The sequence below is a fragment of the Ambystoma mexicanum genome, chromosome 4q (assembly GCF_040938575.1).
Source record: "Ambystoma mexicanum isolate Mex_15411 chromosome 4q, UKY_AmexF1_1, whole genome shotgun sequence".
Classification (NCBI taxonomy): Eukaryota; Metazoa; Chordata; class Amphibia; order Caudata; family Ambystomatidae; genus Ambystoma; species Ambystoma mexicanum.
In genome coordinates, this window is record NC_090928.1 from 425,351,163 (window position 1) to 425,423,251 (window position 72,089).

A 72,089-nucleotide genomic window follows, 5' to 3' on the forward strand; every position below is an offset into this window, starting at 1 on the left:
CAACCCCCCGCTCATGCCCCTTCCCTCTCCCCAGCCCCCGCTCATGCCCTGTGTGTCTCTTCCCTCCCCCCACCCCCCGCTCATGCCCCGTGTGTCTCTTCCCTCCCCCCCACCCCCCACTCATGCCCCGTGTGTCTCTTCCCTCACCCCCACCCCCCGCTCATGCCACCTTGTGTCTCTCCCCTTACCCCCACCCACCCGCTCATGCCCCGTGTGTCTCTCCCCTTCCCCCCACCCCCCACTCATGCCCCGTGTGTCTTTCCCCTACCCCCCCACCCCCCGCTCATGCCCTGTGTGTCTCTACCCTCCCCCGCTCATGCCCCGTGTCTGTCTTCTGTTGCCCCCCACCCACCGCTCATGCCCCGTGTCTGTCTCCTGTTGCCCCCCGCTCATGCCCCGTGTCTGTCTCTGTTGTTCCCCCCACAACCCGCTCATGCCCCGTGTCTGTCTCCTGTTCCCCCCACCCCCCCGCTCATTCCCGTGTCTGTCTCCTGTTCCCCCACCCCCGCTCATGCCCCGTGTCTCTCCTGTTGCCCCCGCTCATGCCCTGTGTCTGTCTCCTGTTGCCCCCCACCCCCTGCTCATGCCCCGTGTCTGTCTCCTGTTCTCCCCACCCCCCGCTCATGCCCCGTGTCTGTCTCCCCCCACCCCTGCTCATGCCCGGTGTCTGTCTCCTGTTCTCCCCGCTCATGCCCCGTGTCTGTCTACTGTTCTCCCCACCCCCCGCTCATGCCCCATATCTGTCTCCTGTTCCCCCCACCCCCCGCTCATGCCCTGTGTCTCTCCTGTGGCCCCCCACACCCCAGCTCATGCCCCGTGTCTGTCTCCTGTTGCCCCCACCCGCTCATGCCCCGTGTCTGTCTCCTGTTGCCCCCACCCGCTCATGCCCCATGTCTGTCTCCTGTTCCCCCCACCTGCTCATGCCCCGTGTCTCTCTCTTTTTGCCCCCCACCCCCCGCTCATGCCCCGCATCTGTCTCCTGTTCTCCCCACCCCCCCTCATGCCCCGTGTCTGTCTCCTGTTCTTCCCACCCCCTGCTCATGCCCCGTGTCTGTCTCCTGTTGCCCCCCACCCCCCCGCTCATGCCCTGTGTCTGTCTCCTGTTCCCCACACCCCCCGCTCATGCCCCGTGTCTCTCTCCTGTTGCTCCCCACCCCCCGCTCATGCCCCGTGTCTGTCTCCTGTACCCCCCACCCCTCGCTCATGCCCCGTGTCTGTCTCCTGTTGCCCACGCTCATGCCTCGTGTCTGTCTCCTGCATGCCCCCACCCCCGCTCATGCCCTGTGTCTCTCTCCTGTTGCCCCCCACCCCGCTCATGCCCCATGTCTGTCTCTGTTGTTTCCCCCAACCCCCGCTCATGCCCTGTGTCTGTCTCCTGTCACCCCACCCCCCGCTCATGCCCCGTGTCTCTCTCCTGTTGCCCCCCACCTCTGCTTATACCCCGTGTCTGGCTCCTGTACTCCCCCACCCCCCGCTCATGCCCCGTGTCTCTCTCCTGTTGCCCCCACCCCTGCTCATGCCCCATGTCTGTCTCCTGTACCCCTACCCCCACTCATGCCCCGTGTCTCGCCTGTTGCCCCCCAACCCCCGCTCATGCCCCGTGTCTGTCTTCTGTTCCCCCCACCCCCCGCTCATGCCCGTGTCTGTCTCCTGTTCCCCCCACCCCCCGCTCATGCCCCGTGCCTGTCTCCTGTTGCCCCCAACCCATGCCCCGTGTCTGTCTCCTGTAACCCCCACCCCCCGCTCATGCCCCGTGTCTCTCTCCTGTTCCCCCCACCCCCCGCTCATTCCCCGTGTCTGTCTCCTGTTGCCCCCCACCCCCTGCTCATGCCCCGTGTCTGTCTCCTGTACCTCCCCCACCCCCGCTCATGCCCCATGTCTCTCTCCTGTTGCCCCCACCCCTGCTCATGCCCCATGTCTGTCTCCTGTACCCCCCACCCCCGCTCATGCCCCGTGTCTCTACTGTTGCCCCCCACCCCCCCGCTCATGCCCCGTGTCTGTCTTCTGTTCCCCCCACACCCCGCTCATGCCCCGTGTCTGTCTCCTGTTCCCCAACCCCCCGCTCATGCCCGTGTCTGTCTCCTGTTGCCCCCACCCCTGCTCATGCCCCATGTCTGTCTCCTGTACCCCCCACCACCGCTCATGCCCCGTGTCTCGCCTGTTGCCCCCCACCCCCCGCTCATGCCCCGTGTCTGTCTTCTGTTCCCCCCACCCCCCGCTCATGCCCCGTGTCTGTCTCCTGTTCCCCCCACCACCCCGCTCATGCCCCATGTCTGTCTCCTGTTGCCCCCAACCCATGCCCCGTGTCTGTCTCCTGTACCCTCACACCCCCCGCTCATGCCCCGTGTCTCTCTCCTGTTCCCCCCACCCCCCGCTCATTCCCCGTGTCTGACTCCTGTTGCCCCCCACCCCCTGCTCATGCCCCGTGTCTGTCTCCTGTACCGCCCCACCCCCGCTCATGCCCCATGTCTCACTCCTGTTGCCCCCACCCCCGCTCATGCCCCATGTCTCTCTCCTGTACCCCCCACCCCTGCTCATGCCCCGTGTCTCTCCTGTTGCCCCCCCGCTCATGCCCCGTGTCTGTCTTCTGTTCCCCCCACCCCCCGCTCATGCCCCATGTCTGTCTCCTGTTCCCCTAAACCCCGCTCATGCCCCGTGTCTGTTTCCTGTTGCCCCCAACCCATGCCCCGTGTCTGTCTCCTGTACCCCCCCACCCCCCGCTCATGCCCGTGTCTCTCTCCTGTTGCCCCCCACCCCCCGCTCATTCCCTGTGTCTGTCTCCTGTTGCCCCCCACCCCCCCGCTCATGCCCCGTGTCTGTCTCCTGTTCTCCCCACCCCCCGCTCATGCCCCTTATCTGTCTCCTGTTCCCCCACCCCCCGCTCATGCCCTGTGTCTGTCTTCTGTTCTCCCCACCCCCCCGCTCATGCCCCGTGCCTGTCTTCTGTTCTCCCCACCCCCCGCTCATGCCCCGTGTCTGTCTCCTGTTGGCCCCACCCCCCGCTCATGCCCCGTGTCTGTCTCCTGTTACCCCCCAACCCCTGCTCATGCCCCGTGTCTCTCTGTTGTTCCCCCCACCCCCTGCTCGTGCCCCGTGTCTGTCTCCTGTTCCCCCCACCCCCCGCTCATGCCCTGTGTCTCTCTCCTGTTGCCCCCCACGCCCTTGCTTATGCCCTGTGTCTGTCTCCTGTACCCTCCATCCCCTGCTCATGCCCCGTGTCGCTCTCCTGTTGCCCCCCACCATCGCTCATGCCCTGTGTCTTCCTCTTGTCCCCCCTCCTATGATGCCCCTTGTTGACCTCTTGTTCCCCCACCCCCTGCTCATGCCCCGTGTCTTCCTCCTGTCCCCCCCACTCCTCGCTGATGCCCTGTGTCTTCCTCCTGTTCCCTCCCACCCCCTGCTCATGCCCCGTATCTTCCTCTTGTCCCTCCCTCCTATGATGCCCCTTGTTGACCTCTTGTTCCACCCACCCCCCCTCATGCCCCGTGTCTCCCTTCTCCCCCCGCTCATGCCCCGTGTCTTCCTCCCCCCCACTCCCCGCTCATGCCCCGTGTCTCCCTTCTTTCCCCCCCACCCCCCGCTCATGCCCCGTGTCTGCACTGTTGGAACAGGGCAGACATGGGGCATGAGCGGGGGTGGGGGCCCACCTTGCCCTACCCCTGCTCATGCCCCGTGTCTCTCCTGTTCACCCCCACCCCCGCTCATGCTCCGTGTTTGTCTCCCTCCTTTTCCCCCGCTCATGGCCCGTGTCTCCCCTGTTCACCCCCACCCCCCACTCATGCCCCGTGTCTCCCTTCTTCCCCCTCTACCCCCCACTCATGCCCCATGTCTCCCTTCTTTCCCGCTCATGCCCCGTGTCTCCCTTCTTCCCCCCGCATATTGCCCCATGTCTCCCTTCTTTCCCGCTCATGCCCCGTGTCTCCCTTCTTTCCACCCCCTGCTCATGCCCCGTGTCTCTCTCCTGGTCTTCCGGACCCCCAGCCGATGCCCTGTAGTGTTCTCTTTATACACCCTGCCTTCCCTTTCCCTGGTGTCCATCTTGGTAAAAGATTTTCCTTCCTACACCGGGACGCCTGCCTGCGGTGTCCCGGTTTGGGAAGAAAAATCTTTTTTTTACCACCCCGGGTTTCCACTTTGAGAACCTAGGATGCTAGTGGTCTTCCTCCATTGAAAAGGACGTTATGGTTACGTTGCACTAATAAAAAACTATGAAATTCAGTAAAAAAAAATGTGTTAAAGTGACTTTATGGTTAAGTTGCACTAATAAAAACCTATGAAATTCAGTAAAAAAACTTTGTTAAAGGGACATTATGGTTAAGTTGCGCAACTTAAATCCTATGAAATTCAGTAAAAAAAACTTTGTTAAAAGGACGTTATGGTTAAGTTTCGCTACTAAAAACCTATGAAATTCAGTAAAAAAAACTTTGTTAAAGGGACGTTATGGTTAAGTTAAGTTGCACTACTAAAAACCTATGAAATTCAGTGAAAAAACTTTGTTAAAGGGACGTTATGGTTCCAAGTAACACCGAAAAACCCTTGAAATTCGCCAGTTATGGTAAGCTAAGCAACCATAACTCGTGCCACCACTGTGCACTGCTAAGACTAACACCCACGACATCAAAGATGACATCACAAATGTCATTGATGACATCACTGATGACATCACATGTGTATGTACTTTTCATAAAATATGTGTACAAGGGATTCTTATTATAATGTTGCGAAAAAAGTGTCAAGGATCATTGCAATAAATATCATACCCTAATTAGTGCATTGAACGATGCATTGATATAAATAGCATTCTATTATGGGGTTCTAGCTAGTATACTAAGCTACTAATGCAGAAACATAGCATTGTGTGCAGCGTACAGGATGAAGGTATAATATTCGTAATGTTAATATGTTGAATAATGAAATGATAATTGTTTTCTTAATAGATTTTTATGTACTGTGAAATATGTAATAAGTAGCTAATAAAACCCATATATTACATAATTGCATTACTATAGACAAAACACAAAGAGACAAGAACACATACCAATATACATATACATAGGGTAAATAGCAGCTTTGAAACAGAGCAATCATTTATTTGCATGAAAATAATGCTGTCTTTAAATCTTGTGTCTTCCCCTATGTATACGTTTCATATGATGTGACTGGACTCTAAGGGAATTACTATAAGAACCTACTTGTAGGATACGTCTACAAATAAAATGCAATTTTTAGTTTCTGACTGGTACTGTAGAAAACCATGTGGCCTAGATATGTCAGCAAAAGAAAAAAGAGTGAGCCAGACATGTGATGTCATCAGTGATGTCATCAATGACATTTGTGATGTCTGCTTTGATGTTGTGGGTGTTAGTCTTAGCAGTGTACGGTGGTGGCGCGAGTTATGGTTGCTTAGCTTACCATAACTGGCGAATTTCAAGGGTTTTTCGGTTTTACTTGGAACCATAACGTCCCTTTAACAATGTTTTTTCAATGAATTTCATAGGTTTTTAGTAGCGCAACTTAACTTAACCATAACGTCCCTTTAACAAAGTTTTTTTACTGAATTTCATAGGTTTTTAGTAGCGAAATATATATATATTTATCACACAAACTGAGAGGTTGTCAGTTGCATATATTATGGTTGATGTGGAAACATTGCACAAGTTGGCATGGACATTTTGTTGGTCCACATTTTTGAACGCAAAGAGAATTAGGCCGAATGTCCATACAGACAACCTAAACCACCCCCAAATGCAAACACCACAATGTTTATGTGTAGAGACACCCTAGGAATGTCAACATTCACCTCAGTTACTAAATGTATCAACACGACTGCAGCCGCAATTGGTTGCAATTGCACAGGCAAGATAAAAAATAAGCTACTTAAACTACAACTGGTGGATAAGTTAAGGTGACAGTGGACATTTAGAATTCCACAGTTTATCTGAACTGTGTGATGAATTGGGGGAATTACTCCATTCTGCCCAAGGCGGAACCCCTCCCATTTGAGGCTAGGTAGGTGAGCCTGCTTGGCATCACCCTCCCCAGGATTCAAGGTAAGTGGGACCTCACCGGGAGTGACTCCCCCTTAGGGGACAAGGACTCCTGTTCCTGTGAGGAACTCCAAAGCCAATTCACTTGATGGCTCACAAGGGACTATCTAACATATCAAATACTTTCAAGTACAGAGACTTGACTGAAGAGAAAGTTCAAATGTACTATCATCAGGGAGAAACAGAAGTTGTCTCTTTAAATGGAAATCACCAATCCACTCCGAGGAGTACTCATCAAACGAGGGAGAGAAGACAGATGTACTCATACTGAAGCAGGGGAGATACCCGGGTAGGGTAAAACTAGCAGGATGCAGAGCTGCAGAGGAACGCAGAGCCCATTATTTTCAGAGTTTCCTGGACCAGCAAAGCAAAGGCTGGAAACCTGTTGAGCATGAGAGATGGAAAGCAGAGACAACTGGAGTTGGAGATTCAGTGGTGGCATGACCACGAGATTGTTGTGGTGGGTAGGCTGCCCATGCAACAACACTGACATGGCAAACCACACTCCTTTCTGTCAAGATACCGAGAAGCCAGGAGAAAAAGTGAGAGGCATATGGCAAGGATGCCGAGAATGAGCTGAATGTGAGACGGAGAATAGGAGAAGATGCTAGGTCCGTAGGAATCCTGTAGACATTCCCAAACAGTAGGGAAGGTAACAGGGAAACCGTGAGGAACGAGAGGCCAAAAGGGACTCCTTATATGCTCCAAGGAACTCAACCCAATAGAAGTGAGAAAAGCTTTGAACCATAGTAAAGAAACATGAAATGCCTGGATGAAAGAAAGAGAATAATACTGTACCTGGAAGGGAGATCAATAGAATTGGAATACCAGGAGAAACTCGTCTCAGAAGTGAGAAAGGCTTAGAAGCAAAGTTGATAAACTTGAACTGCCTTAATGTAAGAAAGAGAATAATAGACATCCCTGAAAGGGAGATCAATAGAATTGAAGTACCACTAGAAACCCTTCTCAGTAGAAGTGAGAAAAACGTTAAACCAAATGTAAGGGAGGTGAACTGTCATAATAATTGAAAGAGAATAATAAACATCCCGGAGAGGGAGAGAAATAAGATGAGGGAGATTACCCCTACCCAAGGAAGAGGGGAAAGTTAACCTCAGGTCAAGAATCAGAGAGTGTAAAATAACTGAGAAATAATATGATAAACTGAAGGCCAAAGAGGCCTCTCTGATAGATAAACCGCAAGAGAAACAAGGACATGAAAAGGTGAACTATAAATGTTAAGGAACCAAGAATCATACCCAAAACTTTACTTTGTCTGCTCTTGCAAAGACCATTAAGATTGATCCAACAATTCAACTAAAGTCAAGAAAAGCTATTTCTAAAGAGGAAACTGAAGTCCATAATCTCATGAATGAACTACACAACCTGATAAGAAAACTCATGAAAAACTAATTACATATTAACAAAAAGCTTAAAGACTAAAAGAAGAGAAGTGCATGAAGAACACATCAGTAGAAGGGGGTCATTCTCCTGACCTTAGTTTGATTAAGTTAGTGGTAGGGGCAGTTAGAATTAGCTTTTAGACATTGATAGATGCTTGACGAGTACCTTAGCTGTTCATATGTGTGGAGAATACACCATAGCGATAGGAATAGTTAGGCCTTCATATTATTAATAAATACACATTGCAAAGGTCCCCCGAGAGTGGTCGTCCTTCTTATGATCTGCCACAACTGGCAATTAAAGGTGTTCAGATCTTAAAAATCTAGACAATATATTGGTATATAAAATAATAAAGAACAGTCCACTGGAATATCCGACATAAAAGGCAGTCATATAAGCAATGCATGTGCTACATTGGAACATTTGCGTGTAAAGATCCAAGAAGCGTTGCAAAGGAAATGCAGAGAGACTGCTTGGAGAAAAGAAGAACCGTAAAAAACTAGCAAAACCTACCCATGAACATTTATAGAGCAGACCAATGTAATAGAAATGTCCTTTGCCACTAGATTCGTGTTCATGTGCTAGCCCAGCATGCAGTTCGTGCATAGCACTTTCATTAGGCATCTTCAATCCACTCCAAACAGCTATAAATACGGGATGGAAGATCCAACTGATCAGCAAATGAGCTGGCTCTATGATGTGCAAGCTCAGTTCAGCTCCCACACTTGCAATATTGTTAGGATGACAGAACAAGGTACTGAAAAATTAAAATGACCTACCCAGGCCCACCTGTGGGATTTCTTTAGAAACTACTGAACAAAAATCAACATAAAACTAATTACAATAATGTGAAGTTTGACTGCAGAGTGCAAAACATGTGATACTTTTATTTACTGTTCTGTATTCCTTCAGTTATGGAGCTGGTGTGTGTTAGATGTGGAGAGTTGTTGTGCCACAACAAATGGGGTATGCCTGTATGATATGATATGGCATTTATAACTCGCCTATACACAAGTGTTATACATATGGTTCTGTACACATGCCTGAGGCTATGCAGATATGTATGGGATTTATGAAGCATACCTAGCTGGGAAGCAACAGAGCACTGCACCTACATGTGCAACAAACTATTGGAGTAAGAGTTGCTGAATACTGTGACTAGGTCCCACAAAACGGAAGTGAAAGAATACATGCGCAGTGTCTGAAAATGTGTATTCAATCGAATCAGTAAAGAGAATTGAAAGTCAAAAACGTTCAGCACAGTTTGCAAGGTGCCTCCAGCCACACCCGCCTGCCCCTAACGCAGACTGGCCCCTTCTCTTCCTTGAGTTATGTCAGCTGCCGTAGGAACTGGCAGAAAAGAGAGGACCTTTATCAAGACCTAGGGTAAGGGAGTGAATAGCCCCATGCTGTGCTAGTACCAGGGTTCGATACTCCTTTATGACTACTAGTTCCTTCATCCTTCTGAGATTATACATTGAGGGCCATACATGTGCGTCATAATAACTGTTATATGGGGACCTGCTATGGGTCATCAGCACCTTAAAGGGTTGCCGGGGGACACCCAGTCTTTAGTGGGGGCATGACCATGTAGACCCTTGCCACCTTGCTGTCTCGATGGTCCCACGGCATCATGGCCTGCAGGCCCATGCTCACGCGGTGCGGACCTGCAGGCCTAAATGAGAGACAGACCAGTCATTCCTCTTTGGGAGTCTGCAGCCGTTCTGATGCACGTGTCTGCATGGGCTCCTTTTATTAGCTTGGGCCATGACACAGCCATGGCCCATGTTTCAAGGGCAATACACATGGGAGGGACAAATTCGCTTAAAGGGACTACACACTTGGGAGGGTCACACATCAAACTCCTCCTTTTTCATAACAAACAAATGTTCCTGAAACATAAATTATTCCCTCCCCCTGTTACAGAATTACATTACTTGGGATACTTCAGAATCGTAGGATCGACACCACATAGGATATGCCACTGCTACACACATGGGAATCACATAGTTATAGACATATTACACATATAACACACTCTAAACATAACCAGCGGGTGACAGTCGCGGTTGGCGAACCGCTGGTGAAATGTTGGCAGTTCGACCACATGTTAGAATACCCTTTATTAACCTGGGGCCAGTGGAGCCTCCACCACTGAATGACGCCATTGCTAGCTGCTGACACCATTTAGAGCATGCCTACAAACTACGGGAGCATACCTTCACATCCATTTCACTGGGACCATGTTAAGCACATCACTGACATGCAGGCTCACAGCATATAAACACATGTTTACTGTGTCTTCTCCGAGCACTTGCAGGATTGCAGGAGACCAGTTCTTTTTGCTCCAGTCATTTCCACAGTCCAGGTCTGCTGATGTTACAGTTCAAAGGCCGGAAAGCCACACCGAGGGGCAGCAGGGGCCACATCGGCTTAGTCCCTTGATGTTGGGCAGTCAGTGAGACGCGGGTAGCAGGGCATCTAGGCTGCGCCACATGATGTCGACAGGGCAGTGGTGGCAGCATTTTACTCCCTCCCCACTTCCTTGGCTATACTACCCCAGGCATGAGTGTCTCTTCAGTGCTATGGGACAGGAGGATGCACAAGCACTCGTACTGAGTTGCAACCCTCTCTTGCTCCTTGCACTTCTTCTGGGTGGTGGGGTTGACGGCTGCAAGACCTTGGTTGGACGGACGCAGATGACAGGGTGTCTGTGCCCCTTCTTGTACTCCCAAAGTCACTGCTGCTGACGGAGTCGCAGCAGTCCTGGCCAGTCCCATCCTCCCTTCTTCCAGGCAGGACGATAGGTCAGGTAATTTACCTGCTCAGGGTGGCAGGAGTCGCATCCAGGGCCACATTGGCCTGGTCCATGTATGGTGGGCCTGGCGGGGCACACAACAGTGGCAGGGCGATGAAGCCATCTGCACTGTTCACTCCCCCAGGCAGGCGTGTGGGCAGGAATGCTGCCATCAGCAGGGGGTGCCCATCAGTGGTAAGGTGACACTGGGGACAGGGTGTCAAGGCGTTAGGGCCACTTCTTTGTTCAGCTCCCCCCAGGCAAGAGTAGTTGGCATTGCACTGCCAGCAGTAGAACGTGCACACCAGTGCCATGGCGACACTAGGGGCAGGGTGATAAGGTCCCCTCTTTGGCTCCTCCAGGCAGGAGACACGGACACTTGCAGGGCAGGCAGAGCGACCCTACCGGCACAGTGTTGGGTCCGCTTTCTTTTCTTCTTTCCTGGGCATTTACATACAGCTGGCATCATGGCCCAGGCTCTGCAGGGTGCCCTTGTGCCATCCTGGAACATTTCTTTTCTTTCACCGCCAGCAGTCCGGGATCTGTGGGGGCACTCTAAGTTTCCCATTGCTCCGACACAGAGCGCCTTCCATTTTCACCGCCACATTGACCCGGGGACCTGTAGGGGCATCCCTTCCTGCTCCAACACAGAGCATACAGCTGTGCTGCCCCGGGATATTTCACCCTTCGCTCGGCTGATAGGAGCTTCTCACTGTTGTGGCCCGGGAATGCTGCATATGCTATGCCTTCCTGTTTAAACTATGCTCTGACACTGGAGCACTTCATGTTAGTCACTGGCCCTCATTACGACCCTGGCGGTAAGGGGTTTGCGCCAGCGTTAGCTGCGCCGACCCCTTACCGCCAACTACGAGTTCCCAGAGCGCCATGGTCACTTTTCCGCCCGCTTTTTGCGGGCGTAAAAATCCATGGCGCTATGGGACCTCGGTGTTAATTACGCCACCGTAGTGTACGGTGGCGTAATTAACACCTTCCCCACTCCCATTGAGCCCTATGGGGCCGAAATGGGAATGGGGAAGGGTAAATGGGTCAATGGGGACTTACCGCCCCGCCAACCTCGGAATGGGGCGGTAAGTCCGCCATCCGCCATGGCGTAAAGGGACTTTGCGCCATGGCGGAAAAGTCCGCCGATGGCGGAAAAAATCTGCCAGGGTCGTAATGAGGGCCACTGTCATTTGGGCCCGGGACTTCCCAGCTCCGACCCTGGAGCACTTTTTTTCCCCTTTGATCTGACATGGAGCTGCAGATCTCACTGCCGGCGGCCCGGTCCTGTCTCAGCTCGGGCCGCCAGCACAGCAGAGTGCTGCATACATCATTGGTGGAAGCAGGCAGCATCTGTGCTTTATTTCACGGCCCGGCGTGGGACATTATTCTCTCTCATGACACACTCCGGTGTCAGGAGCACACCGCCGGTCGTGGGGTGGCAGCAGGGCCAGGGCACTCACCTCCACACTTCTCTCACTTGACCTCGCCAACTTCTGGGTTGTGCACACTACCGGTGGGGACAGCAGTTCCCCGCCGCCAGCCCAGGGCTGGTGCCATACATAGAGCCATGTTAGTGACCCTTATTGCCCATTGGGCTGGAGATGTCTTAGTTGGCAGCGGTCAGCACTGCTGCAGCTGGGCTCTCCCTGTTCTTGGGGCGGCTCCATTTCTTCTTGCGGCTGCAACCGATTGATGTCCCTTTCCTCCCTCACAGCGTTGGATGCCACAGGGACTCCAAGGCTCACAGGGGCTGTGGGCTGACCCTCTCCTATCCGAACAAGCACCCTCTTCACAAAGGGCCATGGCCAAGGAGGATCCACCAACAGGTCCCCGGTTTCACCCTTCCTTTGGGGCAATTGTTGCTATACCCACCATGTTCAGCAGCAGCGGCCGCCCAACTGCCTTCTCCCTCTCTTCTTTCGGCGGATGCTGCAGGGAGGCTGTGAGCTGACTCCCACCCTGGCCGCACAAGCACCCTCCTCTCATAGGGCCGCGGCCATGAGGGTTCGTTGGCAGGGCGGCCAGCATGCTCTCCCCTTTCCATCCCGACAGCGTGGGGGTGACGCTCCTCCTTTCCTCATTTGCTGCGATGGCTGCCGCCAGCCGCATTCTTTCCCCCCACGGGGGACAGCTCCCTCCCTCCTTCCTTCATCAAAAAAAAGGAAGAAGAAAAAGAAACCTCAGGAGCAGCGGGGACAGTGAGCCCCACGGGGTTCTTCTTAATCGCCATTGGTATATGGGAGCCTGCTATGGGTCATCAGCACCTTAGAGGGTGCCCGGGGGACACCCAGTCTTTAGTGGGGGCAGGGCGGACCATACCCATGACCATGTGGACCCTTGGCACCTTGCTGGCTTGAAGGTCCCACAGTATGATGGCCTGCAGGCCTAAATGAGAGACGGACCAGTCATTCCTCTTTGGGAGTCTGAAGCCGTTCCGATGCATGTGTCTGCAGGGGCTCCTTTTATTAGCTTTGGCCAGGGGTGGACTGGCCTATAGGGAACTCTGGAGATTTCCCGGTGGGCCTCTGCACCCTGGGCCTCTTTTGTGTGGTATTTCCACATTTTCTCATAGGAAAAGCATTGGGTTTGCTGAAAATGTGTCATATGGGGCCACTTTGAACATAATTTCCAGGGCCTCTTTTGGTCCCCAGTAATTATTTCCAGGGCCTCTTTTATTTCCCAGTCCACCCCTGGCTTTGGCCGTGACAGAGTCATGGCCTGTGTTAAAAGGGCACTACACATGGGAGGGACACATTCCCTTAAAGGGGCAACAAACTTGGGAGGGTCACACAACACAATAACGGTAATTCGTAATGTCTGTTTGCAAGCGTTCTGAAACTGGCCTTTTCGGAAATGTAAAACATGTCTATTATGTCTAGAGTTTGTAGTAGGCAGACTTGTTTCCTTAAAATTGGAACCTTCCGGAATTCCACCCTCTTTCATTAACGTGGTATCTATGCCAAAACATACTCGCAATGGTGTCAACCCTCTTTGCATTGTCAGGTTGTGCAAATGTAGCACAGATAGACAAAGACTGGTGTGAGGCATATGGCAATGATAGTAATTACAGGGAAGCTGGGGCACCTAACACTTTGTAACATGATGCCACAAGAACTGTCAGCAGGATGACTTGCTCTAATTATAGGTTATGCAGAAGGAAAGAGCATTTGCTCTACACCGTTTCCCAGGCTATGGCTCATTATAACGTGTGAAGCCTGAAAGCAGAATCCTTTGAATTGTATTATAGAGCTCAGCCTTTCCAATGTTACCACAAGGAAATATTGGATCCGACCTTGACAAGTTGTCAAACCTCAGTTTGTCACCCTTTAATAAACAGTAGTTTAAGGCTGTGCAGTCTGACGTCAGTAGAGTAGGGAACCGCTGAATGATACAGGGCACATGCTGTGTCAGTACATTATTTCTAATGTCAGAGCCTGTTACGTGGTCCACATTATCCTACACAACATGTGTTGCTGGATTACCCCATGCTGTATCGTGCGGGTTCGTACTGGACACCCCCAAAGCCGTTGCAATGCAAGCAAGGGTCCCCAGATTGGCAACAGCTTTGTATGTTACATGGCATTAGAAATCTCAGACACGTTTACAGCATTTTGCAAGGCCCATCCTCATGTAATGTTACAAACTGGCTGTGGAAAGCAATGGAAAGAAGAGGGATTCTGTTCAGATCCTCCTCCCGTCAGCTGTGCAGACTATGGTGTCAGTGCCCCCACACATTCCGTGGCATGGGCTAAGCAGTGGGAAAGGGCCTGTCTCTGGATTGAAATGTGATGGGGAATTTGTATACACACTTGAACATTACAGCGGTGGTTCCCCTCGTGAATCATTGAAATACAGTCAGAGTAAAAATGCCAAACCTGTTTTAGTGCAGCATCACTGGAAGCAATGGTCCCATCATGCATGTGAAGTGAACATCCTCACGAATGCAAAGTAGAGAGTAGGATCAGACTAACCCATGAAAGATGACCTCTGAATTGGCTCTGGTCGAATTAATTTGAAAATCAAATGAAATTCTTTTATTTTTTATTTTTTTATTTTATTGGTTTATACAAACCTTTAAAACATTTCGAGGTAGTCCAGACCCAATAGAAAACAAAACAAGACAAAACAAGACAAAACATGTGCATGAGATAAAGTTCCGTCCTTTTGACACGGTTTGTGTCTTTAGTGCCAAAGGAGCCTTGTCAGGGAGTGATTAAATTGCTTTGTGTGATGACTAAGCCATGTTAGACACTACCCTAATGTCCTTGTGCTTCGGTGTCAGATATCTCAAGGCTCCTTTCAATCTCATGCAAAAACAGTTTTGTGTTTGAACCCATGAACATCTGCTGCCACCATTCTTAGGCGTTCCTCAGTGGATATTCATTTAACATTTAGCCAAGATGTTTAGTTCTTAGAGATCTAAAGAAGGGGCAGAATAAGACCAGGTGTTTAAGCGTTTCGTCGCAGGCTTTACAAAACCTACATACGATGTTAGACTTATCCTTTCCAGCCCAGTTCTTTGTTCGATCTTTAGTTCTAATCAGGTTTAGGCGGAATCTCATGTATGTGGCTCTCCTCCTGTTGTCTGGGAATAAGACCACATAATTTTGCAGTTTATTGAACGCTCTTGCTTCACTAGGAGCGTCCCTCATTGTTTTGGAAGTCCTTCGTTCTTCGCTGGTTTAGATCCAATCGAGTTCCCAGATCTTTTTCTTTACCAACAGCGGATTGTCCTGCAGTGTTTTGGTATTGGTCTCATACATGGTCAGAAGCTCTTCACATTTCTTAAACCATAAAGCTAACAGACAGTCTGGGTTCGCATTTCCAGGTTTGCTCAGTATTTTAAATTGTGGAGCAGCGTCTGGCAGTGTAGTTTTCCTAAATAGGGCCAGGGCATTCCACGTGATTAGTGTCTCAATAGAAATCAAGCCTAACTCATAACGTAGGCAGGCTGTTGGGATGCTATTTGGTAGATGTAAAGTTTTTACCCAGAAGATGTGTTCTAGGGTTGGCCAGAATTCAACTGGGCATCCAAAAGCATTTTCAGCTCCATATATGAGGGACGGGACAACCTTCTGCTGGTAAAAGGTTATCACTGGCTTAAGAGAGAACTTCCCGTATTTTTTGTTTAGGATCAGTGCTTGAGAGGCAAAGTGTCGGCATTTTATTTTCGCAATCTCCATCCAAGGGCTATCATTTATGTTTGTGTTAATTTGCATGGCGAGATATCTAGTGCTTTCCACCGTGGTAAGTTTTTCTTTTCCCAGATGCTATCTAAATTTGTTGTTTTTCTGATGGCGGCCCGTTTGCAGGTTTTGCAGCGTCAGAATTTCACTTTTTGTGTTATTGATGTGCAGACCATTGGTTTCCACATAACGTTCCACTGCACTCATTTAACGCTGTAGGCCGATTGGGGTGGTATCTAACAAGATTCTAACAAGATTAAGTCGTCCGCATACAGCATCCAGCTTAGAGCACAGCCATGTATTTTTGGGGTAAAGGTTCTGTGGAAATCGATATAATATTATGACCCCAATCGCATCGTTTAAATGTATGTTGGCCTACGCCAAGCTGTCTAAAGGATACTATGCACATAGGTTCCGCGGCAAGGTCTTGACCTTAATGTATTGTGTAAGCCGCCATCTTGAATCTAGCCGCCATTTTAGGTACTCTTGCAGTGTGGAAGTCACCCTGAATCACAAAATGGAGGCCGAATGACATTTCGAGTAAGACTTCGGCCATGGTGACCTCCGCACACGTGAATGAATAATATGTCTGCAGGCTACTTGTTAGGGTCATGAACTAAGACCCTGTCCTCTGTTTAAACCTATGTGTAAATATGTAACCGTATCAGCGGAACTGATCTAATGTATGGTAATTGTGTGTTCGACCTGGCTACGAACCCTAGCCATGGTTCCAGAAATGGTTAACTTGTAAGAGGGCTGGCCAATGCAGTACTAAATGTATAAAAACCCAAGCATCCCGATGATCGGTCTCTCCCACTTTCAGTGCGAACCTAACGTTGAAGGTTTGTGTGTTAGTCAGAGGGCCGAATAGCTATTCGCATGTCAATTGACTTTGGTAACTTTGTAACTTTGAAATAAAGCGCTTTGTATGTCCTTTGTAACCTGTGTTGGTGTGTTTCCTTTTGGGCTTCCCGGCCTCATGTCAATTTCTTTGTTTCCACAGTTGGCGCCCGAATAGGGACCCTCAAGATTGATGCCGGATCATTGAAGGTTGACGCAGACTATCGAATCGGGATCGGACGGTGTGATTCTGCGGGCCCGACCGATCGAGACGCGATACCTCGGCAGCGCTGCACGATCCGATCCTTGGGCGATAGTCGTGCGGTCTGACACGGCATCTTGACGAGGGTCCAATTCCGAGGCGGGCAGATTTGCCGAAACCACCGAACGCAGGTAAAATTTGTTAGTTGAAGTCCTTTGTAAACCGTACGGTCCTCCTTAGGTTTGGTCAGGTGCAGTCGTGACCCGGCTCTTAATTTAACCCTGACAATTTGAATTTGGCGTATTGTATCTGCAGACACAATTATTGGACCAGGTAACACCAATTTTTTGAGAAATGCCTGGGAAATTGTCTAGCTGCTTTAGGGTTCTGTTCCGCAGCGATCGACAATCTTTGGAATTTAGCCGTCCGGCACCACAGGAGGGGTCGCCGGCGTGTACTATGTACTGTAAGTATGGCATTGGTAGTATTGTATTTAATGACATTTGGCACAGACAGACCAGAAATGCCTCCGAATTTCAGTGGCCAGTCAATGGTAGCTTTGAGATCCCCCGTATTGAATACTTAGAGTCGATCTTGCTTAAAAAGAAGGCTAGGCCAGCAGCCTTTGATGTGCTTAAAAGTAGGGATAAACATGCACGACGTCATAAAACGAATGCCGAAAAGGCATTGTTGTATGACAAGGAAAAACGATTAGATGAAACCCAGAAGATGGATAGAGCTTTCTCGCTCGGTGTCCAGAAAATGTACCCCTCTAAAGATTTCCATGTTTCCGAGGAGTTTATTGAGAAAATATTAAACGAACGGAGGCCTGATTCTTCAGCGCCACCTCCGTATGCTCCTGTTGTGGGCACCTTGCCCGTTCCTGCTATTGCTCCTATCGTTATTCCTACTCCTCCTGCGCAGCCTCCTGCCCCTAGTTCTTTGGTTGTCGCTCCTCTGTCTATTTCGTCTATTACATTACCTCTTTCCCCTGCACCCTTGTTAGGTTCACCTACACCTCCGATTCTGGGGAGTCCCGTGTTCACTAAATCAGATCCCGGTGCAGGGTCGAAAATTGTGACTCGTAGTACTGTTCCTGCGGCCAGGAAACAGGAACTATTTGCTTGGGCTAAACATTGCATGGAAAAAGGTGATCAAACTGATGTACTTTCAACATTATCTAATTTGCACGATTTTCCCGAGAAAAAAGTTTTTATTGAAGGACTGGGGATTCATTTAGGTGTAATGTGGGGTAGATTGCAGACTTCGGATCTCCCACAAGGGGTGAGAGATCTGAATGCCTTGGCACTTTCAAGGGATACAGAGCAGAAAGTATATGGACATGTTGACAGATTGTTTGAGTTTAGGAGGGATTTTGAAAGGTTACAAAACGAGGATGATGAGGACGACAGGATGTATGCACAGAAACGGTTCCTTTCGTGCCGAAGATCAGCACCTGAGGAAGTACGGATTTGTACTAGAGATGCGATTCGATGGATCTCGGATTCATCGATATCGCCAGATGAGGTGTATGACACATATAGTCAATACACGGTAGAGATGCAAAGGAAGGTAATCCAAGTGATGGTACAGCACTTACAGGAGGAATGTATAAGGAAGAAGGTTGGTTGCCCCATAGAGTTATTGGGTATTTGTAAAAGAACTTTTTCGCCCGACACTTCTACAGCTGCTTTAGCGCTCGATCTGGCCTTATTGCTCAGTAAGCAGTCGGAGGTCCCTATATCTCAGTTGCCTATGAGAGAGGTCCCTCCGACCCTTGTCCCAAAATTAGAAATCCCCGCCAACGCGGCGACTGGTGCTGCCGCGGTGGATATCCCTGCACATTACGTATCGCAGTTTGTTCACGTCCCGTTCTCCCGACAGGAAGTGAACACGATTAGACAATCAGTCCCTGATATTAGGAAAAACCCGACAGGGTTTTATAAAGAAATAGAATCCGTCTTGCAGTCTTCTGTGTTCACCTTAAGTGACATGGATTTATTGTTTCCAGTGCTTTTACCTGTTGATGTATGGAAACAGGTACGAACAATAGATGATGTGCCGGGGTTAGGGGATACATGGGTAAACTTAATTAGAATAGATGGGGAACGACCAGCTGGTGAGAAACCACCCCAGGTAATACTCACTTTACCCGATAGAATAGTTGCCAAATTAAAAACTATAATCCCAGAAAAAAGGATTATTTGGGACAAGCTTACGGCCTGCGTCCAAGGGAAAACTGAAGGTACTACTGAATTCTTTAATAGATTCGAACAGGTGTTCTCCGACTTCAGTGGACAGGATTTAGGTACAGAGTCGGGGAAGAGGTTGTTTGTGGACAAATTTGTGCGTGGATTGTTGCCCGACATCCAGTCACAAATTATGTCCTCAGAGAGCGCTTGGCAGGCAAAATCTCAGTCAGAGGTCTTGCATATGGCTCAGTATTACGAGAATCGGGTTAATAATGAAAAAGAGAAAATCGAAAAAAGAAGGGGTGACCTAAAGACTAAGGTATTGTTGCAGCAAATTGTCAGGAACCCCAGAGGAGGTACGACACAGACTAGAGGTCAGTACATTCCAAGAGGAAATACCCCTCCAAATTCTATAAATATTAATCAGTGTGCTTATTGCCGCCAGGAAGGTCACTGGCGAGCACAGTGCCCTGCCCTTCGTCAGAGGTCAGGAGGCACATTTGGAGGTATGGGTAGGCGACCAAGGGGCCGCCCCGGAGCAGGGGGCCCTGATAGGGGTCAGCTTCTACAAGATCCCCAGCAACCTTTTTCACGGGAAAATCAGACTCCGAGTATGGACTCGAGAAATATATTTGATCACCCTTCCGCCGCCTATCTTTCTGAGGAACTTCCCTTTGATGAAGTTCTGCCTTACTAGGATTGCCCGAAGCAGCGTTTGGAACCTTTACCTATTCCCGTTATTCAGAAGGGCCCCTATGTTGAATTATTGGTGGGGAATAGGAAACATCAGTTCTTGATCGACACTGGAGCACAAAAGTGCTCCATCGACCATTCGAGGGTTCCAAACATCCCACTGTCAGGGCAAACAAACGTTTCTATAGGGTTTTCTGGCATACCAACTGTTTGTCCGGTTTCTGCGCCGGTATCCGTTTCTTTGGGTCCTTTTACAGACCAGTGCCCTTTTCTTCTTACTTCAAACTGTGGAGAAAATTTGCTGGGGTTGAATTTGTTGAAGAAACTGAATGCAGTGATTCATTGTTCCCCTGACGGAATAAGATTAACAGTTTCACCACAGCAACCCTTTAACTCCCAATACTTGACCCGACCTCTACCTCCCGAATTCGACATTGTCCCAGAATGTTTGTGGGCAATAGACGATAATGATGTCGGGATATTGCACATCGAACCTGTTAAGATAATATTGAAACATGGGGTTAAGCTACCGCGCATTCCGCAATATAAAATTTCAATTGAAGGAGAGCGCGCTCTGAAATGCATTGTCTCCGATTTTGTACATCGTGGAGTGATCGAAGAGATTACAGGTAGCTTATGTAATAGCCCGATCTTGCCAGTATATAAGAAAGGCGACAATGCAATTCCGTACCGGTTTATAATAGATCTTCGTGCTATTAACCGGGTAGTAGCCCCACAATTTCCAATCGTGCCTGATGTAACAACGATCTTAACAATGATCCCTGCTACGGCTACACACTTTAGTGTCGTAGATTTAAAAAACGCCTTCTTTAGTATTCCGATACATGAGGAGAGCAGGTATTTGTTTGCGTTCACCTTGGGTGGACGCTCGTTTACATTCACAAAGGCACCTCAAGGGTATACTGAAAGTCCTAGTATCTATAGTAGAGCCTTAAAAGAGCAGCTCGACACCCTTGAATTACCACCTACTTGCACGCTGCTTCAATATGTAGACGATTTGCTCCTGGCTGCAGACTCTGAGAAAGCTTGTAAAGAAGGCACTATATTGTTGCTTGTTCATCTAGCTGAAAATGGTCACAAAGCTTCACTTAAGAAATTTCAATATTGTTGTCAGGAGGTTGCCTATCTAGGCTACCTCCTGTCAAAGGAGGGGAGAAGATTGACACCTGAACGAATAAAACACATTTCTGGCATGTCTGTCCCAAAAACACAGAAGGAAGTCAGAGCCCTGATAGGGATGGCGTCCTACTGTAGACTGTGGATCCCGAACTTTGCCCTAGTGGTAAAACCGATGTTGGCTTTGACGAAGAAGGGCATTTCTCTGCCATTGCCATGGGAATCGGAACATCAACGATCATTTGAGCTTCTCAAAGCCGCGCTGTGTTCAGCACCGGTTCTGGGTACACCAAATTACGATAAGGCCTTTGTGTTGTTTGTGCATGAATGTAATGGATGTGCTTTGTCTGTGTTAACACAGGAACATGGAGGGAAGAGTAGGCCGTGCGGCTATTATTCCTCCGCCCTCGATCCTGTTGCATGCGCTTTGCCGCGATGTCTGCGCGCTGTTGCTGCTGCCGCTGCGTCTGTAAAACAGAGTGAGGGGATGGTCCTAGGCCACGATTTAATTTTGATGGTACCTCACTCTGTCGATATTCTATTGAATAAAACTCAAACACAACACCTTACTTCTGCCCGGTTGACCAGGTACGAATTAGTTCTATTTGCTCCTCATATCCAAATTAAAAGGTGTTGTGTTCTCAATCCGGCTGAACTTTTGCCTCTCCCGCAAACTACTGCTTGCGGCGATGACGGATCACATGACTGCCTGTATGCCACCGAACAAGAAACAAAGGGCAGAATAGACCTCTCAGATACTCCTTTGGAGAATGCGGAAGGGGAGCTGTTTTGTGATGGCTCCTGTTTTAAACTTCCGAATGGCACATCTACAGCTGCTTATGCAGTTACTACTTTGAACAAGATCGTAGAAACTAAAAGGATTCCGCATAACTCCGCGCAGGCCGCAGAGATTATAGCGTTGACCCGCGCTTGTGAGCTCTCCCAAGGGCATAGAGTTAACATTTATACGGATAGTCAGTACGCCTTTGGGGTGGCTCACAATTTCGGAAAACTGTGGTCGGAAAGAGGGTTTCTGACCTCACACGGGACCAAGATTCAGCATGGTCCCTTAATAGTACAACTACTTTTAGCGCTCTCACTCCCTGAACAATTAGCAATCATGAAATGTGCAGCACATCGCAAGGTCATAGACAATGTGGGAAGAGGAAATGCTTTTGCAGATTTGATAGCTAGACAAACAGCTACAGACCTTAGCACAGACATGTACACCTCGAGGGAAGTGAGAGATGGTTGTATAATAGATGAAGGCATTGGATCTGTGCGAGATATTCAGACTGATGCCTCTGTTGAAGAATCTAGGAAATGGGCTGAAGGCATGGGGAAATTGGATGACGAAGGGTGTTGGGTGGACGCATCTGACGGGAAATGGTTGCTTCCTGATTCTTATGTATTAGCAATGGTCACGATGGCACACGGTCCAACACATGTGTGTGCCCAGCAAATTGCGAAGATATTACAGCAGGTTTGGGTGAATGATAAAATTTTGGAAACTGCAAAAAGATACACCCAGAACTGTATGATTTGCCTGCAGCACAATGTGGGTAAAGGGACAGTGACTCCAAGGGGAAGTTTCGGGCCCCCCTCTGTCCCCTTTGAAACCATTCACCTTGATTTTATTGAAATGGAGCGATGTAATAACTTGAAATATGTTCTTGTTATCATTTGTGCTTTTAGCAAATGGGTCGAGGCTTTCCCCGTCAAAGATGCTACCGCCATGACCACCGCAAAGATCTTGGTAAAAGACTATTTTCCTCGATTTGGGCTCCCGAGGATAATTTGGTCGGACAACGGCCCCCACTTCATCGCAGCCGTAATGTTGCAAATATGTGTTGCCTGTGGGATAGAGAAACGTTTTCATTCAGTTAGGCACCCTCAAAGTGCGGGGTTGGTATAAAGACACAATGGTATTTTGAAAAACAAACTTGCAAAAACATGTGCCGACACTAAATTAAAATGGCCAGATGCTTTACCTATTCTGTTGTTAGCTATGCGCACCACACCCCAGACTAGAACTGGGCTCTCTCCATTCGAGGTAATAATGGGAAGGCCTGCTAATATTTGGGGTCTCCCTAAACCTAAAGCCCTAAGGGATGTGGAGAATGTATTGATCATAGACTATTGTAATCAATTGACTAAAAATCTGTATTTCATTTACCACCAGGTGAACGCTGCCTTACCTGTACGGTTTACGGGCCCAGGACACGATATATTGCCCGGCAGCTGGGTCCTGGTGAAGGCCTACGAAAGGTCTTCCTGTCTCGCGCCTCGCTGGCGGGGACCCTACCAGGTTTTATTGGTCACCAGGACGGCAGTACGGGTGGCAGGAAAGAAGAACTGGATACACGCAACACATATTAAGAAGATCCCTCACCCGGCGCCACACGTTACAGAAGAAACAGAACCCCTCGCTGGTGCTACACTCTCTGATCTCGGAGTAGCAGGCAGCGTTGTGAGTACGTCGGAGAAGTTCTCTGAGCCTGAGGAGCTCGGGGAGCCGTCCATTTTGTCTCCGCACTCCCTTGATCAATCACTTCCGGAAAACCTTGTTTCGAGCTCTGCGACTTCCGTCGCTACTGATACGACGCTCCCCTCAGGGAGCGACGATACTTTGCTTTCGGATTCAACAAACTTGGGTACCATCCGGTACAACCTTCGACCGCGCAAATAAAATCGCCGCACGAGTATCGTGCATCTGGAAGAAAAAGGAGTGATTGAAATACTATCGTCTTCCCTTTTTTTTGGAACAAAGAAAAGGGGGGGTTCTGTTGGCCAGGGTTGGGAAGGACTAAGAAGTCGCGCGGCCGAAGTGCCGCCAGCAACGAACATTGGGGTCGTCGATCGGGATAACCATGATGCCTGCCGCCTTCACCGCTGCTCCTCGTATTGAACTATTAAATAAGGAGGTGACCAATTCGAACAATGGACAATGTGCCTGGGCCCCGAAAACGTACTGTTGTGTTCTCGTTTTGATTATTGTTAGTTTTGCAACTGCTGCTGTGGGACTTTGGTACTTTGAAGAAATTTATCCTTTGAAGCCTCTGTTACCGACCAAAATTGTACCAACTGTTTTGACTCCCTCTGTACACCTTCACACTCTGTCCCCTAGGGACTCTCGGCATAGACAGAAATATTATAATAACACTTTGATGATAGTGATGAATGCTACGCATGCTATTTTTAATAGAAGTAATTGTTGGGTCTGCACTCACTTACCACAACATGGGAACAAGGGACTGGGATGGTATATACATCCCTTACCTCTAACAACCTCTTGCTATGCCTCTCTTAGAGCACTCTTTTTTGGCCGATGGAATGATAGCATCTCAGGGAACTTCGATGGGACTAATTTGAATGAATTTGAAAAACGTGAATTGACTCCCCTGGGATGCTCGCTTTTCGCAAATAGGAGTAGACCTAATATCGCTTCTATTAGGCCGTCTGATAAACTTTCTTTCCCTTTTCAAAATCTAGTTTCTTTCAAGATGGCTCCGATAGGCAATAAGGATGCCATGCCTCCTTCTTATTCTGTAAATCATAGTCCTGATTCTGTCCCTTTCTGTGTACAAAGAAACGGCACTAGGCCAATGGGAGATTTCGAGCCGTGTATAAATATTGTAAATTTGACTGGGGAAAATAGGCCTTTGTATGTAGGGGGACCGGTTTATTTTGTGTGTGGTAGTTTAGCTTTTCCCTGGCTGCCCAAGGATTGGCAGGGGACTTGTTATTTAGGGATATTGTTACCAGGTGTATTTATAGCCAGTACCTTAGAGGTATCTAAGGCTCGCCCGCGACGGGATAATGATGGAGATACCCCTGGACAAGTGTTCGGGGATATAGCCAAATCAGTAGTTCCCTTCTGGGGACAAATAGCAAATTCAGAAAACATCAGGGGATTAGCGAGGGTGTTGGAGAAAACAATCAACCGGACCACGGACATACTTTACAATATGACCTTAGAGCAAAAGGCGATAAGATTGGTAGCACTTCAAAATCGAATGGCATTAGATGTCATTTTAGCTGAACGAGGTGGAGTATGTAAATTAGTGGGGTCCGCTTGCTGTGTTTTCGTACCAGATTCTTCACCAACAATATTCAAAGCAATTCAGAATTTACACACTCTTAGTTCTGAAGTCCATATCCCTGTAGGAGACTGGAGCCTTAGTACTTGGTTTTGGGATTCTCTACGATTTTGGGGGTGGAAGGTGCTTTCTGTTATTTTAGGTATTTTAGGGACTCTGTTATTCCTTTGCTGCTGTTTTCAATGCCTCCCGAGTATATGCGGAATGATAGGGGGATGTTGTGCCCAAGTTATGAGCGCAATAGGGCGTAGAATATATACCCCGAAGACAGCATCTAAAGAATTCATGTTGCAAGGAGTTCTTATGAACAACTTTATGGCTATTGACATTTCAGACAATGATGTGGAACCTATGGATGCTAATGCCTTCAAGTATTTTCAAAAGTATTAGGAAATAATGTTTTAGCACTTGGCATAGGCCAAAAGGAGGGTCTGTGGAAATCGATATAATATTATGACCCCAATCGCATCGTTTAAATGTATGTTGGCCTACGCCAAGCTGTCTAAAGGATACCATGTACATAGGTTCCGCGGCAAAGGTCTTGACCTTAATGTATTGTGTAAGCCGCCATCTTGAATCTAGCCGCCATTTTAGGTACTCTTGCAGTGTGGAAGTCACCCTGAATCACAAAATGGAGGCCGAATGACATTTCGAGTAAGAATTCGGCCATGGTGACCTCCGCACACGTGAATGAATAATATGTCTGCAGGCTACTTGTTAGGGTCATGAACTAAGACCCTGTCCTCTGTTTAAACCTATGTGTAAATATGTAACCGTATCAGCGGAACTGATCTAATGTATGGAAATTGTGTGTTCGACCTGGCTACGAACCCTAGCCATGGTTCCAGAAATGGTTAACTTGTAAGAGGGCTGGCCAATGCAGTACTAAATGTATAAAAACCCAAGCATCCCGATGATCGGTCTCTCCCACTTTCAGTGCGAACCTAACGTTGAAGGTTCGTGTGTTAGTCAGAGGGCCGAATAGCTATTCGCATGTCAATTGACTTTGGTAACTTTGTAACTTTGAAATAAAGCGCTTTGTATGTCCTTTGTAACCTGTGTTGGTGTGTTTCCTTTTGGGCTTCCCGGCCTCATGTCAATTTCTTTGTTTCCACAGTTCGAGGCTCGTAATTGACATGCCAATGTCCGAGAGAAACAAGTTAAATATGATCGCTGCCAGAGGGCAGCCCTGTTTAACTCCGCAGAAGGTGTTAATTTCCTCTGTAAGAGATCCGCGTTGGTCAAGGCGCACTCTGATGGTGGTAGCAGTGTGAATTTCTTTAATGGCAGCTAGTAGACTCTCAGGACATCCCCAATTGGTCATCTTTGTCCACAGTAGTTCTCGGTCGATTGAGTCGAAAGCATGGGAGAAGTCTATCAGGGCTAAATAGACCTTTCTTCCAGTTCTAATTGCTTCCATCTTTAGCAAATTTATTAGCAAAAGGTTTAGGCCACAGCCGACACCTTTTACGAAGCCCGTCTGTCGTACATCAGTGTGGTTGCTATTGACAATCCATTGTGACAGTTTCTGTTGGAGCATGGTTGCGTACACTTTGCCTAGCACGTCCAAGAGCACTATCGGTCGATAGTTTTTGGGCTCAAGGCAATTTCCTTTTTTGAAGATGGGGACTATTATTGCAGTCTTACAGGAGTTTGGAGTTTCACATCTTCTACAGATTCGGGTAAAGAGCTCTTCGCAAAACTCTGCCCATATTTCTGGATTTTTCTTTATAGTGAAGTTGGTGAGGCCGTCGGTCCCGGGGCCCTTGAGGCACTGACATTCTTAATTATCTGGAGCAGATCAGCTTTAGGGAAAGTGAGGTCCCATTTTCTTTTATATTTGTGCTGAAGGTGTCCTGATACCGTAATTCTTTTCAAGCTTCTATTGCCATTTTGTTCCAGCATTTTTGAAGATCAGTATGGAATTTATGTTAAGGATTTATCCAACTAAATTTAGCATCTTTTATGGAGCATTGCATTCTGCACAGTCAATCAGGATGGTGGATTTCCGGGCACTACTCTCTGATAGTGTGGCAAATTGGATTCTGCTCCGCAGGAGCACAAGGATGGGTAGGGATGAAATGGCCCACTGAACCCTCACACTTCTAGTAATCAAAACTCAATGCAATGCTGTTTTGTTCCAGCGTTTATGAGGATCAGTTTGCAATTCATTTTAAGGATTTAACCAACTTAATTTAGCACCTTTTATTCAACATTACATTCTGCTCAGCCAATCAGGAAGGTGGATTTACGCACACTACTCTCTGATAATGTGGCAAATTGGATTCTGCTCAGCAGGAGCGCAAGGATGAGTAGGGATAAAATGGCACACTCAATACTGCTAGAAACCAAAACCCATTGCAATCGTAACGGTAAAATAGAGACAGTTAAAAGACATACCTTCTTCACCTTCGTTGGTAACGTGTGTCGAGGGAAGATTATGCTCTTAAGAGGGGTGTGAAGGTGAACCAGTAGTAACCCAAACAACACAACCCCAGTCTAAAATAAAGGGAATTTCCAATCAAGGTGCTATACAAATATAAACACTTTAATCAAACACACCATCAGCACATAGAATGAATAGAAACACTGCACAAAAACTCACCATAAAGGAAGAACAGACCAGATACAACAGACTGGAGAATGTAGCAGTCTGAGTGTAGTTCTAGAGGTAGTAAGTAAAGTACTACCCACAAAAAAGGATATAAGGATGAAAGAATGAGAGATTGAGGCCTAAAAAGTCTATAGTGTCCAAGTGGACTGAGGGGGCAGTTCAGAGTCAACAGTACCTGGATTCAGTTCTTGGTGTGCTGACAAGGTCAGAACTGGTTTTGAATGTAGATGTGAGCGGATCAAGTTTAGTTTAGGCATGTTGGATCATGTTGACACAACCAGCAAGCAGGCATCAAGTATGGGCAAAGGTGGGTGTTCTGTGCGGTAGAAGGGCAAGTTGGGGTGGTCCCAGGTATGCTTTGCAGTTAGCCAGGCCGGGTTGGGCTTTATCCGCTAGGGAGGGTCAATGAGTGACACTAAAATGGTTCTAGTCAGCGGACAATGGTCTTCGAAGAGGTGATCTTGAGTGTATTGATGTGAGATCGATCAGGGGGCAATTCCAGAGCTAGCTGGGTCTAGCTGTGGTTGTAACCCCGGTCAAAATCAGCGTGTGACTCTCCTGTGATTTGGTTTGTGTCCCAGCCTTGAGCAGATGCTTAAGGCCTAGCAGTGATGAACTTTAGCTAGGATACAATCCAGTGTTGATCTGGTTGAAAGCGAAAGCAAATTCAAAGTGGTGGAGAAGCGCAGCGACCAGCTTCAACGACTTTCCTCTTGTTCCAGGTGCGATGAACTTGGAGCGACCGGTTTGTTGTGGTAGAACAGTGAAGGGAGGGTCCTGGGGGTGCCCCTCCTCACCCACAGATTCATGTTGAGACGGAGAGCCAGAAATGCATGCAGCCGCCCATCTTATTTCGGACAGCTACCGGGTGCACCAATGATTGACAAGTACACTGAAAGTTAAACTCTCAGTCAGCCATACAGACTGAATACATTGCAAGTCTTCACATGTACAGGAGAAGAACCAGAGATCATGGACAGTGACGCCTATATGGACAACCTGGATTAAGCACAAAGAACCTATGGTGCTGACGGCATTAGTGACACCACAATGTATCAGCATTAGACATGAAACACACTCGCAGTCCTGCACCGCATTACACAAACGCAAACTCATATACGTGAAGAATATGATTATACAGTTCTGTAGCTAAAGAACAGATGCAGTAACGCAGAACCACAAGGCACAAGAGATCCCAAGCAAGCTTGCAGATGCTTAACACGAACAACCCTATGAGGCTACAGGCATATATATGGAGCCTGATAGGACAGAGTGTGACTCACATATAAAATACTTAAAGTAACATGAACATGTAGAATTCATATTATATCTCTAAGGAAAATTACAAAAGGCCCAAAAGCCACGAAGAAGAGATGGTACAGAGCACGAAGCAGGCTCACATCCAAGGTCATCGATACGTGGACACATTCCAATCTCCAGACGACAAAGGCACCAGCTGCAGAGGACCAGAATAAATCCTCATAATTGTGAGCTGCAGAGCTCAATTCTGTGGTCCCTGAACACGTGGTACAACCAAACGAGACAATAGACAGTCATCTGTGATGGGAAAGTGGAGCCGACCCCAGCAAGGCAGAGGCAACGTGAGGAGCACATTCTCATAGGCAAAGGTTGTACACACAAGTTAAAAAACAGACACAATATGGTTCACATCACCTTAAAGAGGTGTACAGAGGGCTGAGAATGTGATCGAGTCCCAGGCCCGGGGAGATAAGCCTGAACAAATCACAGCTTAGACAGCCAGGGGTGGATGGCAAAGGGTACAAATGAATGGTAAGCCCCTTACTCTACAAAAAAGTAATCGTTTTTTGGGGACAGGACAGGCCAGCCACCTAACATGCAAGGACCAGTAGAATAACCTCTATAGTGTTCTCTATCGGTAGTAGTATTCTCAGAACCCAATCCCTTGTGATGATAGGTTTTGTGGGGAAGTCCCAGGTGATGACAACATAATCGTACAAAACAATGCTGCACAACATGGAGAGCTGAGACGTATTGGAGGATTCTCCTTTTCTTGTATTGATCTCTGTTGGTTTTATTTACAATAAACCCCAGTATTACGTGCTGTTGGCTGAGACCTCCATCTATTCTGGGGAGGGTGTTGGGCCCTCAAAGTCAGGCTGACCCCCAGCCATACTCTGGCATACCTGGGAGTCCCTCCCAACAAGTTGGTAGTAGAGTGGATGGTTGGCTGTGCCAGCCCGGCATGAGGCTGATTCCTCCACCGCAGAACCTGAGAGGCTGCAGAACCCTTGCGTATTTTGGGAAATACCAGGAACGCATACCAGTGGAATGGACATAATGAGCCTGCTTGGAAATATCCTGCCTGAGGTCCATGAGGCGTCCAGTAGACCAGGACGGGGAAGTGGCAGCCGAGCAGCGTCAGCAAACCACGCAGTGTAAGTATTGACCCAGCTACAGAGCAACTGGGGTTGTGGGGGAGGGCATTGAGTATTGTGGAGTATTGATGTGGAATGTCGAGTATTGTCAAAGTATTGTTTAGCATTATTAGGAGGTCCCAGCATCTTGCAGAACAAAGTACCCACAGCTTGGACTGTTTTTACCAGATTTTCATCAGGTGAATATTAAAGAAAAAATCATGATAGATCTTGACTTCTTGATGTATATACAAAGTATAGTTGACTATGGATTATTTCACTAAATAAGTTCTGAAAAGCGGTTTGCACTTTGACTCATGAACATTCTGAATATTTGAAAATTCAGAACTATAGCCCCTATGGTTTCCTATAGTTTCAGGAAATCTGAAGGGCATGGAATATATATGTTTTGTGGATTCTTTGAATTAATTATTTTCTTTTTTAATTTCTTGTTAAAAAATATAATTAGATACAAACAATAAATTGGCGTTATCTCACTGATATATTCAAAATTGTAGACATAGTGTGTATTTTTGAAAGTGACTATCAAAAAGAAGATGTATGACTAATTCTGGTTAATTAAACAATTTTACATGTTGATTGTATTACATTGACAATTTGGTGTGCAGGGGATGGCAGTGTTCCACCAGTGGTGGGCACCTGTTTTTTTGGCTATGATCATAAGTGGTACCATACACTCTGCCTAGTCTCAGGCATCGCTTTTATTTTGAGTTTACTCTGCCACCAGCATGGGTTACTTATGATCATCGTAGTTTTGGAAGCAAGGGGGTAGATCTTAACTGTTGTCCCTGCGCTGCAGAGACTCGTGACCTCTGAGTCTGCTCTTTGCTACGGGGAGAGCAAGCGTCACGGATCAGGCTACTTATGCGGCAGGGCACGAGGGTATCAGGTAATAATATTGCCATATATATGGTCACCGTAAATAATATCGCCGGGAAAATGTCGTGGCGATATCATTTAGGTGACCATATACATGGGGACAGGGGCAAAAAAAAAAAAGTAAATGTAAAAAATTACTGGAAGGCGATGATTACTTGGGGAGCTATTGCTGCCTTTCTTATATACACGGATAACATTGCGCTGTCTTTCCGTGAACCTGGCACTGTACGAGTCACACTAATATTTACAAATAGGTCATGAAGAACCTGCACCCACAATTCAGGGTTAATTCTGAGTAGAGCATTACAGGTCCCATCAGGTTCTCCTGCGTGTGAATTATTCTGTTTCTTTATTATTAGTATCAGATCACTAACAGCAGGTCGAACCTGCCACCTTATATTATTATCAATGGGATAAGGAGTATCCCCTTTGTGCATCCCCAATCTATTAGCTAAGTGAACTTCCCAGTCCTTGCTAGAGGGACCACTATTCATAGTCCTAGAGGAATTCCTAGCACTAATAACTCCCCCAAAGCCTCTAAATTCTCCCTTTCTAGCATGACCTTCAAGGGTTAGCCACACATCCCTATTATTATTTTTTTTAAAGTAGGCACTTAACCATTTAGAATAGTAATTTTCCCGCTTTTTTATGGACAATTTTAGCTCAGAATTATGGCTTTACAATCCTCCTATCTCATGTGCCTGTATCAGTGATTTAATTCATTTGTTTTCTTTTATTTCGGCGTGAGCCATGATAAGAACATACAATCCATAATAAATGTAATAATGGTTTGTCAATCACAGACCAAATACAATACTTCACAGTTCATGATATATTTATAAAAACAGTTTCCATAACTCTTCGTTTAAGGGTGCTGAAACTTTACTTTTACTTTTACATTATTACATTTATAGTGCGCACAATAGACCCACAGGCGTGATGGCGCAAACAAGACAAAACAACATGAAACATAAACACTGCAGGAGTAAGGGATAAATTCCATATGGGGACACAATCAAATGTTAACATGGGAGCAGGCCCCGCTAGATGACATCCACCAGCCAATTAAACAAGATCATAATTAAGCGTAGAATAGTACAGAGAAAGTGTTCCTAAAGGATAATAAGCATTTTTAAAGAAATCGAGTTGCAGTGAGATACACCTTTAGGCATATAATTGCAATGTCTGAGAAAATGCAGGTAAGGTACTAGCCCCACACCCCATAAAATCAGTTTTAGGAAGGGAAAACCAATCGCTCAGTTCTATCCTGCGAATGATCATCAGGTCAGTCCGTCTAACCACCCCTTGCCTTACCCATATCTTAATAAAGATGTAATAGGATAAAAGTCAATACAACATATATAGGGTAATTCATAGAATTTCGCACAAAAGTGGCGCACGCGGCTGGCGCACAGTGTCCCCGTGTGATACACTGCGCCAGCCGCGTGCGATAAAATCCATTTCATCGCACAGCGTATTCATGGATTCCAGCCTCCAAAACCAGCTGTGGCGCAGCGTGGCGCAGCGACCCTGCAGCAGCGCCAGTTACGCCCCCAAGAATGCCCTCGCGCAAGGAAAACCCTTGAAAATTCCCAATTCATCGCGAAGGGCTGCGCTAACCCTGGACCAGTTCACAGGGCTGCCAAAAAGCAAACGCCAAGCGGGGAATGTGTATTTCAGTGGTTCGCGGGAAGTATCACACGTGATTGCCCTGGGTACGTGTACATCAGGGGTGCGCGTGAAGTAACACACGCGATTCCATCAGGGTACGTGTATTCCAGGGGTGCGCGGGAAGTATCACACGCAAAATCAGCAGGGTACGTGTATTTCAGGGGTGCGCGGGAAGTATCACACGTGATTCCATCAGGGTACATGTATTCCAGGGGTGCGCGGGAAGTATCACACGCAAAATCAGCAGGGTACTTGTATTTCAGGGGTGCGCGGGAAGTATCACACGCGACTCCATCAGGGTACGTGTTTTCCAGGGGTGCGCAGGAAGTATCACACGCAAAATCAGCAGGGTACGTGCATCTCAGGGGTGCGCGGGACGTATCACATGCGATTCCATCAGGGTACGTGTATTCCAGGGGTGCGCGGGAAATATCACATGCAAAATCAGCAGGGTACGTGTATTTCAGGGGTGCGCGGGAAGTATCACATGTGATTCCATCAGGGTACGTGTATTCCAGGGGTGCGCGAGAAGTATCACACGCAAAATCAGCAGGGTACGTGTATCTCAGGGGTGCGCGGGAAGTATCACACGCGATTCCATCAGGGTACGTGTATTCCAGGGGTGCGCGGGAAGTATCACACACGATTCCATCAGGGCACGTGTATTTCAGGGGTGCGCTGGGAGCAATTCACGTAAATTGGCCGTGTGGGTCCTCCCAGGTGTTCCCTCTACACCCTCCACGGCCCCTGCAGCCAGCCCACACCACAGGGGACCACCCTGCACCCCTGCCCATGTCCCGCAGGCAGCCCATCCACCATGGCCATGCCCCGCAGCCAAGCCACATGTCACCTTGCACTACTGATCAACAATGCATGTCTCCCAGCACCCCCACCCCCCAGCACTGTGGGGCACCCTCCACCAGGCCCCCACTCATGCCTCCCTGCACCCCCACCCCCCACCAGTCAGGGGCACCCTCCACCAGGCCTCCACTCATGTCCAACTCATGTCTCCCTGCACCCCCACCCCCCAGCATCCAGGGGCACCCTCCACTAGGCCCCCACTCATGTCCAACTCATGTCTCCCAGCACCCCCACCAGTCAGGGGCACCCTCCACCAGGCCCCCACTCATGTCCCCCTGCACCCCCACCCCCCAGCACTGTGGGGCACCCTCCACCAGGCCCCCACTCATGTCTCCCTGCACCCCCACCCCCCTGCATCCAGGGGCACCCTCCACCAGGACCCCACTCATGTCCAACTCATGTCTCCCTGCACCCCTACCCCCCTGCATCCAGGGGCACCCTCCACCAGGCCCCCACTCATGTCTCCGAGCACCCCCACCCCCCAGCATCCAGGGGAACCCTCCACCAGGCCCCCACTCCTTCCTACCACCCCCTCCCACCCCACAGCAGTGCGATTCGCCTGTGTACGTGTATATCAGGGTTGCGCGTGTACTCTGACACGCGATATCAGCAGGGTACGCGTATTACGGGGTTCGCGGGAAGTTCCACACGCGATTGCCCTGGGTACGTGTATTTCTAGTTGCACGGGAAGTTCCACATGCGATTTCAGCAGGGTACGTGTATTCCAAGGTGCGCGGGAAGTTCCACACGCGAATCCAGCAGCCTGCGTGGATTCCGGGGGTGCCGGCCAGTCCTACACGTGAATCCGCCGTGTGGGTCCTCCCAGCTGTTCAACCGACACCCTCCACGGCCCCTGCAGGCGGCCCACACCACAGGGGACTACCCTGCACATGTCCCGCAGGCAGTCCATCCACCATGCCCATGCCCCCCAGCCAAGCCACATGTCACCTTGCACTACTGGCCACCAACGCATGTCTCCCAGCACCCCCAGCTCCCAGCACTATGGGGCACCTGTCAGCAGGCCCCCACACATGTCCAACTCATGTCCCCCTGCACCCCCAGCACTGTGGGGCACCCTCCACCAGGCCCACACTCATGTCTCCCAGCACCCCCAACCCCCAGCATCCAGGGGCACCCTCCGCCAGGTCCCCACTCATGTCCCCCTACACCCCCACCCCCCTGCATCCAGGGGCACCCTCCACCAGGCCCCCACTCATGTCCAACTCATGTCTCCCTGCACCCCCACCCCCCTGCATCCAGGGGCACCCTCCACCAGGCCCCCACTCATGTCTCCCAGCACCCCCACCACCCAGCATACAGGGGCACCCTCCACCAGGCTCCCACTCATGCCTCCCTGCACCCCCAACCCCCACCAGTCAGGGGCACCCTCCACCAGGCCCCCACTCATGTCCAACTCATGTCTCCCTGCACCCCCACCCCCCAGCATCCAGGGGCAACCTCCACCAGGCCCCCACTCATGTCCAACTCATGTCTCCCAGCACCCCCACCCCCCACCAGTCAGGGGCACCCTCCACCAGGCCCCCACTCATGTCCCCTGCACCACCATCCCCAGCACTGTGGGGCACCCTCCACCAGGCCCCCACTCATGTCTCCCTGCACCCCCACACCCCTGCATCCAGGGGCACCCTCCACCAGCCCCCCACTCATGTCTCCCAGCACCCTCACACCCAGCATCCAGGGGCACCCTTCACCAGGCCCCCACTCCTTCCTACCACCCCTCCAACCCCCCAGCAGTGCGATTCGCCTGTGTACGTGTATATCAGGGTTGCGCGTGTAGTCTGACACGCGATATCAGCAGGGTACGTGTATTACGGGGTTTGCGGGAAGTTCCACACGCGATTGCCCTGGGTACGTGTATTTCAGGGTGCGCGGGAAGTTCCACATGCGATTTCAGCAGGGTACGTGTATTCCAAGGTGCGCGGGAAGTTCCACAGCGATTTCAGCAGGGTACGTGTATTCCGGGGGTGCCGGCCAGTCCTACACGTGAATCCGCCGTGTGGTTCCTCCCAGCTGTTCAACCGACACCCTCCACGCCCCCTGCAGGAGGCCCACACCACAGGGGACTACCCTGCACATGTCCCGCAGGCAGCCCATCCACCATGCCCATGCCCCCCAGCCAAGCCACATGTCACCTTGCACTACTGCCCACCAACGCATGTATCCCAGCACCCCCACCCCCCAGAACTGTGGGGCACCTGCCAGCAGGCCCCCACACATGTCCAACTCATGTCTCCCTGCACCCCCACCCCCCAGCATCCAGGGGCATCCTCCACCAGGGCCCCACTCATGTCTCCCTGCACCCCCACCCCCAGCATCCAGGGGCACCCTCCACCAGGCCCCCACTCATGTCTCCCAGCACCCACACCCCCCAGCATCCAGGGGCACCCTCCACCAGGCCCCCATTCATGTCCAACTCATGTCTCCCTGCACCCCCACCCCCTGCATCCAGGGGCACTCTCCACCAGGCCCCCACTCATGTCTCCCGGCACCCCCACCCCCCAGCATCCAGGGGCACCCTCCACCAGGCCCCCACTCATGCCTCCTTGCACCCCCACCCCCCACCAGTCAGGCGCACCCTCCACCAGGCCTCCACTCATGTCCAACTCATGTCTCCCTGCACCCCCACCCCCCAGCATCCAGGGGCACCCTCCACCAGGCCCCCACTCATGTCCAACTCATGTCTCCCAGCACCCCCACCCCCCACCAGTCAGGGGCACCCTCCACTAGGCCCCCACTCATGTCCCCCTGCACCCCCACCCCCCAGCACTGTGGGGCACCCTCCACCAGGCCCCCACTCATGTCACCCTGCACCCCCACCCCCCTGCATCCAGGGGCACCCTCCACCAGGACCCCACTCATGTCCAACTCATGTCTCCCTGCACCCCTACCCCCCTGCATCCAGGGGCACCCTCCACCAGGCCCCCACTCATGTCTCCCAGCACCCCCACCCCCCAGCATCCAGGGGCACCCTCCACCAGGCCCCTACTCATGTCTCCCTGCACCCCCACCCCCCAGCATCCAGGGGCACCCTCCACCAGGCCCCCACTCATGTCTCCCTGCACCCCCACCCCCCAGCATACAGGGGCACCCTTCACCAGGCCCCCACTCATGTCTCTTTGCACCGCCACCCCCCAGCATCCAGGGGCACCCTCCACCAGGCCCCCACTCATGTCCCCTGCACCCCCACCCCCTGCATCCAGGGGCTCTCTCCACCAGGGCCCCACTCATGCCTCCCTGCACCCACAACCCCCACCAGTCAGGGGCACCCTCCACCAGGCCCCCACTCATGTCCAACTCATGTCTCCCTGCACCCCCACCCCCCAGCATCCAGGGGCACACGCAACCAGGCCCCCACTCATGTCCAACTCATGTCTCCCAGCACCCCCACCCCCCACCAGTCAGGGGCACCCTTTACCAGGCCCCCACTCATGTCCCCCTGGACCCCCACCCCCCAGCACTGTGGGGCACCCTCCACCAGGCCCCCACTCATGTCTCCCTGCACCCCCACCCCCCTGCACCCAGGGGCACCCTCCACCAGGCCCCCACTCATGTCCCCCTGCACCCCCACCCCCCTGCATCCAGGGGCACCCTCCACCAGGCCCCCACTCCTTTCTACCACCCCCCACCCCCCAGCAGTGCGATTCGCCTGTGTACGTGTATATCAGGGTTGCGCGTGTACTCTGACACGCGATATCAGCAGGGTACGTGTATTACGGGGTTCGCGGGAAGTTCCACACGCGATTGCCCTGGGTACGTGTATTTCGGGGTGCACAGGAAGTTCCACATGCGATTTCAGCAGGGTACGTGTATTCCAAGGTGCGCAGGAAGTTCCACACGCGAATCCAGCAGCCTGCGTGGATTCCGGGGGTGCCGGCCTGTCCTACACGTGAATCCGCCGTGTGGGTCCTCCCAGCTGTTCAACCGACACCCTCCATGGCCCCTGCAGGCGGCCCACACCACAGGGGACTACCCTGCACATGTCCCGCAGGCAGCCCATCCACCATGCCCATGCACCCCAGCCAAGCCACATGTCACCTTGCACTACTGCCCACCAACGCATGTCTCCCAGCACCCCCAGCCAAGCCACATGTCACCTTGCACTACTGCCCACCAACGCATGTCTCCCAGCACCCCCAGCCCCCAGCACTGTGGGGCACCTGCCAGCAGGCCCCCACACATGTCCAACTCATGTCCCCCTGCACCCCCACCCGCCAGCACTGTGGGCACCCTCCACCAGGCCCCACTCATGTCTCCCTGCACCCCCACCCCCCAGCATCCAGGGGCACCCTCCACCAGGCCCCCACTCATGTCCCCGTGCACCCCCACCCCCCTGCATCCAGGGGCACTCTCCACCAGGCCCCCACTCATGTCTCCCAGCACCCCCAGCCCTCAGCATCCAGGGGTACCCTCCACCAGGCCCCCACTCATGTCTCCCAGCACCCCCACCCCCCAGCATCCAGGGGCACCCTCCACCAGGACCCCACTCATGTCTCCCTGCACCCCCACCCCCCAGCATCCAGGGACACCATCCACCAGGCTCCCACTCATGTCTCCCAGCACCCCCACCCCCCAGCATCCAGGGGCACACTCCACCAGGCCCCCACTCATGTCCCCCTGAACCCCCACCCCCCTGCATCCAGGGACACCCTCCACCAGGCCCCCACTCATGTCCAACTCATGTCTCCCTGCACCCCCACCCCCTGCATCCAGGGGCACTCTCCACCAGGCCCTCACTCATGTCTCCCAGCACCCCCACCCCCCAGCATCCAGGGAAACCCTCCACCAGGCCCCCACTCATGCCTCCCTGCACCCCCACCCCCCACCAGTCAGGGGCACCCTCCACCAGGCCCCCACTCATGTCCAACTCATGTCTCCCTGCACCCCCACCCCCCAGCATCCAGGGGCACCCTCAGCCAGGCCCGCACTCATGTCCAACTCATGTCTCCCAGCACCCCCACCAGTCAGGGGCACCCTCCACCGGGCCCCCACTCATGTCCCCCTGCACCCCCACCCCCCAGCACTGTGGGGCACCCTCCACCAGGCCCCCACTCATGTCTCCCTGCACCCCCACGCCCCTGCATCCAGGGGCACCCTCCACCAGGCCCCCACTCATGTCCAACTAATGTCTCTCTGCACCCCCACCCCCCTGCATCCAGGGGCACCCTCCACCAGGCCCCCACTCATGTCCAACTAATGTCTCTCTGCACCCCCACCCCCCTGCATCCAGGGGCACCCTCCACCACGCCCCCACTCTTTCCTACCACCCCCCCACCCCCCAGCAGTGCGATTTGCCTGTGTACGTGTATATCAGGGTTGCGCGTGTAGTCTGACACGCGATATCAGCAGGGTACGTGTATTACGGGGTTCGCGGGAAGTTCTGCTCGCGATTACCCTGGGTACGTGTATTTCGGGGTGCGCGGGAAGTTCCACATGCGATTTCAGCAGGGTACGTGTATTCCAAGGTGCGCGGGAAGTTCCACAAGTGATTTCAGCAGGGTACGTGTATTCCAAGGAGCAAGTGAAATTCCACACGCGAATCCAGCAGCCTACGTGGATTCCAGGGGTGCCGGCCAGGCCTACACGTTAATCTGCCGTGTGGGTCCTCCTAGCTGTTCAACCGACACCCTCCACGCCCCTGCAGGCGGCCCACACCACAGGGGACTACCCTGCACATGTCCCGCAGGCAGCCCATCCACCATGCCCATGCCCCCCAGCCAAGCCACATGTCACCTTGCACTACTGCCCACAAACGCATGTCTCCCAGCACCCCCACACCCCAGCACTGTGGGGCACCTGCCAGCAGACTCCCACACATGTCCAACTCATGTCCCCCTGCACCCCCACCCCCCAGCACTGTGGGGCACTCTCCACCAGGCCCCCACTCATGTCTCCCTGCACCCCCACCCCCCAGCATCCAGGGGCACCCTCCACCAGGCCCCCACTCATGTCCCCCTGCACCCCCACCCCCCTGCATCCAGGGGCAAACTCCACCAAGCCCCCACTCATGTCCAACTCATGTCTCCCTGTACCCCCACCCCCCTGCATCCAGGGGCACTCTCTACCAGGCCCCCATTCATGTCTCCCAGCACCCCCACCATCCAGGGGCACCCTCCACCAGGCCCCCACTCATGTCTCCCAGCACCCCCACCCCCCAGCATCCAGGGGCACCCTCCACCAGGCCCCCACTCATGTCTCCCTGCACCCCCACCCCCCAGCATCCAGGGGCACCCTCCACCAGGCCCCCACTCATGTCTCCCTGCACCCCCACCCCCCAGCATACAGGGGCACCCTTCACCAGGCCCCCACTCATGTCTCCCAGCACCCCCACCCCCCAGCATCCAGGGGCACCCTCCACCAAGCCCCCACTCATGCCTCCCTGCACCCACAACCCCCACCAGTCAGGGGCACCCTCCACCAGGCCCCCACTCATGTCCAACTCATGTCTCCCTGCACCCCCACCCTCCAGCATCCATAAGCACGCTCAACCAGGCCCCCACTCATGTCCAACTCATGTCTCCCAGCACCCCCACCCCCCACCAGTCAGGGGCACCCTTCACCAGGCCCCCACTCATGTCCCCCTGCACCCCCACCCCCCAGCACTGTGGGGCACCCTCCACCAGGCCCCCACTCATGTCTCCCTGCACCCCCACCCCCTGCATCCAGGGGCACCCTCCACCAGGCCCCCACTCATGTCCCCCTGCACCCCCACCCCCCTGCATCCATTGGCACCCTCCACCAGGCCCCCACTCATGTCCAACTCATGTCTCCCTGCACCCCCACCCCCCTGCATACAGGGGCACTCTCCACCAGGCCCCCACTAATGTCTCCCAGCACCCCCACCCCCCAGCATCCAGGGGCACCCTCCACCAGGCCCCCACTCATGTCTCCCAGCACCCCACCCCCCAGCATCCAGGGGCACCCTCCATCAGGCCCCCACTCATGTCCCCCTGCACCCCCACTCCCCTGCATCCAGGGGCACCCTCCACCAGGCCCCCACTCATGTCCAACTCATGTTTCCCTGGACCCCGACCCCCCTGCATCTAGGGGTACTCTCCACCAGGCCCCCACTCATGCCTCCCTGCACCCACAACCCCCACCAGTCAGGGGCACCCTCCACCAGGCCCCCACTCATGTCCAACTCATGTCTCCCTGCACCCCCACCCCCCAGCATCCAGGGGCACCCTCCACCAGGCCCCCACTCATGTCCAACTCATGTCTCCCAGCACCCCCATCCCCCACCAGTCAGGGGCACCCTCCACCAGGCCCCCACTCATGTCCCCCTGCACCCTCACCCCCCAGCACTGTGGGGCACCCTCCACTAGGCCCCCACTCATGTCTCCCTGCACCCCCACCCCCCTGCATCCAGGGGCACCCTCCACCAGGCACCCCCTCATGTCCCCCTGCACCTCCACCCCACTGCATCCAGGGGCACCCTCCACCAGGCCCCCACTCATGTCCAACTCATGTCTCCCTGCACCCCCACCCCCCTGCATCCAGGGGCACTCTCCACCAGGCCCTCATTCATGTCTCCCAGCACCTCCACCCCCCAGCATCCAGGGGCACCCTCCACCAGCCCCCCACTCATGCCTCCCTGCACCCCCACCCCCCAGCAGTGCAGGGGCACCCTCCACCAGGCCCCCACTCATGTCTCCTTGCACCTCCACCCCCCAGCATCCAGGGCACCCTCCACCAGGCCCCCACTCATGTCCAACTCATGTCTCCCTGCACCCCCACCCCCCTGCATCCAGGGGCACCCTCCACCATGCCCTCACTCATGTCTCCCAGCACCCCCACCCCCCAGCATCCAGGGGCACCCTCCACCAGGCCCCCACTCATGTCTCCCTGCACCCCTCCCTCCAGCATCCAGGGGCACCCTCCACCAGGCCCCCACTCATGTCCACCAGCCAACATGTCATCACAATCTAGATCCCTGGCCCTTATGGTCAGCCTCCAAATGCCAAACACCCACCCGAGTATTGCATCCACCCACTTAGAAATGGCAATAACATGATAGAACCCCAATTGCAAGTTTGGAAATGAACACATGTCCCTCACATACACCCAATGGGTGTCAGTGAATGTCAAAACCCATATTATGATATGCATGAAACCAATGAAATGGTACTACACATTGAAGTTTGAAGAAAAATATGTATTAAAAGCAACATAAATTGAATCAAAAATAAACAAACAAAAATGGGAATTAAAAAAAAAAAAAAACAGCATGTCCGTGAAATAATGCTAAACCACAAATCATAATCCAAAGGAAAGGTGTCCAAAGTCACAGTCCACAAAAGTAAATCCAATGGAAAATGAAAATCGAACACCATCGCTCCATGGGTAAATCATTAAAAAAAATGAAAATCCAACAGTCAACTATATACAGATAAACAATCGAGGGTCCATGATCCCAACAGAAGAAATGAAACCTATCTAATAACACTACCTAATAAAAAAAAACTATATACAAAAATGTGGCCCATTGTCCAAAAGGTCCAATAAAAAATGCAAAACCAAACGAAACCTAACACTGACTACAGAACTATTTACAAGGGCAGGGGGCTAGTCCGACGGCTCACTTAGGGATGTTCCGGGCCAGGGCATCATTGAACTCCTGCTCGATGTCCCGGAGGTGGTCCTCCTCCATGGCCCCGAGGGTCCGCAGGGCCGTCGACATGTTCACCTACAACTCCCTGCGGATTGCCTCGAGGCACTCGGCCCGCATCAGGGCCCTCCGCATGGAGTTCTCCGCCCTGACCATTGTGAGCCGTGCCTCTTCCGCCCGCTGCCGCTCCGCATCTATGGCGTGGCCCAACTGCTGCCACACGGAAGACACTTCCCGTCCCGGGTCCTCCTGCCCTCTGGCCGATGCCTGCCCCTCCGATGTCGAAGGCCCCGAGCCATCATGGCTCCCACCTTGTTGCTGCTGCTGTTGTGCCTCTGCCCGTGCACTGCCTCCTATTGCCTGCACATCCTCCACTGGCTGGGGTGCAGTCGTTGATGTGGCCACCCTTGCTGCACGTCCGACTCCCGACTGTGGCAGGGATGCCTCCTCCACCAGCCTGGCCGCACCGTCAGAGGCAGCTCCACAGGGCACCCAGGTGACTAATGGGTGTGAAGAGGACGACTGGCGCATAGTGGGTTCAGTTGAGGAGGGGGTCTGAGCAAGCCCCATCAAACAGAGGAATCCCGCCTGAGTGACCTGTCCCAGTAGGCCGACATGGTCAACGAGCCATTCGAGATGACGTGCAGTCTCCTCATGAAAAGACTGCAGGTCACCTCGCATGGCCCGTTGACTCAACGCCACACCAGCCAGGACAGGCTCAACCCGGACCCGGATAGCCACGTCCGCAGGCAGAGGAAGGCCAGTTGTTGTGAGCTCATCCCCTGCCTGAAAACGGGTCTGGATGTAGGCATCCCTGCTGGTGCAAGATGATGCAGTGACAGGATCAAGGACAGGATTGCACACAGGCACCTCCGCGGCGGCCTGTGCTGCCTCCTGTCCCTGGTCCTGCACTGCACCACTAGCGCCAGTGGAATCCCCACCTCCAGACCTCGTCTCTGTTGCTTGCACGGCCTCCTCCTCCACCAAACCCCCTACCAACCTGGATGACTCTGTGCCATCTTCCCCCGTTGGGCCCTGTGGGGTCCCAGCTGCCCCTTCTGCTGCCAAAGAGTCCAACTCCGACCTCCGCCTCTTGGACCTCTCCCCGGTCGCTGCGTCCTGGGATGCGGCACCGGACTCCTCACTCCCCGACGAGATCACAACCTTGCTGGGGAGACGGGCCTTGCGTCTCCGGCTGGCGGTGTGATCCCCGCTGCTGTGCTCCACAGCACCTTCTCCGCCCTCTTCATCAGTTGACGCTGCAGACAGGGAGAAATAAAACACAGGCATCAGGGCACTGTACAATGGACACATACACACATGACAGTTGTACATGAGTGGCATTGGCAAACCTCAGACATGGCATCACAATCGCCAACACACATGTCATTTCAACTTGCAGACATGAGCCATACCACAGCCATATCGCAACTGCCAGCACCATCCATACACATACAACAGCATGAGCAGGCAAAGGTGAGCCAGACATCACATGCAACACAGGGAGTGCACTACACATGCACACACACCACCACACTTGCATGCATGTGTACACCTCTGCCAACTGTCGCAGTGTTCAGATGGGCATCCATGTCACATCTGCCAATATGGCTTCCACATCCCGCTGTCACATGCATCCATGTTGCATCACTGTTGCACCCTTGTCAAATACACACACGTGCACATGTACACAGTGCTGATACATGCAGCTGAAAACAACATACATGTGTGACATCACGAACATGCCTACTTACATACACATTCATCCAAACATGTGTGCCCACACAACTGCATTTGGCATGCAAGCCTACACACACAAGCACCATCCATGTCTCACACATGACAGCCCTCGCATGTGTTAGCCTCATGGCCCTGTACACCCCCACCCATACTCGGCCCCATACAAACAGATGTGCAACCTGCACACTATTGGCACATCACCACACGCACAGCTTACAATCATGATGCATGTACACTTACTGCTCGACTCCAGATGGGTCTGCCTCTCAAGGACCTGAACGTGGATCGCTGGGGATATGCGTTCCAGGACCCTCATCTGATCTTCCGACAAGTGGCCCCGGCGCCCATTAGCATCCGCTGCCTTCAAGAGGCGCCGGGCCTTGTTGTGGGTCCTGGACCTGAAGTCCTCCCAGCGCTTCTTGACATGTTGGAAGTCGCGGACTGCCACCCCCTCCGTGTTGATGGCAGTCACAATGTCCATCCAGATCCGAGTCCGCACTTCCTTGTCGGCGCGCAAACTTCCGAAGAGGGCATCATACTGCCCCAGGACTTGCTCCACCAGGACACCAACTTCGGTGGCAGTGAAGCTGGTGCCCCTCTGCCTCTCTGGCCGGGGGTTGTCAGTGGTGCCAGATGTAGCAGTGCCCGACATGACAACCCCAGAGGCAGGAGTGGGTGGGCAACTGGGTCCTGGGGCTGGGCTATGGAGCGATGGAATCCCAGTGGGGAGTCTTCGGTTCCAGCAGGGGTGGTCACAACAACAGCACCCCTGGCTGATGTGCAGGCAGCAAATGGCAGGGCACGTGGGCAGCAGCCAATCAGGCAGCAGCAGATGGCAGGTGGGAGCGTGCTCGGGGCTCTGGGGGGCAGTAATTCGGCCTTCTGGGCAGGTGCGTGGTCTTCCGTGTGCTTACGCGTGGCCAGCTTGATACGGAGTGATTTGGCACGTGAAAATCCAGCACGTCTGCGTGTAATTCGAGGAAAGGGCCTTAGCGCGTAAGCGCGTTAGCACACGTACGCGAATTCATTGGCCCAAAGGCCAACAGCGCGTTTGCACGTCTGTGACGTGCGTGCGCGGGCGTTTCCCTGTACTCGGGTGCATGTTACACGTTCAATGACTGCACGTCAGAGTGTCAGCGCGTGTAATTGGAGGATGGGGCCTTAGCGCGTACACGCGGAAGTGATGCTGGACGTGTGGGCATGTTTAAAAGGTACGTGTAGAACGCCATTTCCTTGTTTGCGCTTTTCGTGGAGAGCAAGTGGGTGAAATCTGTACTTCTTGTCGGATCACACGCGATTTACTTCACAGAGTTCCAAGTTCGTACTCCCTGTTACCTCTGACAGCTTTTTCTCTTCTTGTCTTTTTACTGGGCCTGTTTCCTCAAACAGCGTTCACTTCTCCTCAGACAGCGTACAATTCTTCTTTTGGCGGGGGTGTTCCCAATGTGTTGCCAATGCGCACACGCGCGTATTTTACACGCGATTTTTTCTGGCAGACGGTGAGTGGCGCACGTATTTGACATCTGTGCTTGCCCCGTGTGTTGCCTACCCCTTCAGAGGTCATTCTAGGCTGCGTGTGACAAACATACGTTCATTTTTGTGTTTCTGGGTGCCACAGCGTAGTGCAGGTTTTTTTTTCCACGCACGTGGTCTAGGAGGGGTTGCATGCACATTTTCTACCTTTTCCTGTCATCTTCCCCCAGGGGTCACATACAGCCTTGCTAGAGCACTATGGTACGAATTCCATCTAGTACCCTACCCCTTTGACCCCCAATTGCCCAGGACAATAGTTTACTGCAACTCCCATACGCACAACAACATCAGTGCCATGGTTGAAGGCGAGCACGCGGTAAGGGTGGCAAAGGTGGGCGAGCCACAAGAGGTGGCCGTGGTGGATACGGTAGGGGATGTGGCCAGGACTTGCAGGGTGCCCCTAGCCCCCCATGTGTGGGTGACCAGTCAGGGACACCCATGCCCCCCCCCCCTGGTTGAGGGTAACGTGGCTGACATCATCCCTGCTCAGCCCTTGTTGGACCAGCCCATTGTGGCACCAGACCTGGCACTGGGTGACTCCATGGCTGACTTCCAGGTCAGCAGGTCTAGGCCACGTGTGGTGGTGCATATTGGTGTCACCAGCCCACGTGGATCAGGGGCAGCTATGTCATCTGCTGCCCCGAGTAGGCAGGGTGGGGAGGCTGCAGGGGCAGCTGTGGCTCCATCCACTCCAGCTCTGAGTGTCCCAGCCAGGACAGTGTCGGTCCTAGTCCATCCTGCTGACTTTCCCCCTGACCACATCACACTTCAGCTAATGCCTGCACCAACTCCCATGGTGAGTGTTCATTCCCACACTCCTAGTCCACAGTCCACCGGGGCTCCTGCCCCTAGTGTCCAGAGCGGCGTAGGACACTCAGTATCACCACCACCTTCCAAGCGGAAGAGGAAGAGTGCTCGTCCAGTACAGGCTGATGTCCCAGACACGGCTACACAGTCCGGCCCACCAAGGAAGCCCTGCTTCAATCGGGTCGAACTTGATGCACTTGTGGAGTATGTGTCCGCACATGACAGCGAAATGGTGATTACTGCAGGATGCAAGCCCACACCTGCACAACGTCAGGCACACTGGCAGACCATTGCGGAACTCATAAGTGCCCTTGGATTCTTGAGGCGCACAGCTAATGATTGCTACAAGCGCTGGAATGACCTTAAGCGCAGGGCAAAGAAAAAGCTGGCCTCAAGTCATGCCGCAACTCTAGTGACTGGAGGTGGGTCTCCGGCAGAGGACATAGAACTCACTCCACATGAGTATGTTGCTGGGACCTACGTCACGGAGGAACAGATCCAAGGCGTGGGAGACCTGCCAGATTACGAGGCATTGTCCGTTGAGTGCACGTGCATGTGTGTGTCATCCATGTGCATGGTGTGTGTGTGAGTGCTTCTGATTGAGTGCCAGGTGAGGGGGTGTGTGCCTGAGTGGTTTGGGTCACCCATGTGCTTCATCCAAACATTCTGCACACCAGGATTTGGGTGTTGCAGTATCCCTTCTGGCAACAGTAGACATTCAGCCCAACCTCACACCAGTTGCCCTTGAATTGTCATCTTGCCACATTCAGGCTGATTGTCTGCATTCCACCACTTTCACTAGGCATTTCTCAGTCCTATTGTCACATGTGTGACATGGCTAGGGTACATGCCATCTGTGTGATGGCATGTGTCATGTATGTGTATTTGACATGCCTATCACAGGCCAATGTGTGATGGCACTGCTAGGCAGCATGCAGCAAATTTGTTGGTCTTCCATCTTGGTGTCATCAATGTGTGCCATTTGCCTCCCCTTCATACGCAGTGACAGTGCATGCATGGGAGGGTTATAGTCATGTGGGACATGTGTCAATGAAGTACTGTTTCTGTTGCTTCCCGGCCCTAATTGTGTTCCATGTTGCTAATGCCTGTTCCCATTTCTTTTCTTTCATGTCTTTGCAGGGGATGACGCACTTGATACTGCTGGGGTTGTGGAGATGGTGCAGACCCAGGAGGGGTCTCAGGCCTGACCGGGCACCAGTGAGGGACGTGGTGTGGTGGTGGGTGAGAACCCACACTTGCTGCAGGCCGTCATCTCAAGGGGTGTCTCTGGGTGCACCTCCCCCGAGCTCTATTCAGGTGTCGATTCGGATGATGAGACCTATGTGCCGTCGCAGGTAAGTGTTTCTGGGAGGGATTATGTACTGTCCAACCCACCTGCACCAGGGGTAGAACCCTCAATGAGGATGTTAGTGTTGGTAAGTCAGCCTTTGGTGGTTACAGATGCAGGGTCACACTCCGCTACATCTGATCCTGTTCCTGTGCCAGCAGATCAGAGGGGGAATGCAGTCCTGCAGCCTCAGGCAGTGCCGGCACAGCAATGCGCAGTTCGCCTTGCCCCAGACAGGTGTGGAGCCCGCCGATGCGGTGGCCATACGCCACCAGGCAATACTGCATGGGAGCAATCCATATACGGTATGGCAAACCAACAGGCAGCATCAACTGAGATGATGGCTCAGGCCATGGATAGGGTGGCCACTTCCATTGTCCCCCAAGAAAGGCTAATTGAACAACTACAGCAGGCAACAGACTCTATTAGCCAGTCACACAGGGAGGACATGTTGGCGTCCAACAGGGACAGGCGGGCGGCACTGGAGACTCTGCAGGAAGCCATTTCCATTGAGTCCCAGGGCCACAGGGAAGCCCTGAGGGTGGAACTCCGTCAGCTCAGGGCAACTCTGGTTGAGCTTGAGGCTTCAGCTAACACGAGGACAGAACAACAGCTGGAGCGGCTCACACGTACGCTCTCAGCTGAGATGCACGCAACTAGGGCAGAGGTCCGGGCATCTCGTGAGTTGTTGCATGGGGACCTCTGCACAATTATCCTCCAGAACCAGACCTTCCACACCCGCATGCTTGCTGCCATGGAGGACCAGACTAGGGCTTTGCGTGGGCTGCCTCCCATAGTGCCACCACCTCCTGATGCAGCTGCAGAGGGCGAGGAGAACGACAGCAGCAAATCTCTCACAATAGCGTAGCCGTGCAGGCCATGAGCCCATGGAGGTGTTTTATTTCCGCAAGATTGACACAGGTGGGTTTTGGTGTGCACCCTGTCCTTGGACCTCCTGGGTGGTCTCCCCCGCCCCCCCAGGCCCATTAATGGCCATTTTTGATTTTCTTTTTTTTTTTTTTGATTTTTGATTTTTGATTTTTTGGACAGTGTGTTGCCTTGTGTGGCTCCCGTGGGCATACACTGTATTGTGGCTGAGCACATGCAGGCTTGTCCTGAATTTGGGTCAGATGCTTGGGTTTGTGTGACACACACCCCTCCTGCTTCCCGTTTCCATGGGCTTGCAAAGGGTGTGCCCAAGTGACATTGACTTACACAGTGACATTGGATTCCCATTTGATGTGTGGGCAGTCTGTAGTCAATACTGTGTATACATTCCTAGTGCATATTGTTGTTGTATTGTACACTGCATGGTGTATTGATATGTGCCTCTGCATCCATCTCATCCTCATAATTTGCAGGTCCTTTTCTCATGTCTTCACAAGGCGGTCTACTTTAGGACTGGAGTCCATGTTGTAAGCAGTGCACCTACACTCTTGCGTGGCGCTAACACTGTATACTTGGAAGTGTTCGAAGTGCTGCCATTATCAGGTAGTGAGGCTACCAATTTTTTAAGTCCGTACTGTCATGTTTAAGGTAGGTTGGAGGTTGTGTAGGTGATTGGTATTCTTGGTAAGTATTTGGTAATGTGTGTTGTTGGTCCTGCATTACTGTGAGCATTTCATGTGTGGCCAGTTTCCATTAGGGACACTGTAGTTGGTGACACTTGGGGCATGTTGTGGGGATTAATTTGTTTGCTCTCACATTGCATGACATGCCATGGTGTGTTGTGTGGCCGTGCCAGGGAGGGGTTGGGTGACATGGCACTGTTCTCATGTTGTATTTTGCAAGTGGGTATTCATTTTTGCTGCATGGAAGTGTGTCTTTTGATGACACTGCATTGGTGGTGTTTGTGTAGGTTGGGATGCACACATTGTGACACTTCCAGATGAACAATCTCAGGCTGCTATGGTTCTGACAGTTGACTGTCCCTTTGTTCATCATAATTGTCAGATTGAGTCATCATTGATTGTCAGATGGTATGTGCCAGGGCTGTGTGCACTCCACAGGGGTTTGCTTTCTATGTGAAGTAATTAGCCACCAGCTGCGTACGGGCTGCCTCACCCCATAGCCTTTCTCCTCCCATGCGCAGCGGGCGTGCATGTGGTTGGGGATGTGGGGGCACCACCATGTCCACAGCCAGGCCCCGGCGTGTTGCAACATTGTGCAGGACACATGCTGCCACTATGATCCTGCACACTACTGGGGGAGCGTATAACAGCTGCCCGCCAGAACGGTCAAGGGAGCGAAAGCGTGACTTGAGCACTCCGAATGTGCGCTCCACTATGCCCCGTGTTGCAATATGGGCCATGTTGTATCTTACCTTCGGGAGGCGTGATGCGGTTCCGAATTGGCGTCATCATGTGTGTGCTCAGAGGGTAGGCAATGTCCCCTGGGGAGGTGGTGATGGGGATCATTAGTGGGGTATTGGCATTACTCTGTATCTGTCATGCATGCGTGTGCTGTGGCATTTCTACTCACCAAGCAGCCATGCATCGCCATGCCGCCCAGCTTCCATGTCCCGGTTTAGGGTTGACATCCTGTAAATGAAGCTGTCGTGGGTGGACCCTGGATAGTTGGCATATACTGAGGTGATTATTCACTTGGCATCACAAACTACCTGGACGTTGATGGAATGCCAGTGCTTGAGGTTTCTATAGATGTGCTCAGATGCCCTGGGGGGACGTAGAGCCACATGGGTGCAATCAATGGCACCTAGCACTTTGGGGAATTGTGCCACCCTGTAGAAATCCTGGCGGACAGCCTGCCTTTCTGCAGGTGTTCTTGGCAGGTATATGTGCCTGCGGACTGATGGGCATGCAGTGATGATGGCCAACACCTGGTGTAGGCACTGTGACTGCGTGGCCTGTGACACCCCCCCCACTATGGCACTTGTCCGCTGAAAAGATCCGGTAGCCAAGAAGTGCAGTACATTGAGGACCTTCTCCAGGGGGCTGAGTGCTTGGGAGCACAGGGTGGGTGATGTGAGGTCATCCTCCCACTCACTGACCAGGTCGAGTATTATGTGTGGTGGAAACCTGTACCTCCCATACACCTGGTCATCTGGCATACCAAATAGGCTGGTTCTCGGTGTGAAGATTCTGGCCCTGACTATCCTTCTCCTTCTCCTGCGGTATCCCATGGCCACTGCTGCTAGGAACAGTATATTCATCCTGGCGTCTGAGCTTGTTTGTTGTTTGCGCACTCTTTTATGCTGCGCGGGACGTGCGCCTGCTTCATGCTGGAGTACGTGTTTCAGGATTGGTCCTTTTATTTTTGGGCACGTTGTAGGCGAGCGTGTAAATCTTCCCGCCCACCCCAGGAATACACTTAACACGCTCTCCCAGGCCCAGTCGCGAGTAAATAATCCCGCCCACCCCTGGAATACACGTACCCCACTCTCACAGGCCCAGTCGCATGTGTAACTTCACGAGCACACACCAAAATACACATACCCTGCAAATTTGCGTGTGAAACTTCCCGCGCACCCCGAAATACACGCACCCTGCTGAAATCGCGTGTGGAAATTCCTGCAAACCCCGTAATACACGTACCCTGCTGATATCGCGTGTCAGACTACACGTGCAACCCTGATATACACGTACACAGGCGAATCGCACTGCTGGGGGGTGGGAGGGTGGTAGGAAGGAGTGGGGGCCTGGTGGAGGGTGCCCCTGGATGCTGGGGGGTGGGGGTGCAAGAAGACATGAGTTGGACATGAGTGGGGTCTGGTGGAGGGTGCCCCTGACTGGTGGGGGGTGGGGGTGCAGGAAGACATGAGTGGGGGCCTGGTGGAGGGTGCCCCTGGATGCAGGGTGGTGAGGGTGCTGGGAGACATGAGTGGGGGCCTGGTGGAGGGTGCCCCTGGATACTGTGGGGTGGGGGTGCAAGGAGACATGAGTGGGGGCCTGGTGGAGGGTGCCCCTGGATGCAGGGAGACATGAGTGGGGGCCTGGTGGAGGGTGCCCCTGGATGCTGGGGGGTGGGGGTGCAAGGAGACATGAGTTGGACATGAGTGGGGGCCTGGTGGAGGGTGCCCCTGGATGCTGGGGGTTGGGGGTGCAAGGAGAAATGAGTGGGGGCCTGGTGGAGGGTGCCCCTGGATGCTGGGGGGTGGGGGTGCAAGGAGACATGATTTGGACATGAGTGGGGGCCTGGTGGAGGGTGCCCCTGACTGGTGGGGGGTGGGGTGCAGGGAGACATGAGTGGGGGCCTGGTGGAGGGTGCCCCACAGTGCTGGGGGGTAGGGGTGCAGGGAGACATGAGTGGGGGCCTGGTGGAGGGTGCCCCTGGATGCTGGGGGGTGGGGGTGCTGTGAGACATGAGTGGGGGTCTGGTGGAGGGTGCCCCACAGTGCTGGGGAGTGGGGGTGCAGGGGGACATGAGTAGGGGCCTGGTGGAGGGTGCCCCTGGATGCTGGGGGGTGGGGGTGCAAGGAGACGTGAGTTGGACATGAGTGGGGGCCTGTTGGAGGCTGCCCCTGACTGGTGGGGGGTGGGGGTGCAGGGAGATATGAGTGGGGGCCTGGTGGAGGGTGCCCCACAGTGCTGGGGGCTGGGGGTGCAGGGGGACATGAGTGGGGGCCTGGTGGAGGGTGCCCCTGGATGCAGGGGGGTGGGGGTGTTGGGAGACATGAGTGGGGGCCTGGTGGAGGGTGCCCCTGGATGCTGGGGGGTGGGGGTTTAAAGAGACATGAGTTGGACATGAGTGGGGGCCTGGTGGAGGGTGCCCCTGGATGCTGGCGGTTGGGGGTGCAAGGAGACATGAGTGGGGCCTGGTGGAGGGTGCCCCTGGATGCTGGGGCGTGGGGGTGCAAGGAGACATGAGTTGGACATGAGTAGGGTCCTGGTGGAGGGTGCCCCTGACTGGTGGAGGGTGGGGTGCAGGGAGACATGAGCGGGGGCCTGGTGGAGGGTGCCCCACAGTGCTGGGGGGTGGGGGTGCAGGGGGACATGAGTGGGGGCCTGGTGGAGGGTGCCCCTGGATGCTGGGGGGTGAGGGTGCTGCGAGACATGAGTGGGGCCTGGTGGAGTGTGCCCCACAGTGCTGGGGGGTGGCGGTGCAGGGGGACATGAGTGGGGGCCTGGTGGAGGGTGCCCCTGGATGCTGGGGGGTGGGGGTGTAAGGAGACATGCGTTGGACATGAGTGGGGGCCTGGTGGAGGGTGCCCCTGACTGGTGGGGGGTGGGGGTGCAGGGAGATATGAGTGGGGGCCTGGTGGAGGGTGCCCCACAGTGCTGGGTGTGGAGGTGCAGGGGGACATGAGTGGGGGCCTGGTGGAGGGTGCCCCTGGATGCAGGGGGGGTGGGGGTGCTGGGAGACATGAGTGGGGGCCTGGTGGAGGGTGCCCCTGGATGCTGGGGGGTGGGGTGCAAAGAGACATGAGTTGGACATGAGTGGGGGCCTGGTGGAGGGTGCCCTTGGATGCTGGGGGGTGGGGGTGCAAGGAGATATGAGTGGGGGCTGGTGGAGGGTGCCCCTGGATGCAGGGGGGTGGGGGTGCAGGGAGACATGAGTGGGGGCCTGGTGGAGGGTGTCCCTGGATGCAGGGGGGTGGGTTTGCAGGGAGACATGGGTGGGGGCCTGGTGGAGGGTGCCCCTGGATGCTGGGGGGTGGGGGTGCAAAGAGACATGAGTTGGACATGAGTGGGGGCCTGGTGGAGGGTGCCCCTGGATGTTGGGGGGTGGAGGTGCAAGGAGACATTAGTGGGGGCCTGTTGGAGGGTGCCCCTGGATGCAGGGGGGTGGGGGTGCAGGGAGACATGAGTGGGGGCCTTGTGGAGGGTGCCCCTGACTGGTGGGGGGTGGGGGTGATGGGAGACATGAGTTGGACATGAGTGGGGGCCTGGTGGAGGGTGCCCCTGGATGCTGGGGGTGGGGGTGCAAGGAGAAATGAGTTGGACATGAGTGGGGGCCTGGTGGAGGGTGCCCCTGACTGGTGGAGGGTGGGGGTGCAGGGAGACATGAGTGGGGGCCTGGTGGAGGGTGCCCCTGGATGCAGGGGGTGTGGGGGTGCTGGGAGACATGAGTGGGGGCCTGGTGGAGGGTGCCCCTGACTGGTGGGGGGTGGGGGTGCTGGGAGACATGAGTGGGGGCCTGGTGGAAGGTGCCCCTGGATGCTGGGGGGTGGGGGTGCAGGGAGACATGAGTGGGTGCCTGGTGGAGGGTGCCCCTGGATGCTGGGGGGTGGGGGTGCAAAGGAGACATGAGTTGGACATGAGTGGGGGCCTGGTGGAGGGTGCCCCTGACTGGTGGGGGGTGGGGGTGCATGGAGACATGAGTGGGGGCCTGGTGGAGGGTGCCCCACAGTGCTGGGGGGTGGGGGTGCAGGGAGACATGAGTGGGGGCCTGGTGGAGGGTGCCCCTGGATGCTGGGGCATGGGGGTGCTGGGAGACATGAGTGGGGGCCTGGTGGAGGGTGCCCCTGACAGGTGGGGGGTGGGGGTGCTGGGAGACATGAGTGGGGGCCTGGTGGAGGATGCCCCTGGATGCTGGGGGGTGGGGGTGCAAGGAGAAATGAGTTGGACATGAGTGGGGGCCTGGTGGAGGGTGCCCCTGACTGGTGGGGGTCGGGTCTGCAGGGAGACATGAGTGGGGGCCTGGTGGAGGGTGCCCAACAGTGCTGGGGGATGGGGGTGCAGGGAGACATGAGTGGGGGCCTGGTGGAGGGTGCCCCTGGATGCAAAGGGGTGGGGGTGCTGGGAGACATGAGTGGGGGCCTGGTGGAGGGTGCCCCTGACTGGTGGGGGGTGGGGGTGCTGGGAGACATGAGTGGGGGCCTGGTGGAGGGTGCCCCTGGATGCAGGGGCGTAGGGGTGCAGGGAGACATGAGTGGAGGCCTGGTGGAGGGTGCCCCTGGATGCTGGGGGGTGGGGGTGTAAGGAGACATGAGTTGGACATGAGTGGGGGCCTGGTGGAGGGTGCCCCTGGATGCTAGGGGGTGGGGGTGCCAGGAGACATGAGTGGAGGCCTGGTGGAGGGTGCCCCTGGATGCAGGGGGTGGGGGTGCTGGGAGACATGAGTGGGGGCCTGGTGGAGGGTGCCCCTGGATGCAGGGGGGTGGGGGTGCAGGGAGACATGAGTGGGGGCCTGGTGGAGGGTGCCCCTGGATGCTGGGGGGTGGGGATGCAAGGAGACATGAGTTGGACATGAGTCGGGGCCTGGTGGAGGGTGCCCCTGACTGGTGGGGGGTGGGGGTGCAGGGAGACATGAGTGGGGGCCTGGTGGAGGGTGCCCCTGGATGCAGGGGGTGGGGGTGCTGGGAGACATGAGTGGGGGCCTGGTGGAGGGTGCCCCTGGATGCAGGGGGGTGGGGGTGCAGGGAGACATGAGTGGGGGCCTGGTGGAGGGTGCCCCTGGATGCTGGGGGGTGGGGGTGCAAAGAGACATGAGTTAGACATGAGTGGGGGCCTGGTGGAGGGTGCCCCTGACTGGTGAGGGGTGGGGGTGCAGGGAGACATGAGTGGGGGCCTGGTGGAGGGTGCCCCACAGTGCTGGGGGGTGGGGGTGCAGGGAGACATGAGTGGGGGCCTGGTGGAGGGTGCCCCTGGATGCTGGGGGGTGGGGGTGCTGGGAGACATGCGTTGGTGGGCAGAAGTGCAAGGTGACATGTGGGTTGGCTGGGGGGCATGGCCATGGTGGATGGGCTGCCTGTGGGACATGTGCAGGGGTGCAGGGTTGTCCCCTGTGGTGTGGGCCACCTGCAGGGGCCGTGGAGGGTGTAGAGGGAACAGCTGGGAGGACCCACACGGCCAATTCACGTGTGGGACTCCCCGGCACCCCAGAAATACACGTAGGCTGCTGGATTCGCATGTGAAACTTCCCGTGCACCCCGAAATACACGGACCCAGGGCAATCGCGTGTGGAACTTCCCGCGAACCCCGTAATACACATACCCTGCAAATTCGCGTGTGAAACTTCCCGCGCACCCCGGAATACACGTGCCCAGGCCAATCGCGTGTGGAACTTCCCACGAACCCCGTAATACACGCACACGCTATTTTTCACACAGCGGGTGTCTGTGTTTGTCGGTACCCCTTTGCACCTCATTTGTCCTAGAGGGCCACTGTATGGACCATTCATCATGGCTGTATATGGGTGCTGTTTGTTAGCGCACATTTTGGCGCACATTTATTTCAGGCGCAGGGACGCTACCGCCTGCTTTCTTGTGGCGTACTTGTTTGGCCCTGTGCGCGTCTTTCACCATGTGCTGGTTTGCCCTATTCGATTCCATGAATACGGGTTGTAGGCGAGCGTGTGGGCGTTCCGCGCACTTGCCTCCTGTACTTCCCCTGTGACGCCCATATTTTGACGCGTTGTTCCCCATTCCGAGTGTTACGCCCCGTGTTCCGCCTACTTTTGTGATGTGCGCCGCGCTATGTGCGATTTCGCAGTGGCCGTGGCGCACGCCGTTGGATGACCTGTGCGCCGGCATGCGCCGCGCACTTTTTCAGCGCACATCCAATGTTTTTCTCGCGCACGGACTTCCATGAATCGATGTGCGCTGGTTTCCCTACGATTTTCGCAGTTGCACTGCGATTTTCGCACTTTTACTGCGAATCGCACGTTTTGGCACCTCTGCGCGGGAATTTTCGGCGCACATTAATTCCATGAATAGACCAGATAATCTTGCATTCAAATCCTAATGTTCTATTCACACACCAGTATTATCTCGTTTAATGATATTTCTCAGTTCAGCATTAGCAATGTCGCTATACTTACTCAGATTTTGATGGTTTACTTTATTCAGTTATGCACACCATTAATAGAGATCACTCTACAATTATTCATAACACTTCTCCATCCCTTGACAGCATACATTCAACATCACAAATATCTGAGCCAGGCAGTATTCTATCGTTTGGTAGCCCCCGATAATTATCGGATTAGTAATATCTTTTGTATCTAAAGTTTTCTTAACCATTTTAAGAGTTTTCCCGTGAATTGCGAGGGCTGGTGGATCATATATATTAATTACAGTGATTCCTCTATCCAGCCCCAACACATAACATTTTGCCAGCCAGGACCTTATGACAACTGTCCTCATGTTTGGAGATACCCCGATTATTGTCAACTGCAATGAGTAATCCACCCTCCTCCCTTCTTATAGGTTCTTTCACTGCTGGCACCTGGATGGTAACATAGCCATCAAATTTGGGGGAGTCAATACACCAGGTTTCCTGCAGCATTAATAAACCAAAAATATGTATATTCTCAACTAGGCCACCATCAGAGTTATAATGCGAAAAAACCCTTGTGTTTCAGGAACATACCACAATGCCTTGGGTAGGATTTTTCATTAAAATGTGATTGTAAAGCTCCCTGGAGCCATTGCAAGTATCCTTCAATTTTGTGGTCTTCTATCACCCTTCTATTAGTGATAACCTCCTAATGTGTCCACCTGGTGTTCCCCTGTGAAGTGTTTGTAGCCCTGGCATAGCACCGCTCCATGATGTTGGCAAGTTGTTCAGTGCTAGTATCATACAACCTTTGTGTATACTTCCTTCGAGCAATCTTTACAACTTGACATTCATATAATCTTTGAAAGAGATCATTCACGTTTAAAAATATGATGTCTAATAATTCCTCCATTTGGAATATTAGATTCACCACAACCCTACCCTTACTATTCACCTGATCAACAAGTAGAATGTCTTATCACCCCAAATGGATTTATGCGATGTAAGATTTTTTTATAATATAGCCTGATTGATGGCCAGTTGCCCTTTTTGTATGGAAACACTAGTCAGTTTTAGGGCAGTGTATCAATCACTTTACCGTTGTTGTACCATCAAACGGCTCCCTGTTATACGGTTAGGGTTGTTTATAAGATCACTGTTATAAAATTCACAAGTGTGCCCTTTTAGAATTTGGGTACCAGTTTTTGTAGCCTTTGATAAGGAGATAGGCTTTTCCAGATGGAATAACACATCCAATCCATTAAATATCTCAGTAACATCCTCCTCCCTACTCAATATTACCTTCATTCTAGCTTGACTTAATTGAATTTGTGAAGGATTCCTTACCCCCTTACTCCACTGTTTCCCATTCTGTGCCGTTAAATAGGGTCTGATGTCACTAGCCTTCATTCTATGCTTAGTATTTAACATAGGCATATTTACTCATTTATTCCATAAAGATTTATTTGCTGACTTATTATCGTCACCAACATCATTATTTTTATTTCTATTGGTTGTCACTTTAGTACCTACTAAGTCATAGATGCCATTTTCATTTTCAGTTAAATCTACAATATCAGATCCAAATAGTTTAAGACAAGATTTCTTCCATTTAGATTTGTTATTCTACTATAACAACACTTCTCTATACCTATTCAGTTTTCACACCTTTCCTACCTTTTTCTATCACAATTGCCCTTTACGCAAACTGTTTGATCACAGCCATCAACTTCTACTTCTGGCCTATTAATCAGAACATCCCGCAGGACAGATATATCAACATTTAGATTGTTCACATTCTGTGCTAGATCTTTCAAAACATTAGGTGATCCCTTGCCATTATTAGGGCAATTCAGATCCACACTCAGCGATTCATCATCATCTTTGAAAATCTCCATATTTGGCTCACAAGCCACATTTGATCTAGTAATATCTTGTTTATTCTTCTGCAAGATTGTATTAAGTAATGTAGAATGCACTCGTAATTTAGATTCAATTGCATCACATTTGTTGATTATCACAGTCAGGATTTTTTCTAATGTCGTATAAAGCATGGTCAACGAGATGCCCTCCCGTCTATTAGCAGATAATACAGAATGTTGAGAAGCTTCCTGCTCTTTCTCCGTTAACTCAACAGCCGCCAATGAAATAGGTTGTAGTAACACAGAAGTCTTTGTTATAAAGCTGGCCATGGTATCACAATCTCCAGTGTTTTCCACATCAGAATCTCTATTACGTCCCCGTGTATCTCAGCATTTAAGACCTTGCTTCCGTATTGCAATCATATACATTTATCCTTAATAGGTGGCATACTAGGGACGTCAGTCATCTTATGCATTTTATGTGTCATATTTGGTGCAAGCGTGGCGATGAGACTGTCCGTCATTTTTTAGCCCAAATACGCAAACGCCTCCAAGGGATTCAGTTCCCGGTTGTGACAAATATCACGAGTAGTAAAAAACATACTGATTTTAGATGTCTGACCACTGCTTACTTTCTTGCTAACTTTTAATGGAGCTTTAATCATTTTCAGAGGACAAACACAAGGGTGTTGCAGTTGATAGCCATAGCCTTCATAGGTGATAAGACCAACATCACTCACCATATGTGTCTCGTTCATTACCAGAAGATCTTCGAACTCAAGAGCCAAGCAGCAAGCTTCAGCTTCATCAGCATAGGCAGCCTCCGCCATAGCCCTTGTGCATGACAGTGTGTCGGGGACACGCCCTGTGTGCTTCACACACGGTGCACACTACAGCTCTGCTGAAGTACTGCTTCAGCACAGGAGATCTCTTTTCTATCTCTCCAGGTATTTGAAAGAGTCAGGTGACCTCACAGTCGCTGCCAAGTAATGCTGGTAGTGGTATTCCCGGCATTTGTTTTTGCAGGTAACTCTCCCAAAAAAACATGAAATTCATAAGCAATTATCATTTGTTGAGTACATTTTGACCTAACCTGACATGTTTCAATCCCTTATATTATTATGGGATCTTCCTCAGGACCATTTTGAAAAGACGTGGTATAACATGTGACCTACAATTAAAAATAATAAAAGACACAGAAGTATTGCTCATAATAGATACACACAACAATTGTAAATTGTGTAGGAGAGGCAAAGTACTCTTACTCCCCTCAACACTTGAGGTAATAGTCATATTACCAAAAGTGAAGCTGCAGTCCCTTGAAGTCTTATAACTAGATAAGGAGATGTTTGGGGCAAACGTGTTTAGTTTAATTTCATCTTTTCAGATATTGCACCACAGCAATGAACAAGATCAGAAAGGACTCTGAAAGGCTTTGTGATCATTTCCTCCCCAACCGCAGCAGTCATGGGTCCTTTCCTATCTTCTCACAAAATCTTACCTTCTTTATACGCTAGTGAGATTGAGTTGCGTCTCAGCTGTCTCAAATCATGTAACTCCCATTTGTACCACAAATGTTCCAACTTTTCCGTGTAGTGTCCCTTCACAGCGTTTCCAAAGTTGTACTTCTTCAGGATAACGATAACGATAACAAACCAAAAAAACACTGCACAAATTGTGATATCTAAAAATATGTGTTCTTAAAGGACCTATCTTATTTCAACTATAATGTTTTGGAATCATGAAATGTGTGAATGGCCGTATGACTGAGAAGGCACATTTTTCTGTTTAATCTAGTTAAACTCAAGTACCATCATTGGCAGATTGACTGAAGGTTCAAGACTACCTAAACAGCAGAGCTGCCAATCAACACATTGGTCCTCATTATGACCCTGGCGCTAAGGGGTTAACGGCGCCGTAAAAGGCTGCGGCGCCGTTAACCCCTTAGCGCCTAATTACTAGGTCCCTTTGCGGCTCCCGACCTTAACGGCTGGTCTGGACCAGCCGTTAAAGTAGGGACCCGCAAAGGGACCTTGAAGGTAATTACGGTACTGCAATTTGCGGTACCGTAATTACCGCCTTCTCCATTCCCATTGAGCTTATGGGGCAAAAATGGGAATGGGGAAGGGCCAATAGTGCATGGGGTGGTAATTCCCCATTGCACCATGGTGGACTCGTTACAATACCGGCAGCAACCATGGTGCTAATAGCGCCATTGGTTACCGCCGGTGTTGTAATGAGGGCCATTGTATTACTGTCACCATTCGCAGCAGGAGTGGGGCCCTAATGATGGTGCCGTGGCAATGTCTGCGCAACATTACCCCACCCGACTAATCTCGTGACCCTAATACCCATCTCTCCCAGGTCTCTGTGTGCCTTTGCTCTCACTGAAAGGCGGTAACCAGGGGGGGCCAGCAGAGGAATGAGAACGCTGCACTTAACCAGCTTTATAAGCAATCTATTGTGTGAGTCGCGAGCCATCATAAAGATGCCCCCCAAACCCCGCCACACTCACGGTTGAGATGCTACTTACATGTCAGTAGATGTTCCCTCTCCCCGGAAAGGCACTCCGGCAACACAATGTTATGCGGAGCACCGCCCTCTACAGTTCCGGCTCTAGTCCTGCATTGTGGCACAGTTTATTAAATCCTTAGTGGCAGTGGATTATTGATTAGGAATAGCAAATAAATAAACCTGTGCATTACAGATGCGCAATTATAATGTACATGCAGAATACAGATCAGAATAAACAGGATCCCAGCTCTGTATCTGCGATGGCATCCCCTTGAAAGGAGTCTCACCAGACACACTACTCAAGGCATCTCAAGGCACCCAGCTCAACAAAAGCCACCCCAATGCAATGGTTCGTTAGGTCAATTTCAGCTCAAGCCATCAGAAAGGATTTCGGGATCTGGTTTTATTTGTTTCCTTCTTTTAATTCATATTCCTCCCTTCCTTGTTACAAAAAGGGGGCAACTCACTGGTAATTCACCTTTAGCCCCCAGTGAACACTCCCTCCTCTTTACCTCACTGTTCTTTATTGTTCATCTTATTTTAGTCATTCATTTTATCTTTTCGCTTGGCTATTTATTATTTAAACATGCGCCTTTTTCATGCAGCGAGTGTGAATTTTTCCAGAGTGTGCGGAATGGGGGAGGTGGGGCTTTGTCCTCAAGCTCTGTGTGTTATGAGGGAGAGAGGCCTAAGAATATTCGCTGTTTTTCGCAAGGCATCTGTGTGAGATAACCAATGCAAAACCAATCCATGAAGGTCGCCACATGATTTCAAATATAAGCCCTCATAAAGCTGGGAGGCTGGTGTTATTCTCCATTTCATCTGGACCCGAAGGGACAATGTTGCTGTGTGAAGCTGACACGATTACGCAAGCAAGTATGGCGTGCACATTGTTGTGTGGCAAGTCTTTTGGAATTTGTTTTTGCTTCAATTTGAAATGCTGTGTGCACACTCCACATTGTAAAAATGTTGCCAAATGTGCCCATGCTAGGTAGGTCTCTTGTCCTATGCGGTTCACTGCAAAGTGTCACAAATGGCACATTTTGTTGCAAAATGCCGTGGAAAAGTGGAACACCATGCCATTGCTGGTCTTCAATATTTTTTTCTGCTGGTCATAATTGTGTGTGTTTGTGTTGGAGGTCTGATGCTTACAGGCCCTTTCATAAATGCTGAGCAATCATTTTCTGCTTTATCAAAGCATGGTCCTTAAGCAGCACCCACTTGCATTAAGATCACCCACTGCTTCCTGGCTCCAGTGGATATCGCCGGCATATTGCTCTCCGGGGCTGGTTTGCACAGCCACTTAACTCGTCCCCAGCTGCATAGTGTGTGCTCTCTGCCCACATCCTGTCCCATGGACATGCTGTGCATTAAACCCTGGCCCCAAAGGTCGGAGTGGTGTACCCCCTGACTGCAGACATCCTAACAGCATTGGTCACTACCCAGATGCAAGAGCTCAGGATTAGACCTGATAGCTCATCCCTCTTACCTTAGACAGGGCATCATCTTCCTTTCCAACCACACATTTCACCAATCCAAAACCAGAAGCCTGGTGCTAAAATGAGAACACGTGCCCTCCTCATCGAAGACTGAGAGGAGGAATTTCTAAAAGGTTTCCCGATGAGGGAGAGCAACATAAGAGACATCACAAGTTGAGCCTTGCCTGTGAAAGAGCCATTCACAAACATGTTTAACTGCAAAACAATTGCTTTTCAACATAATGAAAGTGAGTGCACACAATTGTGTTAAATTGCATGGGATCCCATGCAATTTAACACAGTTGTGTGCACTCACTTTCATTGTATACACAAGTCACCAACTTTTCCCTTTCTTCCACTAGCTCAGGGCAAGTGACAACTCAAAATGTTTATGCACCATGTCAAACCACTAAGTCACATAACTTATGCTGCCATATTTGCCACTCTTACAGTACCTCTTAACCCAGCACACAGCACCTGAGTTAGAAGTAATTTTACCTAGATCTCTATGTCTGACTATGCAACGTTTTGCTGCACTGTTATATTGTACTCAATCCATGTTGTCTAACTGAGCTTTTATGCTGTACACTTTGCTACGGCAGTGGCCTTACACTACCGGGATATTGTCTGAGCGTTTGTGTTGCCAGACCATGGTCTCGGGATGAAGGAGAAGGGTGAGAGGGAGGGAGAAGAAAAAGCGTGAATAGATAATGGACACAGAGACTAACACATTGGAAGGCTACAACAAGGTTGAAGAAGACGGAATGTGATTGTCTAAGTAGTGGAACATGTGTAGTGATAATCTACTGATCAGATGAAATGCTGATCACAAAGAGGGAATAAAGAGATTCTGTGATAATGAGCATCATCCAGTGATGGTAGTTTCTAGAATATTAGAAGGAGGTACTAGAACTAGGGAAAGCATGGCTGAATGATGCCCTTGAAGTGCCAAGGCCAGATGGTCAGGTAATGACTGTAGGCATCCTGGCAGACCCCAGAGGTACATTTTGGGATTGCACAGCCAACTCTCAGAAGTGTCAGAGTCAAGAATTGGCAGTTCCATGTGTTAAAATTGTGGCAGACATGGCCGTTTACACAACAAATCGTGTAATGGATGCAGGGGACACCGCCACAACCCCCTGGACTCTTTACACCATTTAAGAGAGCGGGGCATGTTAAGATGCATTTCTAAACTCTGATATGGTGGGCAGAAGTTTAGGCGGCCACTCTAGCTTATTTGAACAGAGGAAACTTATGGGCAAACCAGACCAATCTACGGTAGCTTGGCAGGCGGTCAAGACTATGGGCCTCATTACACGGACGGCTGTGGACCAAGGTGCTATTAGCTATTAGCACCTTGGTCCATGCCGATAAAATACCGGCACCGCCTTGGTGGAAAGGGGAATTGCCACCCTATTCCAAGGTTGGTGGGGCGGTAATTCCCCCTTCCCCCATTGCCCTTCCCCATTCCCATTTTTGCCCCATAGGGCCCCATAGGCATTGCGGTACCGTAATTAGCTCCCTGGTCCCTTTGCGGGTTGGTTTTTAACGCCTGCAAAAAGCTGGTGTTAAATTCTCCAACCCGCAAAGGGACCTCGTAGTAAGGTGGTAAGGGTTAACGGTCACCGGTACCATTAACGGTGACCGTTGACCCTTACCGCCATCCGTGTAATGAGGCCCTATATCTCAGGAGGGGTGAGAGTGATCAAAAGCGCACAGTGAGCCAACACATTAAAACTCCAGAGATTACTCTTAGACAGGTATTTCAAAAATACATGTATTATAGGCCTTATAATGAAAACACCATTAAACCACAGTTATGAAGAAACAATACCACAAAGAGTCATACACTATCTCATATATACATTAATGCGATTAGCATAAACGAAAAAGCAGTTTCTCTTCAGGGGGCTGTAGCTGCTCAGGAAGGGGCTTGAGGTGATGAAGAATACATTCCTATACCTAGAAGAGGGTCTAACCTTGCAGATAGAGTGACTTTTGGAGTTTGAGAATAGCTGGGGAGCGCAGGCTATCCCAGTCAATGTGAGTATCTTTTGAGGGACACTCGTGCATAAAAATGAATGGATGTGCCTGGGGGCCACCAGTAAGTTAGGAAAATACTCACCGACCATCAACGTAGTCCAGACCAAAGTTCGCCTGTTGGTGTTAACCCTGCAGTTTCAGGACGGATCCAGCTCTCAGCGGCTGCGGTACAGGACGATCGTCAGTGACGGGATGTCGCTTTTTCTCAGCCCTTGAAGGTAGAAGAAGGATACACTGCAGGCACTTTCAGCGATGGTCACCACAGCGGGGTGACACAAAGACCACAAATGCTCATGGCGTGGCCCAGAGGACCCAGAGGAGCTAGGAGTTTTAGCAGGAGAGGGCCCAGGACCACAAGCTAGCGATTCCCAGAGTCTCAGTCTCAACTCAAGACAACAGCTTTCCTGAACGATACCCTGGGTTCGAGCTGGTCAGTTCACTGGATGGCGCAGTAACACTTCCGAAGAGACTCTTTTTGAGGGTACGTAGGAAAAGCCGAGAGTAGTTGTTTGCACTACTCCAAAGGGTCGAAGCGTCCTTGCAGGCATTCTTGATACGATGAAAAAACAGGGGTCCGACGGGACAACAGCAGGGTCAGGGTGCCAAACCTTCCAAGCACGTCACCTGTGGTTCCTCAAGTCTGCTTTCTTTCTTAAAGATACTTGACTCCTTATGAGGTTCGGTGTGAACCTCAGTAGATCGACCTGGAATGGATGCAGAACCATTATTCTTATCCAAGATTCAGATTGCACTCAAAACTTAGATAGCCAATGGAAGATCTGTTCTCTTGAATGCACACCAGTGGTTCCAGACATTCATGGCTACCGGACACACTGGCAACAGTAGTGTGGATTGGGACTGGGCACTAGGTCACATGACATGCAGGAGCCTGCGTAAATGGTGGTTTTCGCGGGAAGCTGCATCCCCAAATAAGAAATACTCGGGTCTCTCAACCTGGGGAAAGGCAAAGGGAAAATACAGCCAAAGGATAGAACAAAAGACTTTGTGGCATGGCCATTTTCGGCACTTACCACAGTGTTGGGCTAAATGTGGTAAACGCTGTATGGTCCATAAAAACGAAGTAAAAAATACTTTAAAAGTAAACTGCTGTCACCAGTTTGTCCTAGGCACACTTGTAAAAACACCAAAAAATCCTTAGACATTGGCTAGGGCCATAAAAAAGGACTGCTGGCACATAGATAAAAAAATTACCAAGAAATGGCAACACAGATGAAGACTAAGGGAAACATAGTTTCCCAATACAGACAGACTAAAGGATGTGTCAGTTTTCCCATAACAAATGAGCGAAAACCCAGAGGAGCGCAGCTGAAGTCTGTGCTTCACTGGAAAAAGTCAGGTAAGGTACGCCAAACAAAAGCAAAAGGTTTGTGGGGTTCACAAATGGAGGGAAGATTGCACCTAATGAAAATCTTTCCTAACAGGGGACACCCCCACAACTCCTGCTCCCCTTAAATGGCATAATGGGTAGACCTGTACTGGGTCAAACCACTGTATTTTTGCCACAATTCATTTTACAGACCTTTTTTTGCCGCAATGTTATTACTGCACACAGAATTGGCTGGGTAAAAAGGTGAATGCAGTAACCAGCTGTGGGAGAGGGCTAAGAGAGAACAGGTAGTGAAATCGGCCCTCCTCTAGTGCCATGCATGCGTGACCCCTTAAAGAAGGCAACTTTACTAATGTGACCTGTGAGAGAGCTAACATGTGGAGAAGGGGGGCGACTATCCTCTTGATCTGAGTGGTATGTATCTATTTAAAAATAAGTGACTTGCAGGGTCCCTTGGGATAAATGCAACATCAAGTGAGTTCATGTCTCTTACCTGGGAGATAAATAATATTAGTGCCAGGCGAGAGACATTGAGCTTGTTATAACTGAGCTCATTGGCCCTCGCTGTGTCCTTACCAGCATGACAAAGTCTTTGTCTGGCCGGTCACAGCCACGTCCTGGCTGCCAACGAAAGGTAGAAGGGACTACATGTCCCTTCTCATTGTTCCCTGGTGGCCACTTTTTAGTTTACTTTTTTTTTTCATTGGCCACCATGGAAATGGTGAAGGGACTACATGCGTCTCGAAACTTAACCCCGGTCTTGCGGGGCGGGGTACTAATAGCAGTAAGCCCCAAGCGGTGGAGGCAGTACTGCAGGAATGTCATTTGGGGGTTGCCAGGGGTTGCACCTGAGACCCCTGGGGTCTCCCTTGCTACCCCTGAAAATAAAATAAAACATGTTTTTTTATTTGTATTTAATTGATGCTCCTGGGCTGTGGCCAGTGTCATATGGCTCTGAGTGGCTGGCTTTCTTTTTCAGGCCTCTTTAAAAAAAAAAAACAGGGGGTTCTGTAACACTTTGACCAGTGGCCCTAAATAAGAAAGAATAGAAATAACAAATAATTTGTCTTTCTGTAATTCTATACAATAATTGCTAGACTCATTAAATGTTTACTTCAGGGACACTTCACGAGGTGAGTTATTGATTTGGTCTATTCTTAAAGACCCCAAATTCACAATGCAGATACACACTTCCAAAAAGCATTTAGAGTAGAATTAGCATCCATTTCGAACTATGTATTTTGCTTTTCGCAAGTTGCAGTTATAGCATTTTTTTTTCTGCCGTTGTCTCTGTTACGATCATTACAAGACATTGCATCTCAGATTCCTTGGTCACTTGGCAAAATCCTTGTGCCTAAAAGCTTGTGTACAGTGTAGAAATATTTGACCATAGCACATAAAGTTCCCCTTGATTTCATTGTGCCCCATTCAATGCTTTGCTGCAATTTGTCTATCTTTCCTATCTCCTTAGCATGATGTTTGTTTGCATGAATAGGGTTACAAGTGCCCAGAGTACGCAATGTCTTGTGAGTGTGCTGCTTTCCCTGCTGTACTCTAAATTCTTTAATACACAGTTATGGACCCACCCAATTATGTGTATTTTGCCAACCTCAGAAGCCTGAAAAGTAGATCCACACAAGCTTGACATTTTGCCAACTTTGCAACAGACCTGCAGATAAACTGCATGCTGGTAAATCCTAGTTACCAATATATTGGTATCCACTACAGTGTGTAATTTGCTTTCTCACTTTGAGAACATTCTGGCATGTAATTGCTAATTTTACTATAGCCATTAAGCTAGCTATAGCCGGAAAGATAGCCTAGTGGGTTGGGCACTCGCTGCTGCGATGTGTGTGTGATCTGCAGGTTGCAGGTTCAAATCCCTGCAAAACCAACTCAGCCTATCATCCTTCTGAGGTTGATAAATGAGTATCAACACAGGGTGACTGATATTGTATGTATATTTGTTCTATATAAAGTACTTAAGTATAAGTGCTATATAATAACCCATCATTATCATTTTGCCTTGGACGTCTGCTTGCATTCACAGTAATTTGGTAATATGGGCCTATGCACACTGATATTAACTATACATATGATGATCCATTCTTGTATAAAATGTATATCATATAACAGTCATATCGAAACCATATTTTTTGTAATGTACTTAGGATCAATGCTATGTGATGCCATGTCCTGTTTTGTCAAGAGTTGAAAGGTTGTTTTCCATCGGTTCCGGTGATGTCACTTTGGGGTGGGGTCAAATGATATCACTTCCTGTGATCTCACTGGAGGTCAAGGGTCACACGGTGTCACTTCCGCTACCCCAGGCATTTTGTTGAAATGACATCCCTGCATTACTGGTGTAATGTCCCCCCAGCATGGGGCTTATTGCTTAAGTAGCCCAGTCTAAGGTGAGTCACAGGAAATTGGGATAAATGGAGCGGGGCTATCTAATGTCACCCAAGTATAGTATTTCAAACATATAACCTATTACCTTGCCAGATGCAGGACAACATGGAGCACTGTCATCACAAAGATACATTTCAGCAACCAAGCATACGAGCCTATTGGTCTATTCCCCTCTTCCACTGAACTGAGTTGAGTAATCCAACAAGAGTTAGGGTGGCTGCAAAAAAACAAGACACAAGACCCCATTTGGCCACAAAGAGAGAGCTAGTCCAACAAAGTGTTGCATATCTATGGTGTGCAACAATTAGACCTCGGATAGAGCAGCAAGGCACGGCCAAAAAGATCACATACATTTTGAAACAGAGCATGACTTAATGAACCATAGATTACATGTGTAGGGAGACGATGTGTGATAATCGATGTTCCCCACATATGTGAATTTGCCTGTGGCCATACCAATGGAAGCTAAAGTTGCCTTACTAGCCTGCCACTCATACATGCCATTCTTTATGTGCAGAGACTTCTGTAATTTCTCCACCACTATAACCTAAATTCCTCGGCATAGGGCGGTGATGCAAAGTGGCATAAGTAGCCTAGAGTCAGAGCAGATAGGAAGCAAGCGCAGAATGGAACTAGCCCTTCCGTGAAGAGCAACCTACCTGGAAGATGTCTTGCCATTTTCTAGAGACAGCCCCCAGTATAAGGTCGAAAAATGGAAACCCCTATTGCTACCGAGCCCCACCTCCATGTATGCATAAGCCAACCTTGGGGCAAGCTCCCAGTAGAAATGCAACCAGTAATGTGGCTAGAACTCCCCATCAAATGGACATGCATAACACCTGCTAGCCTATGGCGAGGGTCTTCAATACAAAGGGAAAGGGTAACCAACGAACACTGTAGCGTACTAGAGTAAATTAAGCACAAGGGTGAGGGACTAGAAGGAAGCTTGGAACACACAATGCTAAGTCCAGAGAAGGGACGGCAAGCTATGTGTAAACCACAAGCAAACCAGCTTTCTAGGGTCCAGATAAGGGATGACGGGCTGCACACAAACCACAAACAGCATATGCAAACCAAAGCAAATCTAGCTATAATGTTTCTAAATCTCAGCCTATGACATAGTAATATGCTATTGTGGTATACATATGGGATTCTATATTTTTGCTGTGTAAATCATGTTGCGTGAGACCCATCACAACAAAATCCCCTCTCATGCATCATAAACAGTGCATTGTAGAGGGAAGCATTACTCCATGGGCGGACTCCGTCTTAATTTGTTTGGAAATTAAACCCCAGACATCCTCCCACTTCCTTGCTATTGTATGTTGCTACCGCTGCTCAAAATACAGGGTCGCTAGCCAGGTCTAGTGAGGGCCCATTTCATCAAGAGTGTTGGGGGCAGCTTGTTGACAAAGAGCGATAATGCAGAAGAAACAGTAGTAAACAGGCAACCAACTGATCAGAATGTTGCGGGATACTGGAAGGGACTGAGGGGACCACCTGAAGGAGCGAGAAAGCAAAGGCAACCTGTACCTTGTGTGCTGCAAACCACACATTTAATATCATCATTTAAAGAAAATGTTGCTGGGCCATAACACTATCAACATGATGGAAGCCTTTGGGGTCCCCCTGAAGCTCGGGGCCCAAGTCAACCGAAAAGATGGAAAGGCCCGGAACCCATCCCAGGCAAAATAAATAGAAACAAGCACATTGTTTACCAAATAGTACGATCCCTGTGACCCGCACCTGAGCACTAAACTATCTTAACATGCTTTATTTTATAAGGAATACTTTACTTTCCAAGTAGCCTACCGTATATAACCCAATTAACGCTATGCAATCGAAACATAGCTGATAACGGTCTCCTAGCTGACACAGAATCCAGCCTTCGATAAATGCTGCCTTTTCATTCCCAAACCTCTTAACATGAATGACGTAATCAAAATAGCCACCATTATAACGTACACCCTCGGATTGGAAATTATTTTTGCATACTCCTGTATAGCACCTGAGTGTGAGAGGTAGTGATAGGTTCGATAATCTTCTCTATTTAAGGGCTAGAAAACAAATTGAAGTAAATAGTTTAAGGAAAGTTAATTATGAAAAGGAGAGTGAAGAAAGGTGAGCCACTAAAATCCTGTCTTCTTCATTCTTGCCAGACATGGTGTGATGAATCACCTTCCGGGCACCAGTGGTCCAGGAATGAATATCGGTTTCTAAACCATCAATCAACCCCACACCTCTAGTACACCAGAAGGGATCAAAACAGATTGGAATACATGTGATTTATAAAACCTCCTTATACAATATAGGTAACGTGGACAGAACGGCAGGCTTATCTCTGCATGGTCGTGGATCGTTGGTTAGTTGCAACACAGAGCAAATACAATTATTACCCAATGATAAAGGGGACTGTCCCGTCAAGGTTGTATACAAATATCTACTTTATTATTACTACAATAAACAGTTCTAGCACACTACAAATACAACCACCCTGTAAAGGAACACCGAGGACAGACAGTTTCACGAAGGAAAGGGATGCACTCTGGATACTGACACAAGGGTAGTTGGTAAAGTAATCAGTCTTACTATTCAAGGATATTTGTTTCCAGCACCAATGCACCAATGGGGCAAAGGGTCGTAACTGTCTCTGTGGACCTTTGGAGAAGGACCTGGGGGGGCAGAACCACATGTAACTGGTGATGAAGAGGTTCTTGGTGCTCGACAGCGTTGAGGGGGTTCCAGTGCGCTTAGCAGCTCTTGAGAGAGTGATAGTGGCGGAAGACAGCTGTGGGTAGCAGGCAGTTTGGCAAGCAAGGTTGGACAGATGTCTGTAGACTGTCCGACGTGGTGGCTTGGGGCCAAGAATCGTTGTCTCTGTGCTGCTTGGTGGATCCGGAAACTGGCCAAGGTGGCTCAGACGGCTCTGTTGACTGTGGCGTGACAACAGTCAGCGGTGCAGCCGGATGCGGTTCGAGGACTCGAATGTTTCGAAAATGTCCTTAAAAGATGGACACTGGATGATGCTTGTGTGACACTCCTCCTAGCTTCTTCGCAGGGCTCATTTCATCCTTTCAAGGCGGACAGCCCAAAGCTCAGGAGAGTGTTTGCAGGCAAAAGCCTTGTCCTTAGTTCAGATACTCTACGGCACTCCCCACCTAGGAAGTTGCTGGCAGAACCCAGCAGGGCACACTGTGTGCTGTCTGGGTACCAGTTCAGGAGCTGCTGGACGGGTCTGCTGAGTGAGGTATCTTCCTCTGTTTCCTTGGAGATGTTTAGGGAAGGGATCTTGCTTCCCTCTTGGAACACCTGGCCTTCCTTCACTGGCAGAAGATCTAAGGTAGACTGTACCTTCAGCCGGGTCCAAATGAGTCCTTCTTCTTACTTCTTTCAAAGTCGTTGGATGATCTGTCAAGTGATGGGTTCAGCCCTCTCTTAAAGCCAAATGGGTCCGAGTGATTGGTGCAAGCTAAGCCTAGCTTAATAAACAAATCTTGGGTGCCCACCAACACTCTTCTGTTATGCATGAGGTCAGGACCAGAGTGCTCTGCAACAGGATAGAAAAGGGGTGACAACACATACCTAAGATCCACCCACCTTTCTGTCTATTGTAGATGAAAGTGTCTCTCTGGTTAACTGATCCCTCTGTAACTCTTGATTAAAGTGCAGGTTCCCCACAAAGTTTGTGGTGGGAGCAGACTTCCTGTTTCCCCTATATCACATCCTTCGTCCCTCTGAAAGGGAGTAACTCTGGACCCAGTCAGACAATTCACTGCCTTTCATACTGAGAGGTGGGAACTAGATTCATGTTCACACATTGCATACCAAAGAAGGGTTAGACCCACCTTCCTGTTGTCTGTTCTGCAACCAAACCTCTCCTCTAGGCTTGCTTCAATTATCTCATTAGTATGCACTACCAGCAGCCGGATTGGACAAAAGGAATGCAGAACCATGGAGCCTTTGATATTTAAATTAGGCTGCCCATGGCTGGAGGAAGGTGTGCCTTTCCCCTTTTTGAGATGCTTTGATGTACCCATGGCTGTCACATTCCAGCTGAATATGACAGGAGAAGGTGGCACCTGTATGCAGTGTTTTCCCAGAGTACACGTAACTATGCATTTGTGTGGGAAGGAGATTAAATGGGTGAAGAATGGCCGTACACACTCGCCTCGTGCGGATGGTCGAATTTCTCACAGATGGTGACAATGCAATCCATGCAAAATACCTCCATCTCCCACTACCAGACCATGAACAGAACCTTCTCCAATGTGATGGGCTATCTATCTTGTCACAACACATCAGAGTACGTGGAATCATAGCAATATGTAGTTTTCAAGGATTTCAAGGTATATATAACGGTTTGAAATACCATTCAGTGAAAGAAGAGGAGAAACTGACTGAGCCCTCAACTTTGCTTTAGTGTTTTTTTTTCTAATGGCCTGTGGTTTATAGATTCCAGCACTTCCCCAATGCAGCAGCTGTTCTTCTACTCTATCACTCCGCAAGTACCTCCAAATCTTTCAGTCAGTTGATTTAAAGTTCCCAAGACTCTCCCATAAACTCCCCTATCTAGGTCCCCTCATCACAAGCCCATAGCACTGACTTGGTCCATCTCCCGAGGTCAAACCTATCTAAGTTCCATAAACTGCTTGAGATATCC